The 71,499-nt window shown below is 41.9% G+C and overlaps 4 protein-coding genes across 6 annotated transcripts; 2 read left to right on the top strand and 2 right to left on the bottom strand.

Moving 5' to 3' along the window:
• Positions 1-2,410: 2,410 nt before the first annotated feature.
• Positions 2,411-5,564, bottom strand: LOC139663245 (THAP domain-containing protein 1). The gene is made up of 4 exons (XM_071541867.1): positions 5,177-5,564; positions 4,379-4,538; positions 4,031-4,206; positions 2,411-3,541 (listed from the first exon to the last, which is right to left on the bottom strand). Exons 1-4 carry the CDS (start codon positions 5,324-5,326, stop codon positions 3,158-3,160), a joined length of 870 nt encoding a protein of 289 aa, XP_071397968.1. The 5' UTR covers positions 5,327-5,564; the 3' UTR covers positions 2,411-3,157.
• A 279-nt stretch (positions 5,565-5,843) lies between these two features.
• On the top strand, positions 5,844-11,054 carry toe1 (target of EGR1, exonuclease). Of its 2 annotated transcripts, XM_071541864.1 has the most exons (9): positions 5,844-6,247; positions 6,364-6,404; positions 6,581-6,677; positions 7,043-7,201; positions 7,922-8,035; positions 8,251-8,399; positions 8,844-9,009; positions 10,036-10,505; positions 10,542-11,054. In XM_071541864.1, exons 1-9 carry the CDS (start codon positions 6,134-6,136, stop codon positions 10,747-10,749), a joined length of 1,518 nt encoding a protein of 505 aa, XP_071397965.1. In that variant the 5' UTR covers positions 5,844-6,133; the 3' UTR covers positions 10,750-11,054. The 2 variants fall into 2 exon arrangements, with proteins under 2 accessions (XP_071397965.1, XP_071397964.1); XM_071541863.1 differs by having other exon boundaries at positions 10,036-11,054.
• Positions 11,055-12,441: 1,387 nt separating this feature from the next.
• On the bottom strand, positions 12,442-47,750 carry tesk2 (testis associated actin remodelling kinase 2). 2 transcript variants are annotated; one of them, XM_071541861.1, is made up of 13 exons: positions 47,375-47,750; positions 42,507-43,151; positions 41,373-41,492; positions 36,031-36,152; positions 32,626-32,674; positions 25,906-26,052; positions 23,853-23,935; positions 22,035-22,119; positions 21,193-21,276; positions 19,878-19,964; positions 18,251-18,389; positions 15,535-16,077; positions 12,442-15,273 (listed from the first exon to the last, which is right to left on the bottom strand). In XM_071541861.1, the coding sequence occupies exons 2-13, from the start codon at positions 42,627-42,629 to the stop codon at positions 14,756-14,758; spliced, it is 2,100 nt and encodes a 699-aa protein (XP_071397962.1). In that variant the 5' UTR covers positions 42,630-43,151; positions 47,375-47,750; the 3' UTR covers positions 12,442-14,755. The 2 variants fall into 2 exon arrangements, with proteins under 2 accessions (XP_071397962.1, XP_071397963.1); XM_071541862.1 differs by having other exon boundaries at positions 12,442-15,270.
• A 5,484-nt stretch (positions 47,751-53,234) lies between these two features.
• On the top strand, positions 53,235-55,482 carry tmem53 (transmembrane protein 53). The gene is made up of 3 exons (XM_071541866.1): positions 53,235-53,413; positions 53,636-53,739; positions 53,907-55,482. The coding sequence occupies exons 1-3, from the start codon at positions 53,359-53,361 to the stop codon at positions 54,606-54,608; spliced, it is 861 nt and encodes a 286-aa protein (XP_071397967.1). The 5' UTR covers positions 53,235-53,358; the 3' UTR covers positions 54,609-55,482.
• Positions 55,483-71,499: the final 16,017 nt, after the last annotated feature.

The raw sequence follows: 71,499 nt of genomic DNA, 5'->3' as shown, positions 1-71,499 counted from the left end.
ACGGGAGAATGTGGGGACAAATGGGCAGACAGACAAGCAGGCACAAAAGACAAAGACAGACAGGGATAGAGACAAGAGAGCCTTGATGGCGGGGGACAAAAAAAGTACATCCACAGCCGTACTGATGTCCCAAAACAGCACTGTCTGTACAAACACGGTCTAGAACAGATTTAATCAACAGTACACTACAGGTATTTTAAATTGTACCATTGTTGGTCAGTGACTTTGAATTATTTGTTGCACGTTGTAGTGGTCAGATTGCAAATTTCATCAGAAACTGTTGAAAGAAATCTTGCAGCTCCAATTTTACTGTTTGGAGTTTATAACGGTAACGCCCAGGACCAGTTTGCATGTAAAAAACATATTTTGTGACCCACAAATAAAGCCTATCTACTGAATTCAGATCATAAAGAGTTGCAATGGTATTAATAGATAAATGAAATAGCTTTCTCGATTATTTGGAAGTAACTTTTGGAATGGTTCTAGGACAATATACACAACTGATGCTGTATTGCTTTTTTTTGGAGAAAAAAAAAAAAACTAGCCTGTACATGGATGCTACACCGTTTTATAACTTAGAGTCTTCTCAACATATGACTAATGAATTTGCTGACACAAGTTGTTGAAATAAAAGATAAATAGGAGTAAAACAAGAAACACACTGACCTTTCTGTCTTCTCTCCCTCTGTGACCCACATAAACAGGCGGTGGACCCCTGTTGTTTTTAAAGCCCTTTGGGTTGACTAAGCACTTCCCCCAAAACAAACAGAGAGAGAGAGAGGGGGAGAGAGAGAGAGGGAGAGAGAGATGATAGGACACATTTTCGGGATAATCATTTGTCACATTTGTCATTTTAAGGTGATATTCATTGGCCAACTGATACAAATGTAGCTAATAATGCTGATGATCAAAGGATGAACTGCTGTTATCTCTCATCTCCAGTCTCCTTATATGAAAAGCTCAGACAACGAATTTCAATGCGAATAAAATTTATTCAATCCAATAAATCACTATGTAAACAGAGTTTGTTGTGGAGTAGCAGTGTTTCAACCAGGGTGCCATGCCACAGTTATAGATTAGGCCTTTAACCATATGAACACATCAGAATCTTTGCTGTGAAAAGAGCCCCCCATCCCACCTACACACACACAACCTCTCCTTGGTGGTATTGATCTCATTATTAAGCAATATTTACTTTACTATGCGTGCATCAGGCTTTGGACTGTGTGGAACTAAATACTACCATGTGACAAACAAACCTATGGCTCTGCCTATGAAAAAGACAGAAGGTCAAAATCAGTGACAATCAGCATGAGAAGGTCAATGTGACAGCCTTACTCCATATAGTTGTGCTATCAGCTAAAGAGACTGGTGGAAACTGTCTTGACTACCAGCATGAAACTACGTCTGTATGCATCAATACCTGTCACATACCTATGCAACATTGTTAATTGGCAGCCGTATAAAGCTTTCAACCTAAAGTTGTGTCTTTATTTTGCAGTTAAAATTAGGTAAAAAGCCAACTCCAAACAAATATGCAAGCGTTCCCTCTGAGTCACTGGGTCAAAGTACAACTAGGGCCAAAATGAAATGCCATTGTTTGTTTTAGGGAGGTTAAGCTACACTCATCACCTGATACACCCACACATAATGTGAGTATACACTTACTACAATAGTATTTGAAGAGGGTTATGGATAGTAAAATGCTTTTTAACATTTCATGAATAGAAAGTAGAGTCACACATAAGTTTGGAGTTTACATGTCAATTCCAGTCAAATCAGTGCAGTGAACAGGCTGAAGCTGTAAGCTTCCTGTTATCTACATACACACTGCCTTAGGTTTCAAAGAATCCCCTTTGTTGTCAAGTGTTAGAAATGTATTTACAGCAATGATCAGTCAGATCTTTCTCTCACTCACACACACAGACAGTAAAACAAAAATGATTCTTTACAATCACTTTATTTTCTCGCAGTACCTGTGTTTTGGAGATTGAATGTCATGTGACATGATCTGATTAACCTGAGCCGAATTGATTCTCTGTGTGGCAATTACTACTGTGTTGCAAAGTTCAGTGGGTACACTGTGGCGCACTCCAACTTAAAGACAGTGCCTAAGATTCATTATCTAACAATGAATCTGAGGCAGTGTCTTTAAGTTGGAGTGCTCAACAGTGTACCCACTGAATCGTGCAATACAGTAGTAATTGCAAGATGAAAATTTAACTGCTTTGAGATTTGACCATGAACTACCTAATGTGCAATTTGACTAGTTAGTTACAATTGATGGATTTGCACTCTTTCACTCCCCACCCCCAATAAAAACATTCTGTTACCAATGCATTCATGCTCTTTTATCTTCTTGCTGATTGTAACACGGTTTAAGAACTATTTAGGATAACGGCAAACAAAATCGGCGACATGAATTAAATTTATTAAAAAGGAAATTGACCCTTACTTTGTTAACAGCATTTCAATGACATTTGTAATGGTAGATGACAATTCAAATGGCATGGTTCGAGACTCAAACCAAGTGAAACATTCAAATAATTCATTAAACCAACTGTGGAACACTTGACCTTGATCATAAGCAGCACATTCAGCAGCTTTTGTGCAAATTATATGTCTACACTCTCCTCACAATGCCACCCTCTCAGTAGTAGTCTACTTTGCCATAGGCTACACTATCTGTCTCCTCACACATTTAACCACATTATCACGACAATTGATGACCTAAAAAGCAGTAAGAAGTTTCTTCAGGGCGTAGCATTTTCATGGTGAGAAACACCGCAAGCATAAACCTAGGCTCTCTAACTGCAAGCCTGCCAGCATCTCAAATCAGTGTTTCAACAAAGCCACGTCTTATTGGTGCCGCACTACCTTGCAAAACTGAAACACCACTGTGTGAGATTTCAAATCAGTCAACTCACAAGTCTGTCAAGAGAAGCATCGTTTGACATTAACGCAGCAGCAGCAGCAGTATGCCCCTGCATCTTGAAGACATAATGCCTGCAGTAGATTAGAGCTAGGAAGACTAAGGTGCCTATCTCCTTCTTTCGCTTGATGTCACAGCTTCTTTCTGCAGCCATTTTAAGGCAGCAAATTTTGCGCGTTCCTCCCTTGGTTTGATTCATACGGCACGAGGGCAAAGTCAGCACGCTCAGGACAAAACCCCAATCAGTTCCTCCTCGTCGTTGTCCCCGACGTCCCCCGTGGGACTGTCGCAGGTGGCCATGAGCCCCAGGCCCAGCTCGGCCAGCTCCTCGCAGCTCATGTCCGTCGTCACCATGATCTTAGTCTCCAGGCGGTTGCACAGGGTCCTGTAGGAGGGCAGCGGGTATCCGAGCTCTCTCAGGTACTCGTAGCCCTTGGTGCCGACCGCGCAGCGGATCTTTCGGGCCTTCAGGACGGTCTCCGGGGACCAGACGGCGCGTCGGGAGCGCTTGGTGAGGGACAGGGCGCGGATCTGGTCCTCGTACAGGAAGTTCTGGAGGCCTTTCTCGATGCGGTCGAGCCGATACAGACGCTTCTTCATCTCCTCTGCCTGAGGGAGACAGAGAAACAGAAGAAGCAGAGGGTTATTATTAGGACTGAAACAATAAAAAACCATAAACCCCATTGCTTCAAGACAATGTTGCTACTTCTCCCCCCCTCCCTGTTATTTGTGCAAGAGCTGATAACATCCCTTAATGACAGCCAATATGCATTCAGACAAGGTAAGCTAACGTGACGTTTAAACTATGCAGTTAGAATAGTGGAACTGAAAAAAAGTGTGCAATGAAGTAATCTCCCTTTGTACTCCAGCAGATTTCCCGGTGGTATACAATGTAACATGCAGCATAGAGGCTGACAATCATGTCACTGATCGGCTCGTTTGTTTACAATAATTATACTAATGTCTCAAAATGAATGTGGTAATGATTTATCGGTGTTAAAATGGCACACATTGCCCCTTTAAAGAAAAATGAAACATAGCAGACAGTGACAGAGGGAGGGAGAGAGACACAGAGACAGACAGCGACAGCCATCCTACCTCCTTCTGTAGCCTTGCAGTGTGCTGCATCTCCTGCTCCAGCTGCTTCTTGAGGAGCTGACACTGTGTGCAGGGCTGCTGCTCCTCGGCCTCCCTGTCCGCCTCCTCCTCCTCCAGGCCGGGCAGAGGGGTGCGTCTGGCGTAGCCATGGTCTCCAAAATTCAGCTCCCTCTCCACTGGGGACACAAAGCAATGTCAATCTAGTCTCTCCCATTTGGGATGCTTTTAACATGCACGTGCCCCAGCATGCCATGGCAGTATAGATTAACAGGACTTTTATTGGGAACCTGGGTCTACCCCCACCCACCACATCTAATATAACCCATGACAGGAAACAGGATCAGGTACCTGGTTCAGGTTTAAGAGGCAGCAGGATGTGTGGAGTGGTGACTGCAGGGTAAGGAGGGTCCCGGACACTGAACAGAGTGGGGATGGCGTTGGGCTTCAGTTTCTTTCCCCCAGCTGGAGACCTGGCTATCTCCTCAAACTGGCTCTGCTCAAAATGGTCCTGAGGGAAAGCAAGACAGGAATACACAGTGACAGTTTACTTATCTATCTAATGCTGTGTCCAGAACACTAGAAACAAGAATGCAAAGTTCACAGCTAAACAGAGATATGACTGTGAGCGGAAAATATAGTGATAGGTGATCAAAGAGAATAAAAATGGCTCTTGTGGAAAAAAACAACACACAGGCATGCATAAGACAAAATTACAAAAACACAAATAAACAAAACAAAAACAAATAAATAAAAAATACAAAGAAATACAAATGACTTCAGGTCATTTGAAGTGTGAAGTTCAAGCTTAGACAATACATTCAGATTTTAAGTGACATTCAGAAACTAGGCTACACAAACTAAATTAAGGAAGACTAGGCAGATGCATCATTAATTTCAGATAGTAGACCGTGTCCAAAACTAGTCGCAATTTAAAAAACGTCCTATGGATTTACCCATATTTACCTTGGCAGAGTGTGTCCAAAGCAACAATGACACATTTTACAAAGGTCTTTATTTATTTCATGCATCACCACTTTTCAGGTACTGCTTTGATAACTGGCTATGCTGGTATTATAACAGAAGCAAACTGACTTCCTCATTGAGTCTACTATAAAAGCTCCCTGACTGAGTCTCATTGCAACTTGCCTGGCAGAGTCTGGAGTGTGGAGTTGGCACGAAGTCACGCCGACAGTTCACAACCCATTTCTTCTTACGAACAGGGTCTTTTGGGAATCTAAATAGTTGTTTCCCAATGGTGGTTGAATTAGAGCAGTTTGGAGCGGAGCAGCCTCCCATTATGAGACTTGAAACAAATAACAAACTAAATATAGCAAACGTTAGCTTCGCTGGCAAGGAAGCTCAGCTGGGGGTTTTAAGCTAGTGCATTACTTTTAACCAGTTTCGCAGTGTAAAAACAACGCAGAATTAAATTTGCGTTATACATGAACTCCTCGAAAACCAGGGTTCTGTACTCAAGCGGTTATCATCGTAATAAACAAGTTAACTTTGAAATGTATCAGAAATGAAATGTTTCTGACTTTGTTTGAGCCAAAATGGCGCACTTGTCCTCGACGGTTGAGTTTAGTGACGTAATGTTTACATCTGTCCGTTGTAAACGCCCGACTGAAAACATTTTGAACGACGAAAAATCAAACACTCAATTGCAATTTATACAAACAATACATTATTTTACATCATAAATATAAATATATTATTTAATGTGGCATATTTGGTGTATATAGTGAAACGGGTACTTTATTTTCGCTCAGGTAATATGCCAACTGCTATAGAGTTATTTATCGCAGGACCCTAAGAAGCACGTTGGAATGTTTACGGTCAGTTAGATTGTCACCGATATTGAATACATGAACATAATAATATCATATAACAAGCCAACTGTGAGCAATGCATCTGCATAGAGCAGCCGACAATGAAAACTCTTGCAAGGTAGCGAACATTATTGTAGCTAATTGCTAACGTTGGGCTGGAAACAACTGTGCAGCAAACCTTCCTTCGCTGAACTATATTAAGTTAGTGTCGGTATCAATTCAAAAACTAGCTTGCTACATAGCTAAGTTAGTTAGCTGTGAAGTCCAGACAAACATGACATCCTCAATGGTAGTCCCAGTCATCGACGTTCAGAATGATAACTTCAAAGAGCTGTGGCCTGCTATGGTGCTGGCCATCAAAACGTCTTCCTTCGTCGCAGTGGATACGGTGAGTGGCACTTTTTATAGCCGAGTGCTTGTCTTGTTCTTGACCATCATGTAACGATGTCAAAGCACAACTAAAATTCAACAACTAAACATGATATAATTGGTGCCTTGTTTCAGGAGCTGAGTGGTCTTGGGAACAGGAGGTCCTTGCTGGCTGAGTGAGTTACTGGTCATTACATCTCTCTCTTTCTCTCTCTCTTACTTCCTCTCTTCCTCACTCACTCACTCACTCACACACCTCATACCAAGCCCTGTTTCAGGACTATGGTATATATGTATACTGGATACATGTGTGTTTAAGTCCATTCTGAGCGCTCCCACTGTCACGTTTCAGATCGATAGAAGACCGTTACAAAGCCATATGCCATGCGGCTCGCTCTCGCTCCATCCTGTCCCTGGGAATCGCGTGCTACAAGAGACTGGACAACAAAGTATGATAAAGGATGCCACCTTTAGAAAAACACAGATTCCAAACAATTGTAGATCTATTTTGTTCTTTTGCGTGCCTGTCATGATGTTAGCACTGCCTATTCCACGTTGTTTGGCAGTCTTCATTGAATTGATAACTGTCATTCTAACTGGCATAAAGATAGACAGGTAGAGTAATTGCATTTCCAATTAAGTGAGAACCTGACATCAGACTGCTTTGATCCCTCCTTTTATTGAATATTTTCCTGTCTCCCTGCCTCTCTCTCACCCCTACTCCCCTCACTATCCCCTCTCTCTCTTCCTATGTTTCTCTGTTGTCCCCCTCTTCCTCCACCTCCTCCTTTTATCCCCCCCCCCCCCCCCCCAGGATGCAGACACGTACCTGGTCCAGGTGTATAACCTCACCCTGCTGTGTTCAGAGGAGTACATAATAGAGCCTCAGTCAGTCCAGTTCCTGGTGCAGCATGGGTTTGACTTCAACAAGCAGTACGCCCAGGGAGTCCCTTACTGCAAGGGCAATAATAAGGTGAACACACACACACACACACACACACACACACACACACGCAGGTTGTCTGCAGGTTCTGAAATGGTCTTAAAGTGTGGAGAGTTGGAGAGTTATCCATATATAAATAACCAAATAAGTACAGTAGATGCCCCATCAATTGTAAAAACTAACAAACAAACAAATTTGATTGAAAAGAAACACAAAAAGGTAATTTGAGGCAACATAATGTGAAAACTAGGTGAGAATCATACTCAGGTGTCACACATGGCATTTCACTGGCATTACCAATACACTATGCCGCCTTAGTCACATGACTATATAGGTGATTATGCAAGTGTTCTTAGAATGAATCTCAGTCAGTGTTTTCAAAATGGCTAAAATGATTCATTAATTATTCAGTGTCTAAATTCAGCTAAATTATATAATAAACAGTGTTAGACACTTGAATTCAGTCAGTTGTTGCATTGTAAGCTTGTAAGCTATCCAAGCTACAAACTGGGCTACATTCACAACCTTGAAAGATTTACAAAGCTGCATTTTGCCCAAGTGTGTAAATATTGGTGCCAATCCAGTAAGTGTTTGATTGTGCTAAATGCAAACAATGATGTGGCATCACAAGACAATAGCCACCTGATGGTACAGTGCACACATTACACAGGACAAGGCTGGTTATCTGACCTCTAACTCTCCTTCCTCTCTCTATTCACTCTCTCTCCCCTTCTCTCCTCTGCTCTCCAGGCAGGATCAGACAACCAGGGCGTCAGCATCCGGGCGTTATTCACCGAGCTGCTGCGTGCCAGGAAACCCCTGGTGCTGCACAACGGCCTCATCGACATGGCCTTCCTCTACCAGGTCAGTATTACCTTTGCCCTTCCATGTCATGTTCTGCTCAGTTTGATTTCAAGTGGATTTCACAAGTGTACTTGACACAAGAAAAGTAGGTAAATACAGAGTCCTAATTTTTTGTCTTTCTCTGTTTAGTGTGTATCATTTCCTGTAGTTAAGAGAAGATATATATATATATATATACATATTTTTACTAATTTGATTGATGTCTCTTCTGCCAGTGTTTCTATGCCCATCTGCCTGAGCGCCTGGCCACCTTCACAGCTGACCTGTCTGAGATGTTTCCTGCTGGCGTCTACGATACCAAATACGCCACCGAGTTCGAGCTCCGCCTCACCGCCTCCTACCTGGAGTACGCCTATAAGAAATGGTGCGTATTGGTTACTTTTACACTAGATTTAGTGTAAGAATAAGAGAATTGGTGTTGCTAAGAGTTGGTATGATGGGGGCTTTGTTGGTGTGAGCCAGCAGCTCAATGACGAGGCTGCATTCAAATATCCATAAACACATACAGCCATCTGGTTACAGGCGGTTTACTGGCCACACTAAAATATACCCATCTTAACAAGTCATTTAATCTAGGCTTGAGTCTTAAAATCTTATTTTCATGAAAACAAATGAAAAAATCTGAACTTATTTCTGGAAAATCCCTGTGTAACTGCATCAGGGAAAAAAAAAAAATTAACTCACTGCATTGGCAGAATTTTTTTCAGTTTATGAGCCAAGACCACACATATACACACCTTTGCTGCATCACCGAAGTTCTCTTTCCTTTCCTTCTCTCCATCCTCACGACTTCTCCCTGTCCTTCCAGTAAGCTGGATAACAGTCGCAGTGTGGCGTCTGGAGGGACCGGACCTCACGTCCATGTAGACTTCTGTCAGTATGCCGGTCAGATGTCCAGCTATGTGGACTACAGAGCGTGTCCGGCTGTGGCCTTTCATGAGGGACAAGCTGACAGCGTCTGCCAGCGCTTCTCTGTGAGTTTTAACACAAACTAAATCACCTTTTTCTTTTTCAGATTGAGGGCCATGAAGTGAAAATGCTCAAAGCAGTGGCTCACAAACTGGGGTCGGAGAACCACCAAGTGTCCTTGAGTGGGTTCCAGGATTTAATTTCAACATGTAGTAATAGAATAGTTTAACTTCACTATGGTTTAAAGCTGCACAAGGCAATATTTATATGTAAAAATACACTCATCTTAAAAGTTTAAATCTGTTGAGAGAAAGCTGGACTCGCCAACGCTGGTTGAACCTACCACGAAGAAGAAGACATTTAGGTCCGAGGTGAACAGAGTTTACTGACGGCACATTACATGACTTCTGGGTAATGAAGTCCTTCAAGCTTTGAAAAATTCAAACAGTTATCTCCAACTGCCACTTGGGGCCGCCAAAGTGTGAAGGTGCCTAGTGGAACTTTAATTCAGTAGAAATTATTCCAATAAAAGAATGTACAAGAATGACTACTGTAACCATAGGTTGCACTCTTACCACTATAGACAACTAATAGAATTCCACACCAAACTAACAGCAACAAAAATCCCTGGGACAACATCTTATCAAATGCTGGTCTACGGCCCTAATATATTATGTGTCTAGTTGGGGGTCCATGACATGAAAACATTTTAAAACCTCTGTCAAAAGGCCATTAAAACCATCATTTGGCACCGATAGAAAAGCACCGGTGACTTTGATATGCACACCTAAAGTCAATGTCTTCCCACCTGTGTCATTACCCATCCAGCAGCACCGACAAGCCAGCGAGACTGCATGTGTGTATGTGAAAGTCATCAGTGCTTCTCTACTAATGGCAACCACTGTTGTTAATGAGCCAAAAAAGAAGTGATTCTGGTGCCATCCTTTGACAGAAAGTGAAGAGAGATCACTCTTTCACTGTCCTGAGATCACGCTGGGATTTCATATTGATTGAAAAACTGTATAAAAGACTGATTAATGGTGTAATTATTCTGTAACCTACCCCGTCTTATGTGTTTGTGTGTATCACAGGCGTTTGGCTGGTGTCCCAACGGCTCCCAGTGTCCCTTATCCCACGACACCGACCTCATCATCCTCCAGGACGAGAAAGGCCAGGAGGACAAGAGGAGCAGGAGGAAGAGGAAGAGAGACAAGAAGAGAGGCGTAGGAGGACAAGAAAAGGACACCGCCTCCATCTTCGAAGGCGCCCCCGAAAACAAAATCTCCCACATGGAGCTGGATCCCGAAGGAGCTCCGGAGCACCACCAGGGGGCGACCGCCGAGCCGTGCCCAGAAAGCGAGCCTCCCCCCGGGCCACAGCGAGCCGACCGCCCCCCCGTGACGGCCGGAGCTCTCCCCGAGGCAGAGTGCGTGAAAACCGACAGCGAGGGGAACGGCGTGTGTGAAGACAGCGCGAGCAAGGCCAAGAGGAGGAAGCTGGAGACAGGAACGCATCGGGCCGGGTTCGACGCCTTCATGACAGCGTACATCTTCGCCTACGCGTGTTCCCTCGCCAAGAAAGGAGGAGGAGAGGAGAGGAAGCAGCAGCAGAAGGAGGAGGAGGAGGAGTCGTGGCTTCCTGAATGTCTCAATAAGGTCTACCTGAGTGGCAAGGCGGCTCCGCTCCACATAGTCAAAAGCACCTTCTCCAAGTCGTCCAAGGCCCACGTTCAGAAGATGGAGGCGGTGTGGGGGAAGAGCGTGGCGTGCACGCTGGCAGACAGGGCACAGCAGGGGAACATGTAGATTATACATCAGAGAGTTCACATTTTATTTTTCGCCCATTCTTTTGTAATGACAACTCCTGCTTTCCTGCTTCTGCACACATTGTTTCCTGTTTTTTATACTTTCCTAATCACACTGATAAATACATCACCAGAATAACAAGGGAGGCCAATTTTGAATATGAAGTATACATTTTTTTCTTGATGGCCTAAATTACATCCCTGTTGTCAGAGAAGTCTTATTTAGGAAAGAGATATGTACTCTAAGGCACATTTGTACATTTAATGTGATGGAAATGTCTAATAAACAGACAACCTTGGGTATTTTGGTGTTATTTTATGTATCATAGAGGATGATATATGCTTTTGTTCAGTTGAATCTAATCTAACACCCAATTTATTTTTTATGGTGAGAAGTTTGTCTACTTATTAAAGCACAAGGAAATTTAGGATCGCAAAACAATTACTGCAACCCAAAACTATAAACATTGAGAAATATGACAGAGCTAAAATGTATAAGGCATTTTCTCTCTCTCTCTCTCTCTCTCTCTCTCTCTCTCTCTCTCTCTCTCTCTCTCTCTCTCTCTCTCTCTCTCTCTCTCTCTTCTCTCTCTCTCTCTCTCTCTCCTCTCTCTCTCCTCTCTCTCTCTCTCTCTCTCTCTCTCTCTCTCTCTCTCTCTCTAAAAGAGATGCACAGATACAAAGGGGAGCTATCCATGGTGCTGGAAGTGCTGTAGTGCTGGTTCATCTGGTTAGTAGTGTGGTTGTAGGCTGTAGGTGTGTGGACTTGGGAGGAATCAGGGGAACTTCCAGCAGCTTTCCGGTTACTACGTTTCATTCAGTGAATTTCTGACAGTAGCCCATTCAGATTTATAGCCAATGCCTAAATGAAGGCTGCAGAGGCTGCATTTAATCTGAATCTAAACTGACATTAACGAACATGAATTCCTGATCATTATTATTAATTAGTATTAACCAATGAGAAGCTTGTTTTTTTATTTTGAGGTGATGTGGTTTCTTATCAACCTGTCACATAGCTCTGGTGTCAGTATGAGCGACACTCTCAATTAAATAATGCCATTGCCTGAAAATAGGCTTCCATGTTGAATAAATATTGGGAAAATGTATATATGTGTACTGGTAAAAGTATAGGCTACATTTACCAATCAGACCCCAGCACCATGACATTCCCACTGTAGGGGGAGCAGCTACACTACTTGGACATGATGGCTCATTATAAAAAATTATAATAACAGATACTCTATGTGACAACCTCTTCTTCTGCATATAGAAATTGAAGTTATATTAAAATTTGATCTAATTGAGCATCTTTCCTCCTCACCACTGCTCCAGCCTGGCTGTAGTCTGTTTTCCACCAACCCTTTCAAGAAGTTCAATCAGAACAGCACTCTGTTTAAGAAGCAATAGATGTTATAATAGTGTAATAATATAATAGTTCAATTAATATTTGTGGACATGAACAACTATCTCCCAAAGGCAGAAACCAGAGAGCTGATTACAACCTGAACCTGAGATGTCATGTAAAGTCTGGATTGTTAATTCAGTCTCAGTGTTTGCAAATGAAAAGAAATCTGGAAGCAAAAGTTTAACATTTATTTTGAAGCAAATATGACTTTTTAGCAAGTATTTTTTAGCTCTAGGCTGTCTGTGCTTTGGCTTTAACACATTCTGTCACATTTCAGTTAGAGGGGGAAAAAAACAGATTCAAGAGGAAAAACCCAGAAAAGCTTTGTTATTAGATCAGCAAAACATCTCAGGTCAACACAAACCTTTTACACAAATATTATACAAAGTAAGACATTAAAAATCGTTTCTCATAAATATCAAAATAGATCCTTTATCATGTAAAATTGTACGATAAAAGTTACATTTATTGCATAGAAATGTAGTGATAAGACGAGAGGAAGCTGAACATTTGACATCTTTCAAGTGCAATTTAGTTCCTATTTAAGTAGTTAGACTGGGGCCATTTTACTGGGACCAGCAGAATGTAACAAGGGCTGAGCAAGGAAGCCCTTAGTGGAGGATCAGAGCCACACATGGTGCAAGTTCAGAAAATGGACCTCAAATCAAAGATAATTTGTTGTACACTGAAAACAATCTGATGAACACTGAACATGGTTTTGATGTGAAAAGCTTCCTGAATTGAAAACCAAGAGACCTAATGGATTTTAATACACATTAAAGAAGAGACTTGACCCTCCCAGCTGTGACAGGTACAACTCATAAATCCCACCTCTTCCACATCTGTATAGCACATGATGTTGACAACAACACACATTGGTGATCAAAGAGGAAGTCTTAGAGCAAATCTATTTTAGGTATTCACTAGAGTACAAAAATAAAAGTACCAAAATATCTTAGATGATCATCTGAAATGTGTAGATGGAGCGCTTTTCTGTTCAATTAAACAAAGACATTGAACATATCAACACCAAATGGTCGCAGCAACCAGATGTGGGAGTGTTTCCTCAGTACATCATCTGTACAAAGAGTAAGGCAGCTTACTGTGAGCTGAAGTGCTTTAGATTTGAAGGACAACTCAAAGTATCAGGCTCCACAAAAATCAATATATTGGATTTGAAGTAAAATCTTACCTCTCACCTCTCAAGCTGTACTATCTAGTTTTGGAAGGAAAACTGAATTAATTTCAATGGGGCCACATTTAAGTGAGACCAAATGATGAAACAAATTTTCTTTTCACATGTTCAAATATCCTTCCCAAAAACTATTCAGAGCAGCTCTCAGTATGGCTTGGATCTTTTCCTCACAACAGACTGGAAGACTCCCTACGGAGACAGGCACACTTGTATGGAAAGAACTGAAGCACCAGGCCTTCTATTCAAAATATCATTTGAAATGGAATCACTTACTATTTCTGTAGCTGATTAAATGACCAGTGTGGCTACAAGTGACTGGATTGCTACCGAATAGCAAACCCAACCCATATTGTACTCTAAAATGTGGATTCTATTAACTGAGGTCCATTTTCAGTTTTCAGATGAGTGAAGTTGACAACTTTTGTTATCTAAGGACGGCAAATTTTAGTTAATTCAGAGTTAAAAGTAGTGGAGCTGTATACTTTGAGGATGCATTTCACACAAATTAGCATCAAGTCAGTTGAATGTTCAAAGAAATTTTTGAAATTGGTCTTTCTTGGTTATTTTATGGCCTCAATAAATAAATGACCCACTGTAAATGTGGACATCTAAGGGGAAGGTAATGGGTGTTACACTGACTGAGCAGAAAAGACTGCTTTTCCCATCATCTCAGCACCAACATCATATTAAGGCAATGAGATCCAGGGCAATGTGTTTGGGAAACTAATGGGCAAAAGTCCCTCTGGAGATTCAGCGTTAATCACATTGTAACATCATGTTTCCAGGATACATTTGAATAGCTTTGACCCTGTGGCTCACTTTGCTGTTCATTTTCTGGGAGCTTGTTGGAAAAAAATGTCCATTTACATTGTTTTGTAATTTTCCTGACCAAATGTCAACACAATGTCAGGTGAATCAGAATGATTTTTTTTTAAATTCAGTACAAGCACATCTCTAATAAACAAAAAACACGTAGGGTGGCATCAAGGAGGCAAGTATCAAGAAACAGTTTAGACTTTCCTACACACACTGTTGAGCACACTCGCGCACATATACACACACACACAAACACAAGGGAGATTCCATGCCCCTCATTATAGACAAGACTTATAATATAAGAAACCTTAAAGGAAAATCTACATCATCTCAGAATTTTAAATATAAACAACCTTTTCATAAAAATAATCTCTATATGCGGAGCGTCCCTTGTGTTGATCATAGTTCTTTTGTGGTAAGTGGAGACCTAGGTGACGAAAATAATTTCAAATACTTGATCTACATCAGGCGCGCTTGATTTATTCAAAATCAAAATGTGGTACATTCACTTGCAAGATTAGATGAATCAAGCGCTCCTCGTGTTTACGTTCTCCAAAACATTTGAAATGTGTTCAGTCCGATGCTCTGGTTTTAAAAGCCAGTTCCCAGGGCCTCCATGTCCTCACATGCGGGGGTCGGGGTGCCCCTCTCCTGCCCCACGCTACCGTTCACGCCTTGGGGACGGAGGTGGCCCTCGTCCCCCTGGCGCTGGACGGGACAGAGGAGCTTCTCCGCGCCCCCCTCCGTGTGCGTGTGTATGTGGATCTGCATGGGGCAGCAGTGCGTCAGGTCGTACATGGGGCACGTGTCCTCCCCTCTTTCTCCCTCCTCCTCTTCCTCCTGGCTGCTCGAGCAGTCCATCGCCTCGCCGCTGTCTCTCTCGCTGCTGGGGACCATAGGAGACCAGCTCTCCCCGAACACGTCCTCCTCTTCCCTCTCCTCTTCGTCTCCGCCCTTCCTCCCCTCTCCCTCCTCCTCCTCTCCTCTCTCCTTGCGGGGTTGGTAAGGTGGGATCTCGATCACGGCGTATTTCTTTGCCCAGCCGCTCAGCGTCGCCTTCTGCCGGACTTCGTTTCCCAGCAGCCCCGCCTCGCACCTGGAATTAGCTGCTGAGGAGGAGGAGAATTGGAAAAAAACGGAAAGGAAAGGAAAGGGAAATGAAAGAGGAAAAGAGGAGAAAAGAAAAGAGAAAAAGAAAGGGAAGGGAAACACAAAGAAAGGAAACAACATTATTATCCAACCAAGGCTAGTAACTGGCTGATGAAATGGGTATATACTGTATGTTTAAGGTCTTTCAGGACTATCCAAACATTTCTAACTTTTTCTCAAAGAAACACACTCTCATGGGCCGTCCTAGTCGGACAGCTCACCTGGCAGAGTTGTGGAGAGCTGGGTGGAGTTACAGGTAGCGGAACCGTTGTTATTGGAGCTAACGGCAGCAGCGGCGGGGTGGAAGGCCTCGGAGAGGGGGAGCTGGGGGGACACCGGTAAGGATCGACACTGCCTGCCCGGCAGCTGCTGCCAGTAGTAGGACGCCTCCTGCTGGCTGTGGGGCCCCCCGGGGCCTTGGGAGGACGGCTGGTTGCCGAACGCGCTCCCCGGCGGCGAGTGGAGGTCGAACATGAGCGAGAAGACGGACTTGCTGGGCACGTCGTAGAACTTGATCTTGCCCCCGCAGAGGTCCTCGCGCGCGGTGAACGGGTTGATCTTGCGGGCGCTGGCGGCTCGCTGGGAGGCGGGGGGGTTGTAGTATGGGTCCTGGACGTTGACCTTCCTGCCCGGTTTGCGGGAGAAGATGTCCGATTGGCTGCGGCTGAGCCAGATGTTGCGGCGGGGCCGCGGCGATTTGGGCGGGATTTTGTCGTCCTGGAGGCCGAGAGGGTTCAGTCTCTTGATGCCTTGGATCTTCTCACCTTCAGTGAAGAGACACAGAGATTTTGTGATACATCTTGCATTAAAACTGTACTCTTCTCAATATGCACGGTTTTGCTAACACCAAATTACTAAGCTCACTAAAAAGTAATTGTCTTGAGCTATTATCTTAGATTTTTATGGAAGGAAAGAAACAGTCAAATTGCCATACAAAAATGTCACACTCCTGTTCATAGTGTTCTCCAGGTCAGGTAGAGAATCTAATCTAACCACTAGGTGGCAATAGAGGCTAAATACTGTGTAGCCTATAGTTGTAATTTCCTTGAATATCTGTTCTTGGAATGTTTTATAAAGCTTTGGATGAGATTGACTGTACAGGGATTAAAGTGCTCTGAAGAAACAATTATAGAATTTGTTTGGATTTGAATTTTCTCATTGATATTCATTAGTGTGGTAAGAAAAAATACTAGGAAGAGAAGAATTTTGAACATACACATATACTTTGAACACTTTGAACAAGTAAACGGCAAAAGGCTTCTAAGATTCAGTCTAAGTATGCAGCATTCGTGTTAGTGATTTGGTCACATTCTCTACACGTGTTCCCAAAAATCCACTGTTCCCATTGATGATGCATGTGAAAAAAAACACCAAATAGTTAATTTTATCCTCCTCAGAAATTCCCTTGTGAATATGAGCTAATGACAGAGTCACTAGCATTCCTGCACGGCTGAGAGTAATACTTATTTCACTGGATAAAAACAGAGAGATACTTGTGTGTCACTTATGCAGACGGTGCCACAAAATACTTGGATGGGAGTTTTTGTTATGCAACAGAAATATTTCAGAGTATTAGTGTCAGTCTGGTGTCAGGAAATACTGATAGCATCAGGTAAACAGAGAGACGGAGATGAAGGAGGGTCACACAGAGGGAGGTGTTTCTTTAAGAGAGGAGCAGCAGAAGTCTATGACGTCATGGTCAACAGACATTAGAGGACAACACACGAGGAGTGAAAGTTTGCACAGATCCAGGCCATGTTTTCCCACGCAAAATTTGCTAAATAAATGCTATCCCCTGAGGAGATACTTCTTGCATAAACAGGCTGAATCTGTCTTTAATATACTTTTGCAGCTTCATCTGGAGCCACAACATAATGCCAGATTTGAAAAACCACATTTGTCACAAATATAAATAAGGCAGCATCCTGTGATGTCATGGGTTCCTCCTCCTCCTCCTCCTCCTCACCCGCTGTAGTTCTGAGGGCAGGGAGCTCCTTGGCAGGTCTAAACAAAAACAAAGCCGCCTCCTGACTCCTTGACGAGCAGACATGCAGGCGGCTGTTCGCTGGACCAAATTAGAAGTGAAACCTGGGCCCGCATGGATCAAGTATCTCAGAATAGGAATGTTGATCTCAGACCAGTTTTCCTCTCAAGGCATGGTGAAGTTTATATTATCAGTGACCGGGGATCCCGGGTCAGTGCTCCTGTTCTTTGAAGTGTGACATGGACACTAATGTCAGATAAAAGCTAGAACTTATTAGACTTTTTTAGTTGCAAATAAGCTCTTTGATCAACTTGCTATTGTGCGAAGAATAGAATTAGGGAGCTAATCCTGTCCCGACCATTATATCCCTGACAAACTGGCTGAGCGGTTAGCCAACTGTTTAACTGTCTGACTTACTTGTAAGAGAAGTAAAAACCTGGCTTGAATGATTGACTGGTTGTTTGGTTGAGTGGGGACAGGGTAAGTAGTTTCCTCTTGATTGACTGACTGGACAAACATGCAATCAACACTGTGCATTGCAAAAGAGGAACGGGAGTTAGCAGAGGAGAACGGAGAGGGCTATTTACTGAAGTTTCTGACAGGCCCGTCACTGACTGTCACTAGAAGTGAAATACTGACTGGCTGACTGGTTGATGGACTGACTAGATAAGAGTAAAAGCAGAGCCTGTGCATCGGTAAAGAAGAGTGAAAGGCTAGGGAGGCCATAAAGGTTATAAAGTAGGTTTCTGTCACACTGCTTGGTTTACAGCTTTCCTCCTACCATTGCTGTTACAGGAATTCATTGGCCTCTCCGCATAGTAAACTAAAAGGAGGAGACTTTTATTGACTGTAAAATTGAAGCTGAAACGCGTGCAAAAAGTGTGCATGAGCGCGTCCGTGTCTACAAATGTACAGTGCATATGGATGTGTGAATAGTGCGGAGTGCTTGCTACCTTTAGGTATGGTCTTCTTGTCGTTGTCCCCGCTGAAGGGGACGCGGTCGCGCTCCACCTCTTCTGCTTTGAGTCGTGCAAGGATCTCCTCCAGGCGCCTGACGATGTCCGGGAAGGACGGACGGAGTTTAGGGTCCATCTGGGGGAAGACAAAACAGAGGAAAGAGAAATTTTAATAAAGTGAAAGAGAAGACGGTTGACTGAAAAGATGTAGAAGAAGAAGATCCACTTGGTGACAGGAGGCAACAGGCTCATGGGAAACGTGGTCTTAATTTTGAGAAACACTTGCACTAACAATACCACTGATATGGCATGGAGGCCAATTGTATCAACCATGGTTTCTGTTTTTTGGTAATTATATGTATTATTATAAGTATCACATTTTTGACAATAATATATTGATGTTAAAAAATGCTACACGTAGCATCTTTCAGGAAAAAGATGGGAGAAAATGAAGGAAAATGTTATCTTCATTGGAAGAGGAGTACAGTTGTAGAAAGGTGATGAGGAAGTGCAAATGGGGTGGAATAGGGTGTATAGCAAGAGAGCTGGAAGGAAAGAGAAGAATTGACCATGAAAAGGAGACTGGGATGCTAAGGAGAGAGACTGGGGGAGGAAAGAGAAGGGAAAAAAGGATGAGGAAGAGGAAGACAGATGAGGAGGGGATGAGAAGGGATGGAGGCAGCGGATAGAGCGATACAGGATCAATCAGCAGGGTGCTCCAAAAGCTTTAATGTCCTCATCTTCCACAATTTGTAATGTTGTCTAACCACACAAGATACACAGAGTCAGAGACAACAACCACAATTAAGAAAGTAATAAAGTCCAGTGGTTATGAGTTGACCTGATATTATAATGAGTTTAGGACAACTGAACTAGCCAAATCTGATTAACAAAATGTATTTGGGCATCATTATAAAAACTTTAGCAAATATAATAATGGTCATGTAAAGACCACAAAGTTTTGAGGTTTACACTAAATCCTCCCCTCATTTCATTAGTCAATTTAACAACAAATCCATGTGGGGATAATGTGGAAAGTTGAGCTTGCTAACTAACTGATCCAGCTTTCGAATAGAAGACCCCCTGGGTGGAGAACTAAACCAGATTATTCAGATAATCAGATTGCCCCTCTGTTTCTAAACAAGGGAATAAAAGTAACTTCAGAAATGAAAACTAAAAGGTAAAAAAGGACCAAAGCATGCCATTTTGGAGTCATCCTCATCTCAACGTGGAGAAACCTTTATCATAAAAACCTCTAACCTAACGGGAAGGATTGGAAACTTGACCACCATGTGTCGACTTTACCAGTTGGCAAGTGAACTTCATCAATGCTATTGCTATATGCCTAAGGAGATAAAAGCTTGGTAATATTTTCTTTACATAAGAAATAGAAACACGATGAAAAGCAATAAATGAAACTACTATTCCAACAGTAAATTAATGGGTTGACTGACTGATTTGATTAATTCATGTATTTAATGAATGATTGGAGTGATGGGCATGTAGGAGCAACTGCTACCCAACTGCATCACAGCTTTCTTACAGTCAGCTGTGAATGTTGTTACTTCTGAAATGGCAAAGACTCACAAAACAGATTGACTGCACAGGAGAGCGGTGGACTCACATTGCAGCAGTTGAAGGCCAGCTGGAGGAAGTCGGGCGGACAGTCCCCAACCATGTGCTGGAAGGCATGATAGTCCAGGCCGAAGTTCTGGTACGGAGGCGTAGATGGAGTGATGGAGAGAGAGAAACAGATATGGATACATGAAATGTTAAACAGGAAATCCATACTTTCCATTCAGAGTGGAAGCGAGACAGAGAGAGTTAGAGCTACAACAGATGTGTGACATAACCCCTCTGCCAAAGCCAACTTCTTGTCAGACAAATCCCTCGGACATGGTCCTCCTGATTGCCGAGTTCTCTCATGTTTGGCGCACTCATCTGTAGTATTAACAAGGACCAATAACAGAGGGTTGGGAGTGGGACAACCGTTTGCTCCCTGCTGATTGCTGAGCTTGGATGCACTCCCATGCCTGGTTTAAAGGCTCATTCCACGCTTTTGATGCAAGGGCTGATTATATGTGACAATGAACATGAATTTTGAGTTCCATACAGTAGGTGTTTGGAAAGTCATTTGACGAGTTTGACATTTTGGATCTATCCTTCCGCTTGGGATGGGAAATGACACAAGCAGTGCGAGGTAAAAGTGTGCGTCATTTCATATCATCAGCGCATCTGCAGGTTTCAGCAAGTTTTTATTATCTTTTTTTTATTGCAGTTAGAATAAAGTTTAACACCAATTTTGCAACAAAAATAAAGTTGATAAGTAAAAGAAAACAACAAAAAATCTCTGCATAACAGGGTTTATTTCTCGCCAAGAAATCAAGAGAAAATTTTGAAAACCTCTGCAACTATAACTAAAACTTAAAAGGCTACATTCAACTGTATTTAAGACAATTTGCCTTGATTTTAGTTAATTCAATGGAAGACATTAGGACTTTTTAAGGACCTGATAGTCATTAGTTTGACTATGAAATAACAAGTATGTTTACCTCACACTGCTTGTGTCAATTCACACCCAAAGTAATGAGAAAATGGAGTGAAATACGATGAGAACATAAATGGCTTATCACTAAATGAGGCAAGTTCTTTTTTCTCTTTTTTCAGAGTGGGTTGAAAAAAATCAAATGCAAGCCCTTATCCTTCAGGAATTTATACTCATAAGTAATATGCCAAAGAAAAAAGAGAGGGCCTTTAATGCTTCCCTAGTAGTACTGTATGAGCCGTGGAACCGTTACGTAATGTAAGCACAGTGAGTATTATGGGATAGCGAGAGGGAGACAGGGGGATCAACCTGTGTACGGGGAAAACACGCAGACAGACAAGAGTATTACGGAGTCACGGGGTGGAAGTGAGGTGAGCAGGAGATGAGCAGTCACCTCTGTGCGGGGAAGGAAGTCCGGATCGGCCTGGATCCTCGCGATGATCTCGCACAGGATTATTCCATAGGAGAATACATCAGCCTGAAAACAGAAGACACAAAACACTTTCAAAGTCTTTCCATTTATATGTTGCTCAAAGACCCCCTTTGTCCTTTTTAGCACTTTTATTCTAATATTCTGCATAATACCTCCCTCTGCAAATTTCACACAGCGATAGCTAATATTGCAAACCTGCATGTTCTGCCCGTTTCTGTACATATTCCATCTCCATCCGTAAATTGGATAATGATAATGTGCATTGCTCACAGTGCATATGTGCACATTGGGAGACATCTTTGTGTTTGTTCTTCCATCTGTACAACAATAATGTGGATAGCTAGTGATGCTTCAGCTAAGCTGGAGTGCTTTTCTTCCTTCCTGGTTTGTTCATGTTGTTTTTCTAAAGGGGTAAACAGTCTGGTTTCCACTACAGCTGGCTTTGCTGTGGAGAAATCCAGCTGAAAATCACCCCCCTGACCCCTTGGTAAATAATCTTGGGGAATATTAGGGAATTTTACCAAGTTCCCTGACTTTCCCTGTCTGGAATACACCTCTATAAACTCCATGACCAGTGGGAACCTAGTGTATCTTTATCCATACTTATTTTTTAACACGTATGATTGTTACTGTGCAATGATTTTTATTTTTTGCTGCTTCCACAACCCAGTTTCCCCATAGGTATTGTAAAAGTTTCATCTCATCTAATCTTCATAATTTTCCAAAGCAATTGAACTGATACCACTACTTGGTATTAACCATTGCATAGGTGAAAGGTCAGGGGTCAAGGTTGGTGACTTTACCTTCTCATTGTAGGGTTCGTCTCTCAGCACCTCTGGAGCCATCCAGAAAGGAGAGCCCACCACTGACAGCTTCTCTCCTTCAGCTCTGTACACACCGCACATGCACACACAAAAAGTTAGTTAATAATTTCCAGAATAATATTTAACTAGTGTTATCAGTAACATGTTGGCACCTTTGGTCCATCATAATGAGGAAGTCATCTGTGCCAGAAAATTCCATAAATATTAGTGGCTTAATGGTGTTTCTGACTGAATATTTTAGTAAGTCTCCTTGAAGCCTGGTTCACTCCTTTAGTCTCTTCTGAAACAGAAATTCTCTTTGCATGCAGGACCTCTACTTTGTGTCAAATTCAAGTTTTTAGTCTACCAGGCTTTGAATGTCCTTCCTTTCAAAAGCAATGCAAAGATTTGAGATAGTGTGTATCCTGAATTTCACTCAATATAAATAGATCTCTCTGATCCTTTCACTCCAGCGGCTTTCTGATCTATTTAGATTTAGATTAGGTGGACTCGGTACATTTCAATCCGTTTTGTATTGAAGCCTAAAACAGCAGAGTGTTTCCCAAAAGATTTTACAATTCAAATCTTTGTGGGCAAAGAAGCTTTGTTGTTTCTTTGGCAAATCTCGCCACTCACTAGATTAGAAAAACAATTATAGGAGTGGCTTCATTTTATGCATTATTCATAAATCATCACACACACACATGCACGTACATACACAAACAAAGATTATCCAAATGATCATTTGCCTAAGCTTGTCCACTCCATTCTTGAAGACATTTCAGTAATGGGCCGAGCCCCATGCTTAGTTGTGCTACTGTGGTCTTACAAAACCAAAGCGCTGCCCTGATAGTATCCTCCTGTTATCAAAACACTAAAGTAGAGAATGCCAGTGATACAGCCTGTTGTTAATGTTAGTGCCTGACCCGTGTGTTAATAAATAACCCTGTGCCTGGTATGAGGAGGAGGAACACTTTTAAGTCCCAATATGGAGCTGGGTCACAACACCACTTTTTCTCCCCCGACTGCTGGCTTGATCCAAGTTTTTTGGGAAGCAAAACTCAGTTTGTGTAGCAACCAGTAATGAGCTATGTGTCTGCATCCCATGATCTATGAGCGCTGGTGAGTAACAAATTGCTTCATAAAAAGTACAAAAAACACTGGGCATTCTAGAAATGTAGACAATCCCTCCACCCAGGTGAATAATAACATCCTTGAGTAAAAAAACTTGTGACCATTTGAATTTCTATTATTACAACACCTTTCATCATGACTGCTCCACTTGATATTTACTCTAGCAGCACCAGATGTTCGGCTCTGGGCCTTTGAAGACCAGGAGGTTCTTAAGAGTTAATGAGTGGGATTGTTACTGATGTAAACTGAGGGGCAGTACAGCTAAAACAACAACAAGGGCCTAATGGTGGATGCTCACCACAAAATTAGACCTCAGATTAAAAAAAAGAAAAAAACTATCCAGGCAAACTAAAACATAGATACAAAATACCCATCAGAAAAGGAATCTATTATGTTAGTTAACCTGAACTATTTGAGCGCTAAGGTTGCCATCGGAGCCACGTATTCAAAAACCAAATGATTTTTGTGGGGCTATATTTGGCCAAAATGTTTTGTCTGGGTACACCTTAAGTAATTAGAAGACAGGAATGCTGCTGGAGGACCAGACAGGCTAGATATCCAACCTTAATAATAATGGGATAATGAAAGTAGTCATGATTTAGACACTGACAAGGATCTGGGATTGGCGCTCATTATCTAAAGCAGTGCTTTAATGACAGCAGTGGTCAGAGGAGAACTGCTTACTCATGAGTGGGTATCTTCTCTGCCAGGCCAAAGTCTCCCACCACCGCTGTGTAGCCGTTCTCGTCACATTTGATAAGGCAGTTCTGGGGACACAGAGAGAAACATCCTCATTATCAACGCACAACATCTTTCAGCTGTGGAAGTTGCGACACTGAGGAATTTAAAGAAACATTTTGTGGCTAAGCAATAATCAGCCAAAACTCTGCTTCCTGGTTGGACTTGTATTTAGCTTGGCAACATTAGCTTATTGTACATTCTATCAGAAAACAATGGGAACTATTTGGGCATTGGGTGAAATTACAGAAAAACGCACCCCCCCATGCATTCCCACAATGTTTGGACTCTTCCTCCTCACCCTAAAGACCTATTCGTAAACCTCCTAATGTTACTGTTTATTACGTTGCTATCTATTATTACCCAGGCAGCATTTGCACAACCCTGTGTAACTTCACACTTTGCACACTGAGACACTTTTTAGTCTCAGGAATTAAATGTCTGTGTTCTCATACTCACAATTTATTTGACACATCTCATTCTATTCAGCATAACTACTTCATAACACATTAGTCTAATCTATTACTGGACATTCCCTACACTTTCCTCTATAGCTGCAACCATACTGTATGTCATGCTGCTGAATGCACATAAATATTGAATGTGTATATGTCGAGTATGTATTGTCTACTGTCCATTGTATTGGCTGCGTTGTCACATTGCCCTTTGGTCTTTGTACTATGCGTCACTATGTACTATATGCGCTGTTGATATTTGCACCAATGCCTAACTCATGGTCATTTCTTGTACTTTGTGAATTGAATTCTTATGACTCTTTTTTGATAGATGGATGTGTCAACATGTAGCTCAATCAATGATGTAATCTCTCAAACAATAGAGTCGGTTACAGTCAGTAGGGAAGTGTGGTAGGAGCGATTGCACACCATGAAAAACAAGATTTATAAAGAAAAAAAGAGAAGGGAAGTTGCCCAGCCAATGATCCATCATAACTGAATCGTGAGTCATAAGCACATGGACTTTGCAGTAATTGGAGGAACACTTTAACTACAAGGCTACGACCACACCACTCAACACCCAATAAACCTACTGTTTACTTGATTCTTAGTCTTTTCACCTTTTCATGGCCCACAGACATGTTGATCACTGGTCAAATCACAGAACCACAGAAACTCCACTTCAATTTCCCTGTGTAACTGTTTTTATTTTTCCCTTAAAATAGATTTGATAGATTTTAGTAAATCTTCAGCCTATAGTATATGCTTGTTATATTTTTTCTTTTGTTTTCTTGTGGTTGATGTTGCTTTAAGTTGCACTAAGCTGACTGTACACAAGGGTATGTTAACATTTTTTTTGTATGGATTGTGACCTACTGAATGGGTATTAAAAAAATACTAAATAAACATTGTTCCTATCTCAGATGACTTCTTGTAATCTAAGACATGTAATGAATATGGGCTTACAGTGGACCGTTTTCTGGCCCCGTCCCCTGTCAGTCCCGGGCCAACATGGCTCTGGGTCAACTTGGAAAACTAGAAGCTGCTTGGGACAGATTATCACATCTGACAATCACACTGTGTTCTTTACAGAGAGGTGAAAAGGCAGTGTGGTGGGATGGGATGTGGCACGACAGACAACAACTGCACTCTTTGCTATGCCAAGAGCAAGAGCATATGTCAAGAGCAGCTATAAAATGATAAGCCAAACTCCCAAACTGAGAGGCAAGACTTCTTAATTAGATCCCAGGGTGAAAAGTCTTAAAAATGTGGGTTTAAGAGTATGGCTAAAGCAGGTCCATATCTCACAGGCTAGTCTACGCAACAATATCACATCGCTAACTTCTTCTACTCTGTCTATAACTACCTGGCAGGGCTTTAGATTAGAGTTTCCTGAATTAAAATAAGAAAATGTAGTCTTACTGCAGAACTTGAGAGGCTTGCACCCTACTCCTGCACTAGTTAAATCGGGACCAGAGGCATGCCTGCAGCTCTTCTTCTAGCCAGTTTCTCGTCTTAAGAACCTATTAACCTATCTAGCTAACCTTGGAGGTGAGGTCCCGGTGGAAGATGCCTTTAGAGTGCAAGTAGGCCAGACCACTGGCGATCTCACAGGCCAGTTTCACCCTGGTGGGCCAGCTGAGGTGTTTGTTGCTGTCCAGAAGCTGCTCCAGGTTACCACCGTTGATGTACTGGAGGCAGAGAGAGGGACACACAGATAAATAGGTAAATATATTAAAAAAAACATTAACACACAAACACAGGAATGAATTGAGAAATTTAAATTAACAAACAAGGCTCAGCAACTATGTGAATTTGAGGAAAATATACAATTTCAGTGGGAGATGTTATAGAATGAAGGAAAGTTGACAATATGCCTAACAAATTATAATCTATAAATAGAATGAAAAAAGACTGGCAATTGCACTTGTTCTTTGCTCTCTATATATATATATATATATATATTCTACAAATTCTGAATACATGATTCATCAAACAATGAAGAAGTATTCATACTAAATGCTCTTGTGCCAGAAATTGCATTGTAATGCCCTGGATTGCCATATCCTATGTGGTTCCTACGGGGCTGCATGTGGCCATTTTGTGGTCGCTAGGGCAGATATCAAACCACTTTTTACAGGAAGTAAAGGCAGATGTCAAATCAGTTACCGTGACAACTCTCTAGCATCGCCCTCTCTGTTGTCAATGACAGAAACAAAGCAGATAGACAGCCTGGCATACTTACCGATTGACTGACTAACTGGCCAACTGGTGCATTGACTGACTGTCTGACTCACTATCTGGCTAAAAATACACTGACACATCGGACAAACCTGAATGGCTGAGTGGTTCACTGGCTACTGAACAGACCAGATAAAATGACTGACTGACGACATTAGAAAAACCAATTGCCTGTCCTGCTGGCTCACAGACTGATGGGCTGGTTATTCAGCTTACAGATCGACTGCCTGCCTGGCTGGCTAGCTGGTGTATTGACCGAACATATTACTGGCGGGCTAAAAATTTGGCTGACTGCCTGTCTGATTGGCTGATAGAAAGGCTAGTTTCCTAAGTACATGAATGTTGGCCATCATGTAGGCTGGACAGTTGGGAGCCAAGAGGGGGAAATCGGCTCAGTGGGTTTAAAAGTAGCCGGGGTCCTTCACTCAGTCCGTCAGCTTTGATCAACAAGAACTTGTCTGACCCTGCTGCTTGCATGCAAACACACAGACACACTAATCCCATGTCACATATCACGAACATGACAGTGGTTAACTAGAGAGAGATGTGATGATGAGGTAGTCTGGTTTAGCGGTGGTGATTGGTATGAGTGACAGCCGTAGAATTAGGACATGGGGGGCTAGTGGCCTGGGGAGGGGGTCCGTACTGCCCTCATTTACACTGTTTTTTGAATAAGCTGGGGCTCTACAGGAGTTCTACAATCAGATTAATTGCAATTTCTTGCCATTTTTGCATCAGCATGTACTTAAATGTAAAACTCCATTTGGATTGGTCCTTAAAAAGGTATCCAGGGTAGTATTTTCTCTAAATGGTCAAGAGAATTGCGATATCAGTTAGTAGGGCTTCTGTATGTTCTATTGACTGACTGAGCTGCCTTTCTACACCAAATTTCATTATTTCCCCTCAAAGTTTTTTTTTTGTTTTTTTTTTAAATCTGTGATATTCCTGCCGGCTAGTTTCACAGCCCTAGTCACAACATCTCTCCAGAGCACTGGAGTCATAAGTGTTACAAGGGGTTCAGCCTCCTGAGGAAGACAAGGCATTAAGACATCAAAAGATACTGATTGAATTTGAAAATCTTCAAAATATTGGATTCTTAAAATGTTTTCTACTGAACAGTGAACAGTCTGCTACTGTTTAGAACAGCCACATAGTGCTCCACACACAGCAAGTAATTTACTCAAAAGTGTAATGGGATGATTTTTCATTCAGCATGGAATGCCGATGGTATCTGAAACATGGCATCTCTCTATAATTGGTATTTCGTCTGAAGTATCAGAAATAGTATCTCTCCTGAAAAATGGACTTATTACTGGTATACTGCATTCAGCCCAGTAGAGACTGGAGTTTAGCATCCTGATGAAGACTAGAGGTCTTCAGCACCATGGTCTCACATTTGATCTGTGCTCATACATTATTTTAGCCTACTGCAGCGTTTTCTTAAACCATTTCAGCATGGAACTTGCATAAGAATTCATTATTTTTCTTGTTGTACCCACATTAATGACAACAAACTAATTTTCATTGAAGATCAAAGTATTCTACCCCATATGAACAAGCTTCAGACCCATTACACTGTGCACAGGGCATCTAAAACGTATGATATTACTACTGTTATATGGGGACAGCAAACAGAAGGCTTGGGGATCAATTTTAGCTCCTGATTCATAGTTAAGAAACCAGTGTCTATTATTGTTTAGGACCTATTGGGACAATGCTTTACTGCTATTATTTCGAAATGGTGAAATAGCCTAAAGAGTTGAGCTGGGGAAAAGAATATGCGTGCAAAAGTCAAATGGCCCCCAACTAGCGTTGAGCTCCCTGCAGCCTTATACCCTCAAATGTTCTCTTTCTCACACACACACACACACGCACACACATATATGCACCCCAATCCTAGACGCCGTAGAGGATTACACTGTCTTTGTCCAGCAAATTCCTCTGTAGCCCAACAGTTCAACATCTGTTGTCTGCCTGGCTGGGGTCTGGGGGAGAGGGATGCACCAGGGGAAACCTCCACTGGAGACAATTAAAACTCAGACTAATCCAACTTCCTGTCTGGGACACGCAGTATTAGCCAATAGTAGAGGATCCCCATCATACATCTATCCTGTATCTGTCCTCCATTGGTACTACGGTGACCTGTTTCAGTAGTAGGACTGAGTACATCACAGTATGCATCAACAAAGGTATGCATGAAAATAAATGAAGGAATGACTGCTGAGTCACCAAAATAAAAGTGTCTGTTGGGTAAGTGACTGATATGAGAATAGGAGTCTTAAGACCAGAGTTAAGCAGCTTGATCCTTCCTGCTCTGTCCTGTCACTGACTGACACGGTAACCTACAGTAATCTACAGCCTTGACATCAAACCTACTTACAAAGAGATCACGATTAGCCTAACCAAGCACATAGGAAGACTACGGCCATGATCACATAGGATGCTTTTTTCTCTTGCTCAAACGTAAATGTTTATGTGCTGTGCTGCTAGTAACAGAGAGAGCAATAACTCAAAAGGGCACAAGGAGCATGACATCATTCTTGTTGCTATGCAACACAAAGTTTGACAACAACTTGCCAACTATCTAATTAGCATTAGTTAGCTAACCTGAAGTAACAAAGGGGATGTTGAAAATAAAATTAGATAAGAGAAAGCTAGCTATTCTGAAATGGAGGATGTTGGGAGCATGCTATCCTCTTAGGGGGAATGGAGAATGAAGAGTTTTATCATCTCAAGAGTTCAAGAGCTAGATAATGCCTGTTTCAATGGTTATTTTCGCACTGATGTAATGTGCAGTGCATAGGGCATGTTTTTGACACTGCAGAGAAACAACCTGTCTTCGGTTTGCATGGGGACTGGCATGTATATGAAGTTGGATAACATAGAGGGCTATAAAGAACAAAAACCATATTACTGGTCACAACTGTTGGGAAAATTGCCCTGCTGCATTGTGTTTCATGTCCGTTTCAGCCTATTGGTTGGACACCCAGCTAAAAACCATGGAGAAAGTGAAACAAAGAATCTTTGTTGGCTACTGGGAGCAGCTTCAAACAATAGTGTAATCCTGCCATGGGTCATGATTTACCATTAGCCCAGATTATGATTGCAGTAATGGCCTTTCTGATAAAGTGCGTTAGATTGAAGTTTAGCAGAGACAGAACAGGGCTCAATGGACTAGATCAGTAGCCAAGACCAAGGAGGTTTACTACACCAGAGACCAGAGAGAGAAACTAACACCGTCCACATGTTGGTCCATATCTATGGCAGGTAAGTGTTTGCTCTACCAGCCACTGTGGCAGGTAATCCACTTTTGCTCTGCCAAAAGCAAACCATCATTCCACTCAAGTTTTTCAATATTTATTAAACTCTCAGGGAGCTCTAAGTTTTATTTATTTGTCTATTTATGGACAATTCATGGAAAATATCAAATTCACAACATATTTGTACATTTTCCTTGCCTAAGGCTTCTGAGCTCCAAAGTAGCGTTTTCTTTGCATGGGGCGCATGAATGAGCTCAAGTAGCCGTAGCTTTGCCTCTGAAGTTTGTTTTGATGTCTTACAGGGACTTCAAATGCCCATCCCCACATGAAACCTAATCCACTGGTGATGTTCCTGAGCTAAACCTAGACCTGTACTAGCATTTCTCTCATTTTGATTCAGAGACCCGTGCCAGTCTATGGAATTTTGCTGATGAGTCCTTGGGCAAGTTAGGTGGCAATGACATGGGTTATTTTCTATTTTTATAGCAGCTGTAAAATATATGGGTTCCACCTTCAACATAAGCAGCTCCTGCATGGCCTTTCCTCACCAGTACCTGAGATAAAACTTTCATCAGCTCTTAAGACCTACTATATGTTATATTCACACTCTAAGCTGGAAGTTTTAGACTAGCATAAAAACCAAGGTTGTTGGACGGGTTCTGAATCCAATTTGCTCTCTCAGTATTCATTTTTCAGAGAACAGAGAACTCTTCTAGGCTTTGACCATTCCCAGTGCTCACATCACTCACGGACAGTTACTCCAGTCCTAGATAGGATTCAACTAGCAAGCGTCCAGGGGGCGAGAACTATATTAATCAAATTGTTTTGCTCTGTTTTGTATTTTGGAGTTTCATGTGGATTTGTGTGTGTGTGCGTGTGTGTGTGTGTGTCTCTAGAGGTAGCTTGGGCCACGCAGCAACTTGATTCTCCATTTCCTCTGAACACGGCCTCATAGCGGGGGTCAAATAACAAAACAGCATGGCCCCCGCTACCGGGGTCAGAGCAGTCAGCATGGTCCTGTCATGACACAACAGGATCTGTTTACGTTGCAGCAAGAAAACAAGACCTACCGCAGTGTGTATGTGTGTGTGTATGTATGTGTTTTTGTGTGTATGTCTTACAATGTGTGGATTCACTTCCCGACAAGAGAACGAAGTGTGCGCGTGTAAGTGTCTTACAATGTGTTCACTATGCAACTGCAGAATGAAGTGTTTGTGTATGCGTCTGTGTGTGTGAAGGCTACAATGTGCGCATTCACTACGCAATAGTATAATGAAGTATGTGTGTGTCTGCCTGGAAGCATCTATTACAGTGTACATTTTCTTCAACATGGGATGAATTGCATGTTTAGGTGCGTTTGTCTGCATGTACATGCTTGTGTAGATTGTATGCCTACACACAAAGGTGTTTGTGTCTTTGAAAGCCAATAGGGAGAGCATTCTGAATTGTTGCTTCAACTGTTTAAGTGTGTGTATGTGTGCACATGTGTAATGTGTGTGCATCTGTCATGTGAGTTTTGTGTGGTGTGTGTGAGTACAGTGAGCTCAGCACTGCCAGCCTGTGGCTTGGGACCTCAAACCAAGACAGTGGTGTTATTATCTTTGAATGAAATAGAATTTGGACACCAGGCAGCAGAGGAACAGAGCCAGAAATTTCTCCCTAGCTGATTTTAGGATAACTCTGATTCGCTTCTCTCAAAAATGTATTAATATTTCCTATGTTCTGAAAATTGAATGACACCCAGCTACTGGTTCTAAACCCACAGCAGGTTTGAAAAGTATCTGTGAAGACTTTATAGTGTGTAACATTCAGTCATTGGTATTGCTTGAGGTCTCCTGCTATTCCTATCCCTATTTCTCCTTAAGGTAAAATCTACACAAAAGCTCAAAGCAAAATCCACACGAAAGCAGAACTTGAGTTATTCTGCTGGACAGCTATAGCAAATATTCTGCACAACGCCACGCCAAAGTTTACCTACATTATGTCGAATTTATATCTCATGTGCAAATAAACTAAACAGAACCAACACACATTAATGTTCATAAGTCTAGATGGAGCTGCCCGCGATGACAGGAACAACATGTGAATTCTGTCTCAGGTTGGATTGCCCCTTTATAGCGTTTCTCATCTCTCTTCCCTCCATGGTGGGATTAATCAAGAGAATTAGGCCTGATCATCTGTACTACTAGCCTTTTCATTAACAGAGTACTGCAGCTTAATATACGGACTGCTCATCAGGCATGTTGCCTGACTAATTAACGATAATCACTACCACAAGGTTAACTGAATCTCAATCTTGATCTCTCTCTCTCTCTCTCTCTCACACACACACACACACACACACACGCAGGTTAAATATAGGTTATGTGCAGCCTGAAAACATTGCTCACTGTAACCCTAATGGCGTATGACTTAACATTTAACATCTCTGCACAATTTTATTAGCTGGCTGTATCAAATTCTCTCCACCACACACACAGACACACACAAAGCCTAAGTGTTATGTATCCTAGAGAACATAGAGTTCTTTTGGTTTTCCACAATTACAGGCTGCTGTACTACTGTGTTGTGTTCAGAAATGACGTGATGTTCACCTGAAAAACACTCTGGGAAATACTAGGAACACACACACACAGGTGTATGAGGGTCACATCTGTACACAAGTACACTACCTTTCATTATTAAGGCCACTTTGATCTCACATATCATTGGTTTATACAGAAGCTTTAATCTCAGATGGTGTGTGTGCGTGTGTTCTCCTACCTCCGTCAGCGCATGAAGCTGGCCCTCTTGAACACACACTCCCATGAACCTACAAAACAAGAGACATGCAAAGTTGAGTTGTTGTTGAACATCATAACTCTATGGTTCAATCCTTAAAAACAACAGGACATTTGTTAGTTTTTAGTAGGACTGAATTAACAATATATGTATATCTTTCAAACCACATCAAAAGGTATTGTAGACTTAAGACTAAACTTAAAAATATGCACATTTTGTAACTGCTATATCTGTCAAAAGTATTACAACAGGTTATTTTATCCACATAGTGACGTTTTCAGAGGCTTATCCATTTTCATACCAATGGTTGTGAACTGCATTGGACACAATAAAATGTAGTGAAGTTCCAGATTAGATCATTATTACAGGGAGTTTTATGATATTTGCATTGTCATCACAATCTAAAAAGAGTAAAAAAAAGTAGTTGAGTAAAAAAGTAAAGACAAATCCTACACAGACATTCTAGATTCTTTAATTCTTTCTTAAAATCAGTTTCTCCTCCTACCGGCTCGGATTACATTGAACAAAAACTTTTGGTGGAGGTTAAAATAGCCAAAATGGAAATGATTTTAAATATCTAAAATGCACAGCACTTCACAACAACCCGCAGGCTTGGCTTTTTCTGCCATGAGTAAAGAAATGATGTGGGAAGAACAGTTAGGAAAAGGTTAAATATGCCCCACTCGGGCAGGCATGACCAGACAGGCAATCCCAGCAGGACCCATCATTTAGCAGGAGGGGAATAACAGCTCAGACGCTTTACCTGCATTCCTTCCATTTCTCTCCTCTCTCTGCCCCTCCCCCTGTCCTCTACCTGTCTGTCCCTCTCCCTCTCTCCAAACACTGATCTTCTTCGGTGCTCTTTCAATTGCGTGTGTTCTGTCCCATCGCTCGGGGGCACTGCATATCAGCACTGTCTGTTGTCTCCAAATTATCAGGAACTGAGAAACACAGCCTTGTTTTCAGCTTGATGACAACGCATTTTTGAGTTTAGCTAATGGATTTTGAAAGGGCTGCATAAGCCCAAGAGGTCGGTGAATATCCTCAACCTGCAGAGGACCATATAATCCTTCAACTGAAGTGAAAACATGAAAAACTGCTCAAAAAGGAGTTACGGGGTCTAAACACAGCAACAGCAGTGTGTGTGTGTGTGTGTATACAGAGCAAGATTTGAGCCAGCTTTGTTCACAACCAGCGTTGAAGCCCTCATAGCTCTGGAAGCAATGAAAAGGTCAACTTTGTGGGTCCTCGTTGGATTTTAACTAACAATGACCCCCTCAGTGTCTGCTTGTTAACACACAGACACACACACACACACAATCCACTGGGCATGGCCAACAAAGATGGCATTGTAAAAGATACTGTGCATGTGTTTGCAAGCACACGCGCACACACAGACATACACATGCATATACGTGCATGCTCATGCACACACACACACACACACACACTCTCTTCTCCCACCCATGAGCCTAGAACAGAATGTGAACTTGACATGACTTGATGATTGCAAAAATGAATAACTGTGCCCTTCTGGGGCGTCGTAGAGAATGTATTTGAAAGTACATGGTTATGGATCCTCATTTATGCTATGGTGTATAAGGCATAGTTTTTTTTGTTTTGTTTTTATCTACTTTTCCTTTCTCTGTCCCCAAGACTAGTAAAATGAGGGGAAAGACTGTCATTTTTGCCTTAACACCTGACTAATAAAGCAAACAGACGTTTTAAGAAGAGAGTAAAAGGAGACCCAAGTAGTCCTTTCCTTCCAGTGGGTGTGCATAATGCTGCTGCTTCAGGGCATGTTCATACTGTTATGCATTTTGGAGGAAAAAAAACACTGCCTTAGACTGCATTTAATGCCTAGAATAGAAAAGAAGTAGGTTGTATGCCATGCACTTGCAATAGCAAGTTGCAGGTGACAGAAGGCGGCGCTTTTGGTTTATATCACATAATAGTCCCAGGTTACAATAGACAGACACATGTTGCACGGAGCACTGGTTTACTTTTGGAGTAGTTTGGTTGACCAAAGCGACAAGTGCCTGTGCTGGCTTTGGCGATTGAGGCGGAGGACTCAGTCAGCTGTATACGCAGCGTGAAATCCCACCTCCGCTTTGTTGTGATTGCTTGGATGAGGTCTATATAATGTGTGCTCCTCTGAAAGATTGAACCTTTCTCAGCTTTAGTTTTTTTTCCTAAATGGACCTTTTTCCATCTGCCTTGTGGCCACTCCCTATTTTGTAAAAAGTAAAAAAAAAGCAGTAGGAGTTTGAAAAAAGTGGAGAAGGGTGAACACGCCCTTGGAGAAAAACAAACAAATAAACAAACAAAAAAAAAAAACTAGCAGAGGATAGTGTCACCACAGAACAGAGCTAGGGCTAAGGAGCTTACACATTGCCATGTGTTTCCCATTTAGTACGACAAATCATTGACCAGATTCTCTAAAAAATGACTGTGTTTCATAGTCCGGTCCTCTTTGCTTGAGACAAAAAAGTATCCTCTCCTCGCTTTTCCCCTCTAGGCTGCTGCCACAGAACTCTAACAGGAGCTGGCAGTTCAGAAAATCCATTGTTAATAGGCTCTCTGTTTGACCCGGTTTCTGGCCAACACCAGAGAAAACAGGCCACAACCACAGAGTCCAGAGCAAGTGTGAGGAGAGAGAGGTACAGCATGAGAGAAAATATTTCAACTGAAGTTTGCAGGTGTTACAGGTAGGCTCCATAAAAGCTTTCTTTGAAAAAAAAAACAAAAAAAACAAAAAAAAAAAACAGTGCAATGTCATTTTGTGGAAACAAAGAGGATTAGCGGTTACCTAAACTCACCACACAACAATATAATCCTATTTGTGAATTGATGACAGCAGGCCCATTCCAAGTTATTAATGACATCTTATTGGTGAAGTTGTTGTATACTGGCTTCCACTGCACTGATACATAACAGGCCTTTTGGATTAAGTCTGAAAATAGACTACAAGTATTTAATCAACAACGATATAATATATATACTTGAGCAAATCACTGTTTCCAAAGTTGTCCTGATGTTGCATAATGATGCAATAATCAACTAGTGCAATAATTAACTAGCAGTGCCTATGCCTGAAAATATATATGTTGCTAGTTGTATTATATTATCTTCTGCAGTTGGCTAGTGACAGTTTGTTCACTATTTGGACTTCTGTCAACATGTTATTTTGCTTCTTTATTAGCTATAATAAGAGTTTATAGTAGTGCTTCTGAAACTATGGGTCCCTGGCTGGCTTTGATGGTTCTGCCCCATGTGATAACACATGCTTTGTTCCCAGGGTGAGATGAAATTCACTCATTTTTCATCTCAGGCTGAAAAAGTTTATTAACCCCCTGGGTTATAGCAATTGTTTATCTAGTTACCAACCGGAGTATGTTAGGATGTGAAAGTCGGTTCATCAGTTGGACCTCTCTCAACATGTTAGCTCTGTTGCTGCTGAGCTTGTTCATCTTCAGAGCCATCACCTGGTCTGAAGCTCGATGACGCACCTGCAAAACAGACAGACGACATTAAGACTTCAACATGGTGCATATGCAAACATCAGCCAACCAAGCAAACAATGGCTGATTCCCAATATCTGGACTATATACACACTACATTCAGCTGGCAGAAAAGGCTGGGCTAGGAAATTGGAAAAAAAAACATGGTTTGTTATGCTGTACCATAACACAGCATTTTAATAAGTTCATCACTGGTCACCACTGGTAGCTTGAAACACTGCTCTTCTATAATGGTCCCTTGCAAGTAAAAGCCTGTCGTAAAAGCCATGCAGTAAGAAAACAGAGGAAGCAGAAAGGGGAGGTTAGAACAAGAGAAGTAAAATGAGGTCAGTCACCAGCCATGTCAGGGGGGATGTGTCAGTCTAGGCCTGCACAATCAATTGTTTTTAACTGTACATTGCAATTTTAGTTTAGTTTCATTGCAAATTTAGCTTTAGAGAAGTCATACTTGTTGAACATTGCCATAACAGCAATACTGAAACATTTAATTTGTTAGAATGCATGCTGAAGTTGAAAACAGTCATGTCTCTTTCAAATACTCAACTATAGCCTGATAATATTGGACAAGTGTCTCATTTACATGATTGGCACAGAATTTAAAAGCAAATGTGGGTGGATGGGTGTGTGTGGAGGAGGGAGGCTGAAAAAAAGACACTCCTGAAATGTAGATATGGGAAGAGTTTTATATCCCTGCTGAGTCGACTAAGAATAAGCACTGAATAAGTGTTTAGGAATATAATACAGTTCAAAAGAGTTTAATTACTATTAATTCCAACAACATTTGTTTTCCAAAATTATCTGCACTCCACAGTGTTAGTGCTAACCCCAACATTTTATTACTGGCAGGGTAGAAAAGCCTCTGTAACAACACTTAGACCATGGCACACTAAAAGTCTCCATTTAAACAAATACAAATCAAATGTTTTAGGACTGTTGGCTGTTGGCTCTTTATGTCAGGGCAACCCACCCCATATGTCAATTCATTGTCCCTATTTCATATCAGTCTTTGCAGTGAAAGTGACCAATGAACCCCAGGTCTTACACCACAGGTTGCAGGGGAACCACAATGCAGCAACCGGTACCTGTCTGTCTTGCTCCAACAGAGCAAGAGTTTGGGTTTCTTCTAAGAACACACACACAAATGAACACGTACGCACACAAATAGGAAATATCAACCTGCAAACCACAGAAGTCAGTGAGTCAAAATACTGAGCTGCTGCAGACCGATGTATCTCCCTACATCTGCTAACTCACTTCCTGACACTGAAATACAGCAGAGGCATATTCAGACCACGATGCAGGGTTTTATCTGGTGGCTTTGAAAAGGCTAGGTGAGGACCCCGGTCTCTACAAGCAGACAGCAGCCATCAGCAACAAAGAGACTATCTGAACACAATCAGGTGCTCTAGACATGAAACCTCAGGAAATCAACCACAAGCATCATATAGGGCTGCACGATTACAGCTAAAATGATAATAATCCCAAAATGTATAATACATTATTTCGCTCAATATTGGGATCACTTCATCACATTATTAATCATGACAACTAGTCTTGATGATTTGAGGATCTCATTTATTTTACTGCACTTTTGGCATCTTAAATCATCATTTTGACCATTTTCAACTACAGCGGACATTCTAAATGAAATGACAGGTTTGCTGATATGCAAATATTTTCCAAACCAAAATGATGATATACGATTAGACATGACAAACTGTGCAGCACTAGATAGAACATATTGGATAGGTCAGATTTCCCTTGAGCAACCATTGTAAGTGCACACAGGCGACATCACGGCCAATGTCACGTACAGCAGGGATGGGAATTGACAGATGGAACAAAGTCAATGTGGGTAACATATGGGGCCACGAGGAACGAAAGTCAATACCGAATACCATTATTTGTTGTTGCCGATATTGATATTTGGAGACATCTAGGCTCACTAAGGAGGGAAAATATAATCAGCATCATCAATATCAGACTAGTGAGTAGAGAAATCAAAAAGGAAGTTGGAACTTGTGTTGTGATCCAGATTAGGGAAGTTATTGGTTCTGCAAAGGCACTGGATCAGCCAAATTTCCTGTGCATGATTCTCTCATACACACACATGTGCACACACACGTGCACACACACACACACACACACACACACACACACACACACACTTACTCTGTTCAAGTTCAAGGGAAGGGGCCTGGCTGTAATAGCTAACAGTCTTCACCGCAGGACAGCAGAAACAACAGATGGCCACTCCTCTTTGGGCCACCCCCCCCCCCCTTCCCTCTATCCTCCTCCTCCTCCCCCCTATTCTTCTCTATTCACATCCCCCCATCTCCATTTATTCCTCATCCCCCTCTTTCTCCTCCTCCCCCACACTAACCAACTCCAACAAACCCTCATCTCCAATCTTCATCTTCCCCAACAGTCTCCCCCTTTCTCCTCTTCCCCCCCATCTTTCTCAGCCCCCTCCTGATATCTCCTCTCTTTCCCATCGCACATTTCAAGCAAACCTCCCTATCTCCTTCAAACCCCTTCTCCCTCATCTCCTCCTCCCCCTCACCCACGCTCTAGCAAGCCCACCACTCAATCGCCCTCTCCTCCAAAACCCCTCCTCTTCTCCTTTGCATCCCTAGTCTACCCTAAAACCTCCTCTCAACCTCCAACCTCTCCCACCATCCCTTTCTCCGCCTTCTCATCCCCATCTCTGTTCACCTCTCCTCGTCCCCAAGCTGACCATCGTTCCTCTCCCACCTCCTCTCCTTCATTCCCACCTCCTCTTCTCTCTCTACCTACGCAGTCCTCTCTCCCATCACTACTGAGAGAAAAAAGGATAATGATAGAGAGAGAGAGAGAGAGAAACCAGCTTGTGTCAAACAAAGGCCTATCTGCCTGCCACAGCACGACCACTCCACCTACAATCTGCTCAGTTATTAGCTTGGGTTGTAGCTGTCTCTTCCTCTCCTCCGCTACTGCTGTTGCCTTTTATCCTTCAGCTAATGTTCCTATCCAGTCTAGCAGCTTAGACTAGGTGTAGCAGAATAATAATAGTGGAATAACAGTAAATCACCATTCATGTAGAGCGGCTTCTAATATCCACAAACAGGAGACATAAATCCCGACTGAATCGCCATTAATGTCAGGAACCTGGTATTTAAAATCAGGGTCAATATTTAACAAGTGTCTGTAAGAGTGCCCATTAACACGATAAAATGTCTAATCAAAGTGGCTGCAGCAAACAGATGAGCAACTCTGTGCAATGACTTGCATTTTTTTTTTTTTTAAATCAATCCTTGCACCATCAAAAGTCAGCATTGCGAATCCCACAAAGTCACACATTAAATTTTTTTTCAATAAATGCCATTGTAAAAACCTATCATTATTTGTTTCAATAGAAACATAATCATGGTTGGAGTGCTCTTAAATATAAATAAATAAAACCCTAAAACTGCCTTTTGAAGCTTTGGGCTTTCAAGAATATGTCATCGTCCTCTGAAAAGGGAATGAAATGAGCTCGCTATTTTATTACAAGATTTTAATTTGCACGTTTATTTTAGTTTGATACATTTAAATAAGCAACAGGTTTGCTCAGTGTTATTATTGGACCCTGCGGATCTATGAACTTCTCACTTTCCAAAAGTGCCTGCAGCTAGCCACAAAGCCTGCATTAGCTTCAGCTGAGACGTCAGCTAAATATGAAAAGTGACAGAAGAGGCAGAATATATAATAGTGCAGATGCAGTCCTAGCCTACACCAAGGCACTGGGGATCATAAAACAAGCTGAGAGACACAATGGAAATTGAATGTTAAGCAGGCTAAACAAATCCATGAGTCCAAACTAACAAAGAGCATTGTACTATCTACTACAAGTAGATGTACCACAGATGACACAGCTATATAGCTGTAGGCTACCTCCACCTTCAATTCCAATATATTCTTTTAGGTATTCTTCGTACAGTACCTATTCAAATGCTGATTGAAAGCTACAAATGGCAAATTAAGTTGAACTTGGATCAAGATCCCCTAAACCCTACTAGGCCTGGAAGCTAATTAGGCTATTTCCCCTTAGACTAGAGTAGGAGACCACAGACAACCCTTCCCCCATACTTGTCAACTTTATTCTGTGTCTTAACCCTTTACGCACAATACTGAAAGAGGGGGTCTGTCTCGCATATATACAGCGGTGTGCACAAGCTCACATACATGGACGAGCACACACACACACACACACACACACACACACACACACACACACACACACACACACAAGCGCTGAATAAAGCCCAGACAAGCACTTAACCTTCTCTACCCCAGTCACAATAAGCCCACTGAGAAAGAAATACTGTCATTCAATCAAGGCAAGGATTATTTAGGCTATTTTACACAAAGAAGTGCAACTCAACTCAAAGTCCTTCCGCACTTCTCATCTAAACTAAACAGAGCTGTGCCAAAATTTCACGCTGTTGTGGATTAGCCTTGATGATATAACTAAAATAAAAGGAGATAAAGGAAAAGTAAATTTCTCCACTGACTGGATGTTGATAAGGAGACATTTATTGGGCATAGTCAAAGTCAAACTAATCACACTGAACATGCATGTGTGACTGCCATTCACATGCCCTGAGGAGAGGGGATGAAGTAATAGGGTTAACAAACCCCTTAATAGACTGCTCTCTTTGAAGTGAATGCAGTCTAACTTGACCTCAAAGTGTCAGGGAAAGAGTAGGAACCGCAGACCAAGTTAGCACAGAAATGATCGCTATCTTCGGACCACCAAGCACATCAACTTGAGATGTTTGATTCAAACGGAAAATGACTCTGACTCTTGTACCCTAAGCTTAACCATAGCACATAAGGCATAGAACACTAGCATGACTTTTGTCACGTACCAGGGCAAAAGAAATCAATCACGGGAGGTCATGTGAGTATCTGTGTTCTGAGGGCCTGTTTGACCCATTACAAAACACCCTGGATGGGTGGAGGAATTGACAGAAAATGAGATTGGGCAGAAGATAGAGAGAGAAAAGGAAGGAAAGGAAACTGTCAGAATGAAGTGAAGGAGGGAAGGAGGAAGCAAAAGAAGGTCAGAATAAGGGCAGAAAAGGATCCCAGAAAAGAGAAGAGAAAATAAAAACGAGCTGTAGGGAGGGTAGAGAAAAAGCCTGCTTTTCTCAACCAGTGACTCAAGCAAACCTTATCTAAACCCACCTTGTAGACCTCAGAGAAGAACCCAGAGCCGATCCACTCACAGCTGAAGTCGTCGAGGCGTGTCAGACAGGAGAAGGCACTGATGAGGGCTCTGTAGGAGGACGGCCACACCCTGCCCACCTGGGGAGGACAGGAAAACATTTGTATCAAAAGATAAGGACTAAGCATTTATCTGATGGATGCTCTGAAGGACCATGGCCACACTTTCTTATAACGTACAAAAGCTTATGAAGCATCGTGCATTTACACAACACCTGGGTTTTATGTGTTTTTGGTTTATCAGAATACAATACAATCACCCAGCATGCATGTTACAGCCAGGTATAAAAGGAGATCTGCAGGTGCCCTTTGGGGAACAGGCATACTATACAGTCAATAGGCTTTGCAGTCAAGTCTTAGCTTGTAAAGGAAGTAATAAAAAAAAAATAATAATAACAGTCTGTAATGCCAGTTAGATTGACTATTAACTATATGCCAGCCAATTTTGCAAGTGAAATGAACATGAAAATGACTACAACTGTAGTCGTATTAGTATAGGACTGTATGGGCTGGGCTGATTTCGCAATGCACCAAGAAACTACAACAACTTCTCAAATTAAATTCAGGGCATTCAATGCTTTACTGAATTGTAAGCAAGACCTTGAGTTTAGATAAGACAATTTAAAGACATTTTAAGACCTGCCGACACCATTTTTAATCTGTTTTCAGGGTTCCTACATTCCATTTCAAAATTCCTTTTCCAGGCATTTCTTGACTGGATTGGTTAGGTTTGGTTGGCGTTCAGTATTTGCTAATAGGGACTGGGCAATATGACTAAACTAGGCCATAATCACTCTCTAGCATAAGACTTTTCTTCACAACAACAAAATCACAGCATGTGAAATGGTAATGGCATTTCAGCAACAGAAAATGTGTAATCATATGTGCGTTATGTGCAAACTCAACAATGTTTTTCTGTACTTTACTCAAGACTTGCCTGAATAATTCCGAAGCTATCAAGACCTGGAAATTATCAAATAAATTGTCCATACTTTTCCAGACTTTCAAGAACGGCATATACCCTGTATCAGTATGTAGCACCCCTGTGAAAAAAAAACAAAAACATATACGTAAAAACATAGAAATAAGGCTGACCTGTGAGGGCGGGGCCATGCCCATCTCTCCAGCCCCTCCCCCTCCGATGCAGTCTCTGTCATCGTGGAGACGGTCGGGTCTCATGGGGAACCCAGCGATGGAGTTGCGTTTATTCCGGTCCATGGTGATTTGGATGGTGGCGGTACCAGTGATGGTGGCAGATTCTTTCACTGGTTTATCTGGCTTATCCCCATTTGTTACCACCAAAGGTAGAAACTACTCGTCCTTGGGCTCGTAAAATGGGGAGAGTGAGCAGCAGCTGAACCCTCGGGCACCTCAGGTTTGGGTTCTTACACCCAAGCCAAGCAGAGTTGGTCAATCCCATAGACCAGTGTTTATTATTAAACTATGGGTAGGGACCCTAAAGGTAACATGGGCCTTTTTCTGGTAGGTCCCGACATGACAAGAGTAATAGATTGTTTTAATGGTGCCAACGGTCCCAGGGCAGCACAGAATTTACTCACTTTGTGACATACATAGGCTTTAATTTAAAATTATGGTTAGTGCTCCCCCAGTGACAAAACCCTGGCTGAATACAAGATGTCCCCTAGTAGTCGTATTCCTCAATGCTGGTAACTGTGTGGGGGAGTCCACCAGGATGAGAAGGCTTTCACATCTTTGATAGGTGTGTGGCAATTTGGAGACCTGGGGAAGGAAAAGAGAAAAATGAACAGAGGGCATTTCAGAGGTTTCATTCATATTAAGGTGAGTGTGGTGGAGGAGGGGGTCTGTTTTTCATATACAACACTCCTACTATTTGTGCCAGCAAGGTCAGACACCCAACAGACACAACATGTGGGTATTTGTCTCTGTGGATCCTGCTCCTATCTCCTGGATGGATATATAACACTTGGCAGTGACCAGATTCACTCCTGCTAAAAAAAAACCCTTTCTGTCATGCTGTTCTTGAAAGATTCTGCCACTTAACAGCATTTGTAGTTCAAGAAACCCAGTATAATGGGACTGGGTCTTGCCTTCAGATGGATGAGACCAGCCTCGTTCTCGACAAGCCAAGATGTAATGGCTGTAATAGGGGCCGATTGTCCAATTATGGGAGATTAGCCAAGGAATAGTTCAGGTCCTGGACCTTTCTGCCATCCAAAACAAAATCAGCAGGGTACAAAGGGGACAGGGAAGGAAGTCTGTGACTAAGGGTCATTTTTACACTAGTAAACAATGTGGCTTTTCACGTCTGGCTTTTAGGAATACTTCAAAGCTGGAGGGAGCTTTCTTTGGTTATGTAAACATGTTGAACCTGGTTTTGAATCTTACTTGCTTTGGCCAAATGCAATGGAGAGCAAAGTGGAGTAAAGCTAGATTCTATAAACTATACTTATGCCCACTGGCACTGGAGAGGAAATCTCTCTTCAATTTTACTCTTAAACCATATGCGAAAAGCCATTTTTTACTTGAGTAATTACACCCCAAGACTGAGCCTCTCTGACATAATTTTTAAGATAATGGGAGAAGAAGCCTTTGATTGAGATTATGACTGAGTGGAGAGGAATGACCTCTCACACTGAACTAAAGCTTTGAAGTTCCTAATGGCCGACTGACCACCAGCTAGTAAAGACAAGTCCCTAGATGGCCCTACCAGCCGGGCAGAAGTTAAGATTTTCACACTGTGAAAGCCTCAATTTTTTGAGTATCAATTATGTGTAGGCAAGCACAGGCAATCAAAGCATAGAACTTCATGATGTAGAGTAATCTGCTGCAACTTTCAGCTCACAATACAGGTCCATTTGTGCTTCACCAAGTAAACAAAGCCAATGTTGAGGCAACAGTGGCTCAACACAGGTCCCCAAACTCCAATTCTAGATTGAGTATTTTACCTACTAGCCCAAACTGACCCAAATTGAATATGATGCTGCATGTCATTTGACCCACCTTATTAGACACTCATATGTCATAGTCAGGAGGACTGGGACTTTCCTGTTCCATGGCCTATTCAACAATCTGCTTCACGATACTCCAAAATGAAAGCAAGTTCAGAGAAGACACCTTAAGATGGTTTAACGCACCACTTGATGTGTTCTGGTCACACTGGGCAACTGAAAACAATTTGCACATTCACAATAACATACATCTGGCACTTCCAGAGTATCTCTCTGCCTTTGCCCTAAACTTTAAATCCACTTGTCACTTGATAACTGAACAGATTTGTCTTCGCTCTTTTGTTTCTAGCTTTGGTCGTTTATTTAGTCCTATGTATAGGCCACATAGACCTTGACCAAATAATAATCTCCCACACTAGGCTATGCACAAACCATAAACAACAATCATAAATTTATGCTGTCACATTCAAGGCTGTAAAGTCTGACAACATGTACCCTGTGACAATTTTATCCCTTCACACTCTCTCACACACTCCCACACACACACTCACACTCACACACATACACAGCATTACTGCATTGCCATCATACAGGTGTGATCTGGAGTTAGTCACGCACCCATTGTAATCAGGAATTTACAAAGTGTGGACACAGACCACAGTGTGCATATTTTAAGCAAAATATATAGGCCTAAATGGGGAGTAGCAACAAGGGATGTGGATACAGATTTAAATACATTAAGGAGAAACACAAAATACATTCTTATGCCCAGTGTGAACACAGAGATGATGTCTCATAAGATCCCAAAAACAGCATTAAGATGACAAGTGCAACTGAGGTCTGAGACAGCAAGTTTCTGTCTTGGTCCTTTAGCATTACATCACAGACACTAGACTCTTCCAGAGTTAGACCTACTGGACAACTTCTGAGATCATTCTCTGTCCCAGCCACGACCTTAAAAGGATTTTCATCCCCCTCTTTTTTTTTTCTCTCTTCAATGACGCCTCATTCTCTGCCTTTTTGAAATGGTACAACAGTAATAAAACTCCCTGTGCCAAGAAAAATGTAGGCCACAAGTACCAGGCCTAAGCTTTCCTATCCGATTTCAGTAGCTTTTGCATCCAAGCCTGGAACAGGCATACACATTTCATCTGTCACAGTATCTGGGAAGATGAGAGTAAGCCAGCAAGTAAAATATAAATTCTCACTTCCCTCGATTCAAAACAGCTAGCAGCAAGAGAGAACGGATGCTGTGTCCACACACACCCACATTAGTGGTCAGTGTAGGCCTTCTGTACACAAGCAAAAACTGACTAAACACAAACTTCCCACACTTACTAACATTTCAGTCCTGCACATGAAATTACAAAGCCAGGCCTGTGTTATTCTACAAGCCACTGTGGGTGGGTAAAACCAACCATCATTTAGGATGATCTTCCCCACCAAAACTTTTAGGTGGCACACTTGACCACCTAAAGAAATTGTACTCCCACTTCGAGGGGAAACATGCAAAACTTCCCTCCACTTACAGAGCAAATATGAAAATCTTCCTTCCTCTTCTAGTGCAAATACGAAAAAAATAAACAGCCTTACTAATAGGGAAAATAGTCCTAGCCACATACTGTAAAATGTAAACTGTTATACCATCAAAAATAAAAAACTGATATGTTTTTTGGTCATATCATCTAGTCCTATGGAATATGCACCTATTTTATAACTTCTATGCACTATGCTGTTGCACTTATGCTGGAATCTCCTCCTTGATGCAAGTGATTAGATGAAAAAATAGACTAGGCTAGAGTGTTCATTACTATATTTGTTTCCAAACCATCCCCTGTTGCCTACATATCCAAAGGCATACATTTAACACACCACAGTAAAGGGACCTAGAATGGAAAGAGGGAGGAATTTAAAAGGGCAGACTTTTTTTGGTCTGTAAAATGTGGCCTAGTGCTACTCCAAAACAGATGGGACATCCCCAAAGTAGCCTGAAGCCAAATCTTTTAACAGTAGTTTAGGGGCCCGAACACCATCCAGCTGTGCCCCTGTGGATTACAGGCTAATAGAAAATGTCAATAGTAAATCAAACCCTAAGTGACTTTGTGATGATGGGTTGCAAAGGGGGGTGAGAGTGTGTGTGAGAGAGATAGATGATGAGAGTGTATGTTAGAGTGTGTGTGTGTGTGTGTGTGTGTGTGTGTGTGAGTGAGAGAGAGAGAGAGAGAGAGAGAGAGAGAGAGAGAGAGAGAGAGAGAGAGAGAGAGAGAGAGAGAGTGTGTATGTTCCTGGGGGTCTGTGTACATCATGGAGAAAAGCAACAAATGGCGTTTTTACTGTCTTATCAATCTTCATCCTACCATCCCTCCTACTTAGATCAATTTTCTTTCCACTATGTCAACTCATAGACACACATAGTCTTACCAGGCATCAAAATATGTGAAAAGTCAACTACTATGTTTAGTTAAAAAAAAATAATAATTACAAACAGATTATGGTCTATTTGTTAACTGTTGATGAAAACGTCTCAAAACAACTTTCAGTGTCTTGGAGTTATCTCCTGCCCCTTCTCCTTTGGGCCATAGAGCTAGTGGAGAGCTAGGTTAATGCTGAAAACTAACCCAACCCCTCACTAACACAGCAAAATATGTATGTTAGGTCACATTCAGCCAAACTGAACAGCTCTCTCTTATCTGACCACAATCTATTGTGGTAAACTGCCACGATATCTGAGCCGCTGCATACCTGTCATTCCTCAAGGGTTTAAAGTAATGAACAAGTCAAAGGGGTAGGCACTAAGGAAAAACTGCCCGTGATGTGTATGATACAGACAGCAAATGAGCAAATAACAAGAAGTCTTATTAACTAGATAATCATGTAGAATGATTAGCCAGATGAAGGTCTCATTTGTTGATAACATGTTATCGAAGGGCTTGAATGCTGCGGTGCACGCCAGCCAGGTGGAAAATGTAAACACAGCGAAGCAGCAACAGGCAGGCTTAGCTTTGGCTCTTCATAAAAGTTCAGTTGTCTTACCTGTTTGTTTTTCATAAAGATGATTATTCGGCAAGGAGCAGTTGATAATTTGACAGTTCAGGCTGTGTTCCATCCCATTCCGTGGAGGCATCTGTCGAAAACGATCCGCTAAGCCTGAACCAGCCAAGTTGATAACCTAGCTAGCTTACAGACTGGCTGAGTGGCTAACGTTAGTTTGTCAACAAAACTCAAGCTAACCAGAGAGCTAGCAGACGTTAGCCAAATATCTCCCAACAAACAAAACAAGAAGTTTTTCGGTCGTCCAAATATGTCCAAATATGCTAACGTTACATTTACGAAGTGAACTCGAAGTCTCTTTTCTTTTGCAGTTTCTCAAAAAGCCAAAGTGTAACTGTTTTTTTTTGTCCGCCCGGGATAATATTTCAGGCGTTTGCTGCTGGTTTGACAGCTCAGTCTCTCTGCTCGCTCAGCCGAGTCAACTCCCACTGTGTCCTCGCCCACTTTTGGCTACTAGTTTGACTGACAGTTAATTGCACCAATGGGCAAGGGCTATATTTGGAGCGGCTTTTTCATGTTTGCTGCCTTCAAATGCTGTCGAAAATATCTAAATTTAATTGAGCACACATCTACGACTCAACAAAACACAACTGGGAAACTCTGTTATACTCTAATATACTCTGTATATACACTCGAAGTATTTTCCATTTGTTATTGAAATATCCAAGTACAAAGTCGTATTAAAATCATTTAAACCATCCGAAATGTTAATGCAAAGACAGATAAACTTAAGACATAAACAATTTTTTTTTAAACAAATAAAAGGACAGAACATTTAAATTGTTATTATACTAGCTTACATTAGATAGACTTTTTTATTGCTGTGTAATTTTAAAGATGCCAGGAATGCCAATTTCAGAGTTTTCTATCATAGGCTACCCGAGTTGCCTAGATGTGACGTTTAGGTGTCAGAGAACATGTAAGCCTCGCCAAGCCTCGTGATGGTAAAAGTGATATGAGTCTGGGATTCAATGTAAATGATTAATATAGCTGTAGATTTCTATTTTCAATATTTATTAACATATGACTTAGAAATTAATTAAAACTTGAATTACATGGGCATCCTGGTGGCACAGTGGTCTGAGACTAAAAAAGTCTAAATAAAAGCTTATGAGGAGCACTTGAAGGCAGCGTCTGTTGTTGTGGATATAACTGGCTTTATTTTAACTTTGCACTATGTCATTTTTTGATTAAGAATGACTGAAATACAGTGAAATATCTTGGAAATTCAGGCCTATAGACAAAACCTGAGACATTTCATATGCTCAAAATATACCTACACAATATTTGCCAGTTGCAAATTAGTGAAGAAACTTGAAAATGACTACAAACCATAGACCCATAAACCTAATGATTTTTTTTTTCTTCTATGAAAGAGCAGGCTGCTTTGGCCTCCACTTTTATCTGCTTGCATGGACATTGTGCCTCATCTAGTGGACAAAAGTAGGAAGTACAGCAGCATGACATAGTTGCCCACAGGCGGATATAGAAGAACATCTTCCTTTGATACATGGGTATGGTCTAGGCTTGATTCATTACCAGCACTTGTATCTATTCTAGTCCCTCTTCCACCATTCAACAAGTTCTTTCTCATTTATTTCTTACATCACCAGTTCATTCCATCTATCCTTGTCCCTCCCCAAAGTAATGCCATATAATGTTTTGCCTATCTTGTCCCTGAACTTGTTCTAACAAACCTAGATCCAGCTTTTTACATGGATTGTAATCGTTAAGAGCAACTTCCCTCCTCTTGTCCAAGTCTCCACTGCAATATATCCCTGCTCTATTCCCTTTCCCAACACTTGACATGGTATGGTATGACATGGTCCATATCCATATATAAGAAATTCCAAATTTGGAATGAGCCATGTCTCTTGCACACAGATGGTACCGGGTTTGTTTGTCATATCTGCAACAAATTGCTTGAACTCCTGTCCGTTAGCCAATAAGCTCTGAGCATTCCCTCATAAAATTAGAAACATAATCGCTAATAACCAACACATGTTTACTCCTGATTCGAGTATTGAGGTCATTCCTTATTACTTTCCATGTCAGCCCTTTTGTATCCAAATGGCACACAGCTGCTTTCACTATTGTACTCTCTCTGCCTTGGACTCAACCTCTTGGTTCAAGATTCCTTGCCTGGAACTCTCCCATCCCATCACTTTCTTCTTGTTCTTGTTCTTTGTGTTCTACTTCTCCTTCTTCTTCTTCGTGTTCTACTTCTTCGTGTCCCTCTTCTTCTTCTTCTTCTTCTTCTTCTTCAAGGTCCTCCTCTACAATTCCCATAGTCTTGATCTCCTCCACATCTAGCACATCATTGAAAATCATTGCTGTGTGACCGAACTTTTGACAACAGTTTTGCTCTCCTTCCTTTCTTCTTCATCTTCATCTTCTTCTTCTTCTTCTTCTTCTTCTTCTTCTTCTTCTTCTCTCTGTTTGACCACCCATACTGCCTCTGCATATGAGATCCCGTTTTGCACCTCAGTCTGTTGAACCTCCACTTCGTGTTTCACCATTGGACATCGGCCTTCAGATATCCCAGCAATACTTTCTTTTGGTAATACCTCTCCTTCAAACTCCACCGAGACAGTTTCACCCTCCTTTCTTTCCGCTCCCTTTGTCTCTTTACATTCATTACTGTCATATCAACTTTTATTTAAAACTTGAGCTGTTCCATTTTAACACTGGAACAGCTGTAATCACGCCTCTGCACCCTCTGGCCTTCTTCTCGCCTTCTCTCACAGTTTTTAATACCTTGTTCTTTCCAACCTATTGCTTTATTCATCTGAGCCTCATCAACGCAGCCTATTAATAGATTCCCATCTCTCAGAACTTCAGCGGATTTGAATTTCTCCAACCTGATTATTCAGTACCTTTGTTAACCTCACTGGACTCATTTGACCGACCCTCAGCGAGCCTAAGAATGACTTTATACCATTCTGTCACCTGCTCCTCTCCTTCTCCTCCCTCACTTTCCGTCTCACTTGAACTATACCTCCACCCTTTCTTACCCTTTTCACTCCTCTCTTATCTTTCCCTTTTCCTGGCCAATTGTCGCCCTCTTTCTCTTTCACCTCCTTTTTCCTCATTTTCACTAAAATCCAAGGTGTGTTGTGTCTCACGATGTCAAAGACCGTAATCGTATTTGCATTGTAAAAGTCACTTTGGCGTGACTAAGAAGTGCGATGTCAGTCAGTAATCATGTCACTGTCTAGTCTACATCTTCCTTTACTGTTTACATATTGGCAGCAGTGTGACACATTGCGGTACCTTCTGCTGTGTCAGGAGTGGACAGAGGGGCTGAACAATTTTAGTGATCACATCATCGCTTTCCACCTAGTACAGTGATTCTCAAGCTTTTACATAGCAAGCACCTCTAATTTAGTCCACATTAGGGCCACGGACCCCTATTTGATGAGATTTTGTCTCTCAGACCCAAATCTGAGAATATTTTTTATTATTAGATATGATTTTGTCCAGAATTCCGTCACTATCTGTATTGTAGAGAGATAACCGAAACTATGGCCAAAATAGTCTTTTCTTCTACATTCTCTAATTGTAACTTCTTGTAAATTAAATAGCCTAATGGTGAAATTTAACACTTCCTCAATTTGCTATGGCTACCCTGGAACCCCCTGAAGAACCCCTGGTGGTCCCCGGACCCCACGTTGAGAACCACTGATCTAGGATATAGGTATCATTCTTTGACGACATCTTGGATGCTCTAGAGACAACCAGCAAACCAGTATCTAAACCATTATTGCATAAAAAGGGAGTTTTCAGCATTGTGAGTGCTCATTTCCAGAATGTAACCTTCTACAATGATACAAATCTGATTCTGACTTGTGTGTCTTTTAGTGAGTGACCTTGAAGATCTTGGCGGCCATGTGGATATTGGAGATTTCTGGCATTCTGTTAGCCAACATATTTTGTTAGCAAAGAGACTTTGTGAAGAGTAAGTTTCTATCTCAAAGGAATTCTCAGGAAGGACTTTTAGGGAGCAGTGTGTCAAGGATAAGGTGTGTGTGTATGTGAATGTTTGCACCTTTTGTGTGATCTATATACAATGTGTTCATGTGTGTCACAAGGTAGGCTACCATTATTGTAAATGCTTGTGGTCATGTGTGTTTGGAGAATAACAAAGCCAAGTAAAGCATTATCACTCTTCTCAGGCTTTCAGTCTACCATGTAGGTGAAGGTAGAAGTAACAGTTAGTAGTTAGTAACACCAGCCTGTCTATGATTTGACAAATTGTACAAAGATGTATGTGGAACAAGAGGTATCACTTTGATGTTTTTCTTGGTGAATAAAATGCATTTGCAGATAGTGAATATACTTGAAAATAAATGCAAATGTATTGTTTACGCTTTTCAGAACTAAAAAAATACTTCTTTTTTTTTTTATTATAGAACAACCATGGACTAAATGATAAACATCCAGACAATGAGATCACCATTCTCCTAACCTTCTAGCAAGGACATGGACTCAGTGCTCCGATTCAGAGGCAGAAAGCGTGTGTGACGCATAAAGTGTTTATGATGTTCTTTTATACTTACAGGTTGGGAATGGCTGCCTCAGATTCTTAAAGGAGAAGGTGGGGATGCAGGTATCAGTCAATAGATGCAGCTGCATGTTGAAATGTCCTCATATGCTTTGATCTAAATACATTTCAGGCCTTTAGTACTTATTAACAATATCATTTCATCTCTCATAATAGATTTGAATATTCCAGTAGGAGGATGCAGCTTCAGAGATCATCATTGTTCTGCTGTGGACCTCAGGCCGCTACCTCTCATGTAAGTTTTGCATGCTTACATTAGAAATGAGATGCAGTCAGTTGGAAACCACAAAGGTTGTGTTGCTATTTAAGTTCTAACCAAATCATATAACTCAGAATGTATGCTGCTCACATCCGTTCCATAACCTGAATAAGAAAGAAAGAAACTAATGGAGCAGGCTGGATTCTGCTACTTAAGGGCGTTTATCACAGCTGAGAATCTGTGTCAGGGTCCTGTATTGTTTTTTTATCTGGTCAAGGTCAAGGGTTCTGGTACATAATCTTACAGGGACAGAACAAGTCACTTTCAGAATTGGAACATTATTTCATCCCAGGCCTCAGACTCGGCAAGAAGGTTATAGCTCATGGGATTTTTTTGTTGTTGTTTCAAACGCTTTCTGGCACAAGGCTTTGTATCTGAAAGACAATCTTTTTCAAAATGGGATCTATAACCATCAGGAAAAGCGTGCATATGTGAATGTTCTTCAAATATTTGAAAATAAAAATCTATAGCCTAAATATTGACATGCTGCAATATCATCTAAAATATTATAATATTAAATAATCTAATATCACATAATATTCTATTTTCCTCTTTTTTGTCTCCAGCAAATAGGACCTTTTCTCTATTTTTTGTTTTCAGCAAACAGGACCCTTTTCGGCCACAGAAGGCGTGTCTCGACTGGGGGGCGTGGTTTGGAGTGGGGGCCGAAGAGCTGCGTCAAGGTAGCCCGAGTTAATGAAAATATGACCAGAAGTTAGGCGATTTTTCCTTCAAAATAAAGGGTAAAATATGTCACTTTTGCAAACACAGGCCGTTATTGGTGGAAGCTTATTATCGCCATATATAGGGTACAAATGACATTTTCAAAATAACAGAAATTTTATATTAATTTACTACAGATTGCTCCTCAAATACATTCTTTATTTTCACTTATGTTCTTTGTATGACTCCAAAAAACGTTAGTCGTATATGTTTTATTTTGAAAAGCTGAAACCGGAAGTTCTACTTTTCATTCTGTTTAGCTTGACACTGGTCACCAAACTGTCGGCGGTCTGCAATTCATTTGTTACCAGCTTCTACGCTACCTGATTTAAGGCTGTATAACTTGGCTATCATCCAATTTCACAACAGTCAAATGAACCAAACATTAGAGGACCGAAGCTGATATAATCAAGCACAGAAATGGCAGACGATGAAATAGACTACAATATCGTGTTTCCAGACGCAGTGACATCGGGTGAGCATCTCGGTTTCATTGTAGTTAGCTTGCTTGCTAACGTTATCCAGCCGAGCTAATATGACTTTGCTAGCAATTAGCTTAGCTACTTAGCTTACTCAGACAGCTCTCATATAGTCTGGGCAAACACATTGGCAGCGCAGAATGGCGAGATAGCCTGGAATTGCCTTCTGTTTGTGAGCTGATAATAACAAGGCGTTTTATTGTGTGTCTTCTTTCCAGAGAGACACTGGCAGGGGACAAAGGAGCCAGTTGTCATCCTTTTGGGTTGGGCTGGTTGCAAAGACAAACACCTCTCCAAGTACAGCTCCATCTACAATGAACAGGTTGAAACCAAATAAGACAACACCATAAGCCACGTTGCTCTCGCTTGTGTCCCTCTTACCATTGTACCGTTAACACTAGAAGCTGTTTATATCTATCAGCCTCTCACAGGTTAAGTCCACGTCTTTCTTTCATTCTTTCTTGCTGTCTTTGTTTTTTTCCCCTTTAGGGTTGTGTCACCATCCGCTACACGGCCCCCTTGAAGACGGTCTTCATATCGGAGTCCTTCGGCTACAAGGAGCTGAGCAGCACGGCCCTCAAGCTGCTGGAAATCCTCTACGACTACGAGGTGGAGAACAGCCCCATATTCTTCCACATCTTCAGCAACGGCGGCTTCATGCTGTACCGTTACGTCGTGGAGCTCCTGCACAGCGACAAACAGTTCAGCTCCCTGCACGTGATCGGGGCGGTAGTGGACAGCGCCCCCGGTAGCGGCAACGTCCGCGGGGCCCTGCGCGCTCTGAGGGCCACCCTGGGGCCGAAAATCAACCCGGTCCTGAGGTACGTCCTCCTGGCGCTGTTCGCGGTGACTGTTTTCCTGCTGCGAGTGGTGCTGTACCCCGTGACCAAGTACATCCACAAGAACCACTACGACGCCCTGCGGGAGAGGCCGCCCGCCTGGCCCCAGCTCTACCTGTACTCCAGGGCCGACCAGGTGATCAGGCACGGGGACGTGGAGCTCATGGTGGAGACCCTGCAGCAGAAGGGGCTCCCTGTGGACTGCTTTGACTTTGTCTCCACTCCGCATGTCAGTCATTACCGGGAGTTCTCCGAGCAGTATTCCCTGAAGTGCCGCGATTTCCTGGTGGCCTGCATGAAGGACTCGGAAGGGAGTGAGATGAAAAAGAGACGCCATGTTCAGAATCACTGAAAGTTGGGAGATGTAGGGTGGAAACTCACAAGATTCATGCTCTGTTAAGCAGTCCTTCCCAAATTTTAGAAGATTGGCAAGGAACTGGGGTGGAATGCTTAACTTTGCATCAAATTAGTTCAAGATCTTGGCGGTGATTCTCCAACCCAAAGCACATAATGGGCAGGTTCTACAGACACGGCCTAGGTTCAGGTTCAGTATCTATTTCAAAGAAGTTCTCCATTGAACTAGGCCTAATCCATGTCTGTAAAACCAGCCACATGATACACTGTAATTTATATGCCCTAAAAATGTGTGGCACAAAGGTCTAACCTGCCCTACTCGGATGTATTTGCAACACTACTGTCATGTACTACATGTAAAAAAAACCCAATACAAACAATTGCTGTACACTGGAAAATGGGGACTTAAAGACGTTTAGGATATAAATGGAGCTAATATGGTATTAACTATTGCTGTGAAATGTGATGGATTGTAGACTAGTTATAGTGATTCGTAAACTGACAAGGCTGGGTATTGAAAAATGATAAACAGATTTTTGGTATCGCTAAATTTTAAAAATTATTTATGGTTGAATTTTCAAAATCTTCCATTCTTAAAATGGGATCTCATGGGTACTTAGAGTGAATGGGCATTTGGGATTAAACAAATATGCATAAATTAAAATGATTAATCATATAACTAAATGTGGTTTGTTTCAACATGGAAAGGTCAGCCTTTTGAATGTTTTTCAAGTTTTGGCCAAAAATGGTAGAATACCCAGCCCTAATAAGTGATACAAAATTGATTTATTTCAAGGAAAAAAAAAAAGTGATTGACGATGAATGTATATGTCCAGCACAACTAATGTGTTCTAACTAATGTGCCTTCAATAAATGAGAATAACCATAGACCAGTGTGTCAGCCTAATTCATTTGAATGGTACTTGGTTTGGTTGCACACATCATTATTTCAGATGTGGCTGTTTCAGACACATTAAGACTAAATCCCATAGCTTTCCCAAAGGCTTTCTTGGGAAATCGAGAAATCTGATCTTCAATAATTTCTATGACCTTGTGCTTATGTATCAAAACCTACAGGCTATATTGTGGTACAGTGGAGGAGATGAGAGAATCCGCTCCTGAAGTCTCCTTCACTAAAGCTGACTTGACATGAACCTGTGTCTGACTTGATTTGACTCCTTTCACTGCGACTTAGCACTTACTTGTGAATTTTACCCCTACAACTGGTAACTTACTTGTGACTCTAGGAAGGGTGTCTTGGTCCCATCTCTGCTAATATGCATATATGGCCATAGCTTATACAGTACATTCATTCAAAGGGCTGTTTAAAGTCACAAGGAAACAACATACTGGGTTGGGATCATCACGAAATTTCAGTGGGTGGGGAGTTTGTTGTTCCAAAACAGATTACAGGCAGGAAAGTGAGTTTTGAAAGCCAGAAGTCTCAGCATCTGGCGAAGTAATCATTCCGTCATTGGTATTGACCAACAACCCTATGGTCATTTTGTGCTAGGGGGCAGTAAAAACCTTACTTATTGCCCCTTTAAAACATACAACATATCATATAACAATCGTTTGTCCTCATAAGACAGGTTTGCCCACATGGCCTCTGGATTGCTTCACTCTTTCACCGAAACCTCTCGTTCCATGTGCTTCTTACCTTCGGCCGAGACGAGGTGTCTATGCCGTCTCGTACCTGGAGGCAGAAAAAAAACCAAAACCCGGGCATTTCCCTTCCACTCTCGTCCTCAGACGTCAGGGGACTGTTTGAAGAGCGCGGCTCCGAACGGGTCCGGCAGGGATGGTTATTGAATGTCTGCGACTGTCAGATTTGACATTTGGAAGAGCGAGTGGTTGGCATTTGTCTCCGCGCCAGGCCCGGCCTTGGCACTTCATGTATCATTTAGAGCCGCTCGGAGGAAAAGGGAGAAAGAGGAAAGTTTACATATCGGCACAGACAGATGAACATCGCTTACTGGAGTGCACATGAGACGGGCAGCTCCGATCCCGCCGGTGGTTTCCCTCAGCGGTTCAGTGACTGGCGCGGGACGCTCTCGATGGCTGCGCCGTTCCTCGGAATCAGCGTGATGAAAACCTCTGTTTTAACGATAAGGAAATACCTGACATGGAAAACGATCACCTCATAAACATCTCCAAGATTAGAAATGTGAGAAAAAGCGATCCGCAAGAACGTATTCAAAAGTCAGCAGCTATACTCAGATGAACCTCAAAACTTGAACTGAATACAAAGGGCTTCTTCTAACACACGAAGTATTACGTAGTCTTTCCCCACAACACCTCATTGATTTGCTCCCTACAACCCCACCGGCATCCTCTGTTCGCAAAATGTGAGACTCCATGTCAGTCCCTGTAGTCGAGAGAAAACGGCTGGGGCAGAGCTTTGTGTTTGGAACCATTACTCCTGCCCATTTCGGTGAATAAGTCAATATCTGAAGGCCTCTTTTTGGTCCAGGCTACTTGCCCCGGAGCCCTCTCACATACACACACATACACTCATTTTTGGGTTCATATCTTAAAATCTGTTTCTCTTGCTTTTAAATGAAGTATTTGTTCGCTTTTGTAGCGCTGTAAAGCACTTTTTGACAAAAATGCTGTTTGTGGGGGAATGGAATCTAGGCTGCAAACAGGGAAAAACACTGACACACCTACAGTTCAAGGTGAGTACTAACTGAATTATGAATGCTGGTGTGTTCAAAGTTGAAACGGTTTTATTTAGATTATATTAAGACTGAATATTGGGATAAAAAGTAAGGAGACGGCAACCTGTAGCAGGCATTTGTCTCTGCAGTGATGAGACATACCAACCAGAAGAACAATCTAATGTGCCTGACTTGTTTTATGGAGGCATATACCATATATTTATTTAAAGTATACGATAGAGTTGGATTTGAACCTGCAGCATTGCAAGAATATGATTTCCCACCAGGACACCCCAGCAACTTTCACTCTTCAATACAGTACACGTCATTCAAAGAAACTCTAATACAGTGACGCCAATATTCCCAAAGAGGGCAGCATTTACTCACAGTTCCCATCATGCAGCATGTCACCGAGGCCCACGGTGTGCATCAGGCCAACTCTACATTCCGGGTTCAACAATGGATATTTCATTACGGGCTCTAAAGTGCAGTTCTAGGCGTAAAGGCTGGGTAACAGTATATTTAGAAGCCGACATCTATTTCTGTGTATGTTTGCATTGCTTTTAATAGGGGAAAAGTAGGAGGTGGTGGTGGTATGGGGATATCTAAGCATCAAGAAAGGATTTTTTTAATATACAAAATGTTAGGATTATGTAGGTGAACAATATAGGATATAAGTGCTTTTAAGCATTGTACATTTTAACAAGGCTCTGAAATCCAAGTTGAACAAAGAAACAAAAAAAAATGTCTTGTATTTGAGGAACATCTTTTTCTTTTCATTTTTGGTGTTAGGGATAATACTCCAGGGAATAAAAACAGTGCATTTTATTAGAATGAAGAACGGGAAACGGAGGCAAAGGGAAGAGAAGAAGTAGCCGGGAAACTGATGAAGAAGAAAACGTCATAAGTGCCCCCCCCCCCACCCCCTCTCACACCCTCCTTTTCAGAAACGCACTGAAAGAAGAAATTACCCCCACGGAAGTTAATGAAGTCTCACAAGTTGATGAGGGGAAAATTGCGGCGAAGAGGGGTCAGCGCTTTCTCTTTAGCCTTTCCCTCTGCCGCGGAAAATGGCCGCGGTCAAGATCCATACTTTTAGAGGACGCCGAGCACTCCCACGGAGAGACGGAGTGAGAGAAAGAGAGAGAGGGAGAGAGAGCACCAAGATTAATGGTATTAAGTGGTAGCACTTGGCAATGCGGTAACATATCGTCTATGTTCTCTATTCCGAAGCTGATAGTTTCATAGACCTTGGCTTTACGCATTGACTTTTAGCCGTGATTTACAGGATTCAAATAATCCGTTTGGCTTTTTTCTTTTTTTTTTTTTTATCACCGCAACCTAGCTAAAGACCTACAAGCATCTCCAGCCTACGGAATGAAATCAGTGCCGGAAAAAAATCGTAATCGTGGGGAAAATACAATCACACACTTTTGAGTCCTAGTTATCATGTGCAACAACGCAGCAAACATATTACAGACCGGTGTGAACTTTCCTTAAAGGTTTCACCGTACGCCTCGGTTTAATGTCACTCCAAAATCGAAGGGGCGAGGCCGCTTTAGAAACGTTTGTGTCACTGTACATGTTGACATTTTGGATGCTACCCCGTGAACCCCGCTTTCTAGATCATGGGATGGGGGGGTGGAGGGGATATGGAGTATTTTATCTGACAGGAACACACACATACACACACACGCGTGCTCGGTATCAGATAGGATCTAATGGCAAATCTCCCGCGCCTCTCTCTGCTGATTTGCAGTGATTTTCGTATAAAGTTTGACATTTCGAGTTTAAGTCTGACACGCTGTGATTTTCTGGCATGATGATAACATGAGTTTCTGCCACTGAATTTTCGACACATGCTATTCTGTGGTACTCATCGATAAGGTAGCATATCATTCTGTTCAACTCTGAATTGGGCCTCTATGTGAATGCTCACCTTGGATTATGGCACGAGGGATATTAACATCATATCCTGTGTATTGATCAATACGCTGTAATGTAATAGCAAACTGTAGGTGATAATGTTACTTTTTTGCTTTTGTTTGTTTGCAGAGTATCTGCAAAAAAAAGGACATTCTTGAGAAATTGCCAGAAAATGTAGTGTGTGAACATACCTGTATAATTATTATAATTATACCATGGTTTCTGAATGATGCTGTAAATGTATAGATAGACAGATAGATAGATAGATAGATAGATAGATGAAAAATAACCCAAAAAAATCTATAAAAATTCGAATCAACTTGGATTTAGTTTATAAATCCAAGGAATCTATCACTTTATTTTTCGTGTCACAACATCCTCCATCTCTTATCTTTCTCCATAACCCCCCAAAAATATAGTTTCCTGACAAAAATAAAACCCAAAAAATGAATATTTTCCAGAAAATCGATCCATTTTTTTTAGCCTCACTTTCTCGAACGTTCAAAACATCTCCACCGCCAGCTGGAAATCGTAGCTTATCTACCTCTTATTTCATCACTTCATCACACTAGGCCTGTGTAGCCCTCCCATTCTTACTTCTCCACACACACACACACACTTCTCCACACACACACACACACACACACACACACTCGGGGCGTGTCACGCTGTCTCTTCCCGCCGACACACGCGGCGTGGAGACCTCGCCTTTCCCTCTCGCTCGGCGGGACCAGACTTGTGATCAAGTTGAGCAGGGGAGCCGACGAGAAGTCACTCAAGTCGCCCTCTCTTCCCCTAATGAGCAAAGTGTCCCGTGGAAGCCGAGTCCGAGACAGCATGGGAGCGCGCGCACACACACACACACACACACACACACACACACACCCTCAACGGGATGAAATCCAGAGGATCAGGACCAAAGTCCCGTCTGCCTTTGAGTAACTTTAAAAGGTTTCCCGGTGTTTTGGATTTGAAGAATGAAGAGAGAATTGACGTGTGTGTGTGTGTGTGTGTGTGTGTGTGTGTGTGTGTGTGTAGGTGTGTGTGTGTGTGTGTGTCGTGCGAGAAAGGTATCAGCTTGTCGGACCAGACAGGGAGCCATCATCAAAATCCCCCCTCGTCTATCTCAGCCCCTCAGCCCTCTACTTAAGACCAAAAGGAAAAGAGCGATAGAGCGGTAGATAAAGAGAGAGAGAAAAAAGACAGAGAGACCTAGAGAGAGAGAGAGAGAGAGAGAGAGAGGAACAGCAGTGCAGAAACCCCTCAGCGTGTGTGCAGCCTCTCTCCCATCGCGCGGTGCAGCGGGCTGCCTCTCTCGGCCTGTTCAAAGCGTCGGTGTATGGGTGTGTGTGTGTGTGTGTCGTGTGTAGGTGTGTGTGTGAGGGAGTGTGTGAGTGTGTGTGTGTGTGTTTCTTCACAGATGTCCTTGAACAGAACCCCCTCGGCTCTGCGGATCCCTGCTGCCACTGGAGAACATTTGACAAGCAGCAGGCTCTTGTTAGAGCGCTGTCAAATTAAAGGTGTGTGTGAGTGTGTGTGTGTGTGTGTGTGTGTGTGTGTGTGTGTGTTTCAGAGGCTCTATTCAGAGCACTGTCAAATTAAAACTACCAAACAAACTGTGTGTGTCAAACAGACAGGCCAAGTCCTGTGTGTGATGGCAGTGGTAGGCCCAGCGCTGCTTTGTGTGTGTTTGTGTTTGTGTGCGAATATCTGTGTGTGTGTGTGTGTGTGTGTGTGTGTGGGAGAGAGAGAGAGAGGGATGGTGGGCCATGTGTTTGCATGTGCTTTTCTTTTTCACATGCGTGTTTCACTTGTTTGCAGGAAACATAAACACACACACATCGGTGTTAAGGCAGAATCTAATGAGGCGCGTCTAAAGGTAAAACAGTGTGAGAGCGCGCGAGTGACACACACACACACACACACACACACACACACACACACTGAAAAATAGCCATTAGGGAATACAAATGTTTAGGGCGATTATGATGTCTTTTGAGCATATATACAGTATAAATAGATCTCATTTTGGAAATACATATTTCATATTATTCATATATAATTCATACTTTTACCTCGTTTGATTCTAAATAAATGCATTAGATTAGTTAGTTATATCAGTTAGATCAGTTATAATTGCCTCTTTCTTATTTCTTCATAGCTGTCCTTCACACGTTTAAATGTATGTCAGGAAATACTGCAGGCTGAGTACAGTTTTCCATTGTAACAAATAAAAATGTAAAATGATACAAATAATGCTGTGATAAAGCAGCAGAGTGGTTGAGATAATGCAATGAACATCAGCTGAAAAATGACTGGGAGAATGCAAAGGAAAGCTGCAGCTCTCCTGCAGGTTGTGTGGACAGACACTGATGTAAACACAGGAGACCTTTATGCCAGGACTGTGCATCATTTATATAATATCCCACTGTGTCTGTGTGTGTGCATGTGTGTGTATATATGTGTGTATGTGTGTGTGTGTTCTTGTATTTCTGCACTTATGAGGACCAAATGTCCTAAAATGGATAGAAACATGAGGAAAATCCTCCAAAGTGAGGACAGTTTGGCTGGTCCTCACGTCTTTAAAGAGTTAGTTTAGGATTAGGATTTGGGTTTAGGGTTAAAATTAGAATTGGGATTATGTTTAAATTAGGTAAGGGTTAAGATTAAGGTTAGTTTAGTGTTAGGACTTGAGTTCAGGCTCAAGATTAGAATTGAGACCATGTTTAGGGCAGGTAAGGGTTAAAATGAAGGTTAGTTTAGGGTTAAAACTAGATTTGGGATTAGTTTAGGTTAGGTAAAGTTTAAGATTAAGGTTAGTTTAGGGTTAGGATTTGGGTTTAGGGTTACGTTTAGAACTGGAAATATGTTAAATTTAGGTAAGGGTTAAGATTAAGGTTAGTTTAGTTTTACGACTTGGATTTAGGGTTAAATTTAGAACTGGATTCATAGTTTAGTGTTAGAATTGTGTTTAAGGATTATGTTTAGGTTAGGTAAAGGTTAAGATTAAGGTTAGTTTCGGGTTAAGACTTAGGTTTAGGGTTAAGATTAGAATTGTTGTTATGTTTCGGTTAGGTAAGGGTTAATATTAAGGTTAGTTTAGGGTTAGGACTTAGGTTTAGGGTTAAATTTAGAACTGGAATCATGTTTAAATTAGATTAAGATTAAAAATAAGGTTAGTTTAGTGTTAGAATTTGGATTTAAGGTTAAGATTAGAATTGGGATTATGTTTAGGGCAGGTAAGGGTTAAGATTAAGGTTAGTTTTGGGTTAAGACTTAGGTTTAGGTTTAAATTTAGAACTGGAATCATGTTTAAGTTAGGTTAAAATTAAAAAATAAGGTTAGTTTAGTGTTAGGATTTGGGTTTAGGGTTAAGATTAGGCATCTAAAGGTAGGGTTAAGGTTAGTATTAGGGATTAGGGAATATTGTAGTCAATGAATGTCCTCTCAAATCTAGTTATACCAACCTGTGTATATGTAAGAATGCATATTCTTCTGTGTGTACACTACAGAGGCAGTGTGAGTGTTTTAACGTTGCCTCCATTAGTAAAATGTTATGATTTATGCAGTCGCTGGCAGACTAATATCTTTAGAAGTTTTTCTTTTTTTTTCTTTTCCTCTATCTTGTGGCTGGGAAGCCGATTCATCTTAAAGAGTGATGAGGGGAGGTTGCTCTCTATGCAAAACGCATTAAAGCTAAATGAGGAGTCTATTACTCAAATCTGGCTGATAATCCGTTAGCTAAAGACCCCCGGCCGCTAACTAAGCAGATTAAGATATGTCATCGCCACCGCCACCGAGATGAGGAGAATAGCACACACACACACACACACACACACAGGCACGAGTAGCACTTTACCCAATACTTCCCCCTGACTATCTGTGCACACACACACACACACACACACACACACAACCACACTTGTGCACATACACTAGTGTCAGTCAATTAATCCCATACTTTCTCACACACTCAGACACACACACACACATACACATGCACACACACACACACACACACACACACTTTCCACACCCCCACCACTTATCTACATACAGTGCCTCCTTGCCAGCTCACTTCATAGAATTAATTCTCTCCTCTCCACCCTCTCTGTTGTGCTGTTTGTGCGTGTGTGTGTGTGTGTGTGTGTGTGCCTGTGTATGTGAGGGGAATGCACAGGGGACTCGTGAAGAGGCCATGTTTGTATGAACACGGACAATTCATCATGGCTTGATTAACATACAAGATTTTATCTCCCTGCCTCTTTCTCTCCTTCTCTCTCTCTCTCTCTCTCTCTCTCCCTTTCTCTCTCCCTCCCATAGTCCTGTGGTGATAATTACAAATAATTCATTCCTACTGCTTAATTAACTGATATCCTTTGCACACAGTCCAGAAAACACTGGAAACATGTTGTATTGTTCCCATTCAAAGCAAAGCCAACTCACTTGATCTTGCTGTAATCACTTAAAACATTTGCTTTCATATCGTTGCATACAAAATACATTGTATGTTAGTAAATGCTGATGATTTTCAAATGATTTGCAGCCAAAAATACCAAAGAAAATTGAAGAAAAATCAAAGAAAATACATCGGTCAAAGAGATATTTAAGGACCTGAGGCCTGTTCACTTGTTAATACTGTAAAATATGATTGTAAAGAAAGGATATTCATATTCAAATCAGCATCGTTGATTGGTTATGTTGCTTTGGTGCAGTATGTCAATATTTTGTTATCATGGTAAAGGCACTGTTGTTTTGACTATTGCATGCTATGCTTTACAGTGACTTTAAAACAGTTAAGAGGCATTGTAAGTCACTATGTGTAGCAGAAAATAATTATGCAAATGTTCAACATATCTTTTAATTTTTAATAAAAATTTAATCAGAATTTTAATTGTTATTTTTTCTGCTAAGTAAAATACTGTACCTTTTGAAGAGTAGCTAAACAACATGATTGATTATTTGGCCTACTATTTAAATTAAGAGTTATGCAATCTCATTGGTATTTATTGGGTGTTTTACAGCATCTTTGTATGTGACTCAGCCAGTCAGAACTATACATTTTATAACCTAACTTTATCAATCCCGTTCTCCATGTACACACAATGCTAAACCCAAGGGCAGCTATCTTTGGCGCACCAAATGAGACAACCAAACTCAGTCCAGAGGTGTCCTTTCTACCCGTTCTGGATCTATGGTGAAGCTGCTGCTGAAGCCCAGCTGCAGACAGTGTGGCCCAGCCAGGCCGCCCAGGGCAGACATCAGTGTCCACATCACTCCAGACCTTGGAGCTGGTTGACCTGTACAGGGCCTGTCTTGTTTCCAACGACCGTTTGTTACTAATTAATGGACTGGAGCCCATTCTCCGGCGCTGAGTGCAACACAAACCACATGCATTAAACATGACCATGCCTGCTCCTGCTGCCAGAGCCGGCAAGACAGACAGAGAGAGAGAGAAAGAGAGAAGGAGAGAGAAAGAGAGAGAGAGAGAGAGGGAGGGGGAGACTGAGAACAACAAGCATCTGCCAGATTTCAGATGACTTCACAAATTCACAGTTACAAACAATTTAATTGCAACTTTAGAAATAACAGCAGGCTCTTGTTAGCGAGCAACGCCTGCGCAAGATAAAGAGCGATGGAACTGTAAGGCCTTGCATTCCAGTTTTCAGAAGACTGGAAGTGACTTCATTGTCCTATGATGATGGAGGGATGATCATTCCAGCACATACCCACCTCTTTTTCCGGTTAGAGTCAGTTTACATCCACCTATCACTCTAATTACTATTAAAATACATATTAAAATAGGGCCACATAATATACCCGCCTTCCTTTTGCAGTGAAGCCATCTCTCTTCTACTCTTCTACCACAACTCTGTGGTCTATATGAAAACATTTGGGATGTCAGTTAGCCATGAATGACAGAGGCTTCTCAAAATATTGGACTTGCCCTTTAAGACTAAAAGCGTCCTTGGCGGCACCTCATCTCACCACACACACACACACACACACACACACACACCGTAACACACACCAACACATAAATTGCCATTATCCGGGCTGCCGCCGGTGGCAGAAGCGCCCCCACCAAGATCACCTCGGCTGACAAAAGTTAATTTGCACTAATGATGTTTTACTCCTCTCATTACCTTAAATCATCTCCTTCCCTTCTCCTCCCTCCCTACGCTGCAGAAAGAGAGAGGGAGAGGGAGAGAGAGAGAGAGAGAGAGAGAGAGAGAGAGAGAGAGGGAGAGAAAGAGAGAGAAAGTCCCAGAGCGATACAAAGAGAGGGGTAAATGGAAAGGTGCAGAGAGAAACATGTAGAAACAGAACCAGAGAGAGAGTGAGAGAGAAAGAAAGTAAGTGAGATACACAGTGGGCGATCGACAGAAAGATGCAGAGAGACAGAGAGAGAGAGAGAGAGAGAGAGAGAGAGAGAGAGCAGTCAGCAGTTTGCAATTGTTATTGTTCTGGATGAAGTTGATGTTCATTTGAGCGGGTCTAAACAGCTCTCTCTCTCAAGCCGCTGTTAAATATTTTACACCATCGTATATCAAAACTACTCAAGTTAATTTTTGAGGGAATGCATGTGCACTTTCAAGTGTTTTTACTGTACAGCCCACCGCAGCCTTGTATTTATGTTGTAGGCTTAAGTGGTGGACTTTGTAATGATAACGGAGTCCAAGCTTAACAAGTCTAGAGTGTTTAATGTGTAAATGAGTTTTTTTATAATGCGAGTTTGAGTGTTATAATTTTATGAGTGGTATAATGAGTGTTTTATTGTGTTTTCAAACTTCTTTAGCTTCACTACTCCCACTCTGTAACCCATTGTTGAATTGTTTTGGCTTGTTCTGAATCATTGAAATTCTTAATGTTGTGATTATAAGAATACAATTTATTTGACAGCCTCTAAAACTTGCCTCAATGCAAGAATCCACCCTAAGAAACCTCATCTGTTATTCCTATGATCAGGTCCACATTATGAGCCTAACTTGGAAAGCCAAGTCAAACTGCTCTATAAATAAATGGGAGGGAAACTTTATGTACATTTCTCTGAGGCAGAGCTCTGGAGGCAGAAATAATCTCAATGGTTCAGTTAAACCTTAAGCGGTGGAGCCAAAGAACCTTGTTTTTTTTTTCCAAAGTGCAAGTTAGCTAACTGGAAAACCTGAATAGCAATGAGGGCTAGGCTAACAAGCTAACCCTGGTCATACTTTTCTGTCGGTAATATGTCACAACTTGGCCATCTGAGTAGTTTGCGTCCACATGCTTTATGGTCAGAAAATTGAAGAACGTTTCCTCAACTGTTTAGGGTTAGCAATCAAACTAGCGATAGCCTAGCTAGCAAGCAAATACCACAGGAAATTGAATGCCTTAGCACTAGGCTATAGTTATCAGGGAATATCCATCAAATTCAAATTTGTACTTGTGGTTCAGTTTCGGCTTTATTGTATGAAATTTCTTACGTTCATGTACAACTATGTGCTCTGTTCAGCCATGTTGGAAAGCGCAATTAGGCCTATGTCACAACTCGGCCAATCCGTGCTGCATTTTGAATCCCGATTTCTCCCACTTCATCATCCAACATAATAAGGTGTTCATGTGGCACTTCCTGGTCGGAATCTGACACCACTTGAATTTACGTAAATTCAATTTACGTTCTCGCCATACTATGGTATGGCTACATAGCATTTTTTTCAGTTAGTAGCAGAGTGCTAGGCTTCATAATATTAGCTTCTCCTCTCTTACCTTTTTCACTGGACTTCAGTGTAACGTTACTTAACCAGAAAAACTGTGGTTCTTTGGCTCCGCCCACTGAGGTTTAACTCCAATGAGATTATTCCTGCCTCCAGAGCAACTCTGCTTCAAAGAAATGTTTGTACTAAAACTAAACTCCAATCTGTAACTTCTTGGGGTAGTAGAGTCTTCTCTACTTTGAAATAAACCATATTTGGGTATAAAAGCTCTAAAAATAGCCTCTAAGTCCACAAAGTCTGCCTCTGGTTCATTACCCCTGTGGCAGCCTCACACAGTGTCTCTCCATAACGTCACAAATGAAAATCTCGGATCTCTGGTGTCACGCTTGGGGAGAAATTTCCTCGATATTGATTAAACTGTCCTGGATCATTGGAATAGCATACGTAAACTCTGCGGATTTCACCTTTACTGTAAACCGTCATTCCCCAGAGTTCCCAGACAACGTTCTCCAGACAAAGTTATGCGCCGGAGTTAGCCACCGACCCTCCGCTCACATCAACTCTGAAACCTCGCAGTCATTAGCAGCCGATTGATGAGGGAAACGGTATTAGTCTGAAAACATTTGCAGCTCATCCAGAGAAGGGCCCATTTTTACAATTGGTTTAGGGGGTTATGAATGTGGGCGTGCTCTGTTGGAAATAGGCAGTGTTCATTTGTTATCTTTAATTGTTTCTGGAGGAGGCTTTTAGTGAGAGATGAGTTATGACTCTATTAGAGACCACTGCTTTCCTTCTTGCCTTCTTTCTTTCTTTCTTTCTTTCTTTCTTTCTGACGTCAGCCTGGATGTTTTCAGCGCTATGAAGCTGCAGACAGTGAGACAGACTGAGAATAATCCGGTCTTGTTTTCCATCCATGCTGATATTATGAAGGGTAAAGTGGACGAAGCTTGGATGTGACCCCTCATTCGTCGCGCCTCTCATAAACCGGTTTCAAACAAGACTCCCAGAGAACAACATTTCATAGAAATTAATTTGATTAAATTCTTGACCATGTCTCAGATTGTGTCCTTATGGAGAGACTGTCGTAGGTTTGAACAGAAATACAGAGTGCCTGACTGAGTTCCTTTGTCCCACTGGGTTGGCATAGAATTTGGGAAGAAAGTTGCCTAAAGACACAGAAAACAGTGGATGTACATCTCATGTACATCTTATCTCAAGTGCAGGAGAAATTTGTGATCAAATCATAAACAGATGGAGCATCTACACATTGAATCCTAATCCGAGTGAGCTTTTCTTGAGCATTGTTTCGACCTAGTGTGGGTCTTTCTTGAAGGAATCTGCCAAAAGTGGGTTCATTCCTTATATGTAAGGAATGAACCCACTTTTGGGAGACTTGCTTGGGTTGATCACCACCAAGAGCAATATTCAATGGAGCCAAATTACCCCTGATTTATCTGTATACCAACCTGCACCTTGGATAAACATATAACAGGCACAGTTCCAAGATCAGTAACATTTCCTGTGCTTGAAGAGAAAAAACATCTCTGTCCTTTACTGCTGCAATTAAATGATTGAGTGAACATGAGGGTAACGATTTTCCACATAACAGCCGTCGTCTTTGATAACGCTCAGCCCCGTCTGCCCTCTTTGATAATATTCACAGTGTGTAAAAGACATTGAAGAGGCTTTCTCTTTGTTGTCTGCCGGTTTGAGGTCCGTCTCGATCATCTTTCCTTCTGTTCCTAGCCAGGAGCGCGGCGGATGTCAACATGAATACGGCAAACCAGCTGTCCGTTAGTGACACACGCACGCATGCCACACACACACACACACACACACATATCCAGTGTGATGTAGGAAGCATGTCATGTGAGTGATGATCAGTAGGTATGAAGGCAGAGGGGTCAGGAACTGGGTCGTGTGATGGATCAAAGGTTCACATGACAACCAGGCGAGGACTTCCTGGTTGACAGAAACCGCCCTCAAACAGACGGCGCGAGGTATCAAAGATGATATGTGCGCGTGTGTGTGTGTGAAAGAGAAAGAGAGAGAGAAAGAGAGAGAGAGAGAGAGACAGAGAGAGAGAGAGAGAGATCTAAAATGGACAGCATGCGGTATCCAGGGTGACGTTGTGTTCCTCTCATCCTAGGACATTCTGTCTGTCTGTTTTGTTTATCTTTCTCTCTTTGACTTTCTCTCTCTCTATCTCTATCTCTCTCACACACACACACAGATACACACATAAAAATAAATCTGAGACAGTCTCCCCTCTCTTGAATTTGATTTTATTTGAAGGACCATCTGCTCCGTTGGTCAGTTGGACGTATTGTAGCCAGATGATGATACCATCAGTCATAGTGCAGAGGTTGTTCTCAGGTCAGAGTTATGTTTTGATCACAGTGTGGTTACAATAAACAGTGATGAAAGGTCACATTGGTTAGAAACAGTAAAGGGTAAGTAATCTGATTTCATAGATTTTTAGTTGAGAGTAGTTTAAGGCCTTAGGGAAATTGGGAAATTAGTATGATTCCCAGTTGGTCTCAAAATTCAGTCAAACTTTGAAGACCAACATCAAGATTTAACTTTATTGGTACAAATTCTTGGTACAAATTATTGTTGCACCCAGGAGTTTAACCATGAAAAACATACAAAACATATACACATATGATACACGATAAAAGGATTTTTTCAACTAAATTGGCATGAGTTTTATACCCAAATTAGATACGTGGCTATTGCCATATCACCATAACTGATTTATTGAGTGTTAGTTGACCTGTTTCTCATATGACTATTACCAAAGTATAATAATGACTATTATTTATGCTGTGGTATAGGTATAGGTAGTGTGTCTGCTTAGTAAACACACTCTTGACAATGACACAAATCATCTTGAAAAAGGTCCTGCACGCTAAAACAAAGCAATAATGAAGAGACTTGTGCTGAAACATTCATACAACCCAAACCCTTCTCCTTTTGGTCATCATGTAAATAAATCAGCCTCTTTTCTCTCTCGTTTGGCACTGTGTTTGCATTCTGTCCCGATTTCTGCTCATCCCGCACACCGAGCCCTCAAGTCAAGAACGCTCCGTCAACTTTTGCTTTCATCACCTTCTTCTTCTTTGACATTTCCGGAGACGATGACGGGACACGCAACACAAAGCAAGAGGCGAAAGGAAATGCTCCAACGGCTCGCGAGCGCCGCAGCATTTTGCGCAACGCCGTGCAACACCCCGGGTTGTAATTCATCTTTTCCCATTTACGGAGGAGGACGGAGACTTTCTTTGTGCGTTTTTTTTTTTTTTTTTTTTTTTTCGAGGAAACCCTGTTAGCCCCGTCGCCATGTATCACCGCATCCGCAGGCCCCGCGGCCTCCGGGAGGGTATAGAATCACACGGACCAAACATAATAAAGGTAATTTACTGCCGAGGCAAATTCCATAGCTCTGGGCCTCCACCCCATGTTAAACAGCCCGCTGACCTTTAGCGTCTGATTTCATAAAGAGAGACACAATCCGATTAGGGCCGGACGGGAAAGGTCAAACGCGTCGGCAGTCGTGGCCGTCGGTAACGCTCGCCGCCGTAGCTCGGCTGGAGAGGTACAGAAATGACCGAACCGGCGCTGTGTGTGTGAGAACGGGATGGAGACTGTGTGTGTGTGTGTGTGGTAGGTGGGGTGGGGTAGGGGCAGTGTCGGCAGTTAGCCTCTGTGGCCTCTGGAGCCGTTAGCAGAAAGGGCAGCATATCAGACATGGGTGGCGTGCTCCTCTTTTATGTCCCAGTGCCCACACACACACACACACACATACACACACATACACACACACACACCCGGTGGCATGGTATCAGCTTTACCTGATAGGATCTTCAACTCCACTGAGTCTTGAAGTGCATCACTGTTTTGGGGCTTTTGCGTGTTGATTTTCTGTCCGTTTTTTTTTTCCCTTCCCTGCTTTGCCTTTTGGATGATGTGAATGTCACAGCACATTGTGAAGGCCCGGTGTTCATGGATTGATCGAATCCCCGTCATTCTGTTTGACAAGCCTTGTCCCTAAAGCTGCATGAGGACTCTGTTTTAATCAGATCCAGCCTGGACTTTGTTTCATAGAGAGAGAGAGAGAGAGAGACAGGTTCTAATGTTTTCAAGACCCAGAGAATCTGGGTTTGTCCCATGGATTTTGCATCCCAAATGGATCGAGGCACAAAATGGCTGCCGTGAAATCAGAGGAAAATTGTCATGAAACTTCAGCTCAAGCACCAATTAGTGTCACAAAGCCACTAATAGTTTTATTCCATTGACTTGTCATGAAGAAATATAGATCTTAGCCTGCAGTGTTTTGACTTTCCTTTTTTCATTTTATCTAGAATGAAAAGAACTGACATTTCTGGCAATACACCTTCATCAAAGCAGGGATATCAAATGGCTGAAGCACACTGAAATATACAGTATGTATTGCACAGCTAATGAACTAAACAGTACCTGTTCAATTCCTGCTCCTGTATTGTATCCATATCTGTGTGCATCTACATGTGCATGTGTGCATAGTGTGTTCCTGTGCACGTGCACGCAAGTCTGTACGCTCCTGTGTTCATGCCAGTAACTGTGTGCG

The sequence above is a fragment of the Centroberyx affinis genome, unplaced genomic scaffold (genome assembly GCF_046629955.1).
Source record: "Centroberyx affinis isolate AG114_WGS23_722 - 3 ecotype Tasmania unplaced genomic scaffold, CSIRO-AGI_Caff_v1 ptg003959l_1, whole genome shotgun sequence".
Lineage (NCBI taxonomy): Eukaryota > Metazoa > Chordata > Actinopteri > Beryciformes > Berycidae > Centroberyx > Centroberyx affinis.
The sequence above is the reverse complement of the archived record's forward strand: the minus strand, read 5'-3'. Positions and strand labels throughout refer to the sequence as shown.

Coding starts and splice junctions, on each gene's coding strand:
- LOC139663245 (XM_071541867.1), bottom strand. CDS start 5,326: ATGGGAGGCTGCTCCGCTCCAAACTGCTCTAATTCAACCACCATTGGG. Junction 4,539..5,176: donor CACACTCCAGACTCTGCCAG/GCAAGTTGCAAT, acceptor GCTTTCCCTCAG/GACCATTTTGAGCAGAGCCA. Junction 3,542..4,030: donor CTGCAAGGCTACAGAAGGAG/GTAGGATGGCTG, acceptor TGTCTCCCTCAG/GCAGAGGAGATGAAGAAGCG.
- toe1 (XM_071541863.1), top strand. CDS start 6,134: ATGACATCCTCAATGGTAGTCCCAGTCATCGACGTTCAGAATGATAAC. Junction 6,405..6,580: donor AGGAGGTCCTTGCTGGCTGA/GTGAGTTACTGG, acceptor GTCACGTTTCAG/ATCGATAGAAGACCGTTACA. Junction 8,400..8,843: donor GAGTACGCCTATAAGAAATG/GTGCGTATTGGT, acceptor CTGTCCTTCCAG/TAAGCTGGATAACAGTCGCA.
- tesk2 (XM_071541861.1), bottom strand. CDS start 42,629: ATGGACCGGAATAAACGCAACTCCATCGCTGGGTTCCCCATGAGACCC. Junction 22,120..23,852: donor GAGAAGATACCCACTCATGA/GTAAGCAGTTCT, acceptor CGGTGTGTACAG/AGCTGAAGGAGAGAAGCTGT. Junction 15,274..15,534: donor GCTCTCCACAACTCTGCCAG/GTGAGCTGTCCG, acceptor CCTCCTCCTCAG/CAGCTAATTCCAGGTGCGAG.
- tmem53 (XM_071541866.1), top strand. CDS start 53,359: ATGGCAGACGATGAAATAGACTACAATATCGTGTTTCCAGACGCAGTG. Junction 53,414..53,635: donor TCCAGACGCAGTGACATCGG/GTGAGCATCTCG, acceptor TCTTCTTTCCAG/AGAGACACTGGCAGGGGACA. Junction 53,740..53,906: donor GCTCCATCTACAATGAACAG/GTTGAAACCAAA, acceptor TTTCCCCTTTAG/GGTTGTGTCACCATCCGCTA.